The sequence below is a fragment of the Helianthus annuus genome, chromosome 3 (assembly GCF_002127325.2).
Source record: "Helianthus annuus cultivar XRQ/B chromosome 3, HanXRQr2.0-SUNRISE, whole genome shotgun sequence".
Taxonomy (NCBI): Eukaryota; Viridiplantae; Streptophyta; class Magnoliopsida; order Asterales; family Asteraceae; genus Helianthus; species Helianthus annuus.
Window position 1 is genome coordinate 164,850,513 of NC_035435.2, and position 72,089 is coordinate 164,922,601.

The following is a 72,089-nucleotide window of genomic DNA, read 5'->3' on the forward strand; positions in this document are numbered from 1 at the left end:
CCTCGAAGGGTCACCCCAGCTGCAAAGCCTCCTGACAAAGGTACACCTTACTCCAGAAAACCCACTTTTGATAGAATGTTGCACGACAGAGCAAGGCCTTCATACTCCCCATATAGACCCCGGGGGAGAGGTCCTCCTCCTTACTCTGATAATTTCAACCCTCTCACCAAAACCCCCAGCGAGATACTGGCCACTGAGAGGGTAAAGAACTCCTTCCCAAGGCCACCACCCATAAAACCTGGGCCAAAGGCACAACCAAACGAGTATTGTGACTTCCACAAAGGCTTTGGGCATAAAACTGATGACTGCATGTATTTGAAGAGAGAGATAGAGGCTGCAGCGAAAACGGGAGGGCTGGCCCACTTGGTTAAGGAAATCAAGGAGGGAGGAGGGGATCGCAAGGGAAGAGATACAAGGGAGCCTGGGAGGGCAGATGTGGATATGATTAGAAGGAGGAATGAATTCGATACCACCCGGAGTGTAAAGGCCAGAATCCTGGGCTCCCCGAACTGCATGAAAGCTCCCATCCTCATGCCACACTTGGAGGAAAATGAAGTACAACGACTTCCCCTCAACATCTCGGCCATAATAGCTGGTCACATGGTATCCCGAATACACGTAGATGGAGGGTCTGGTGTCGAGATAATATATGAGCATTGTTTCCTCAGATTTGACAGAGATGTAAGAGATCGGCTTGAAGAAGACTCCATCCCATTAGTGGGATTCAACAACAGTGTATCACACCCCCTGGGAAAAATCAGGCTCCCATTCACAGTTGGGTGGGGGATCGGGTTCGAACAATAAACCTGACCTTCACAGTGGTCCTGGCACCCTCAAAGTACAACGCAATCTTAGGAAGACCTGGAATCGGGGACTTACAGGCGCAGGCATCCACCCCCCATGGAGCTTTAGTGTTCCAAACGCCAAAGGGCTTAGCATGGGTAAAATCCGCATACGAAGTGATTTCTTCAGTATCCGAAGGGGAAGCATCCGAGAAGCCCCGGAAAGAGGGAGTCGAGGAATGGGTCCTTTGTGACAGGTTCCCAGAGCAAACAATCAAGGTGGGAAGTCACCTAAGTGACAAATGCAAGAGTGCTCTCAAGGAACTACTCCTCCTCAACATAGATGTATTTGCATTCCAACACGGGGACATGACAGGAATCCCCAGGAGCCTAACCGAACATCGACTCAACACATACACATGGGCAAAACCAGTGAAACAGAAGAAACGAAGCATGGGGCCCAACAAAAGAAGAGCTGCTTGTGAGGAAACCAGAAAGCTGCTCAGAGCAGGTATAGTCAGGGAGGTCAAGTACCCATCCTGAGTCGCCAACCCGGTCATGGTTCAAAAGAAAGACGAGAGATGGAGGATGTGCATTGACTTCCAGGATCTAAACAAAGCATGTCCCAAGGACTGTTACCCCCTCCCATAAATAGACGTCCAGGTGGACTCTTTGTCTCAGTACCCATTGAAATGCTTCCTGGATGCCTACAAAGGATACCATCAGATCCAGATGTCAATAGAGGACGAAGAAAAAACCGCCTTCATTACAGACGAGGGGACATTTTGCTATACCAAAATGCCCTTCGGTCTTAAAAACGCTGGGGCCACGTATCAGAGATTCATGAACGCTGTCACACCCCCAACCGATGGCGGAATCATCGGGGCATGGCACTCAGCGAAAACAGATTGTTCAGAAGTTTCCACAACAACTATTCATAAAATCCAGTTATAGATACGTCCCATACCGTATCCCGGATAAACAAATACATTATTACAGATAACATCCAAACAAGTAATTCTGTTCCGACAACTCAATTTAACATAAATAGATATTGTTCAATGCTTCTAAGACCCAGCCTGACAAGATCTACAGACAACTATGCCCTAGTTGCTTGTTTCTAACAGACAACTATTTGTTGGGGGCCTCTAAAGCTTTATTCTAGCTTCACTTCCCTAGCAAGCAATTATCTTAAACACCTGTCACATACGTTAAAATAAAGTCAATACATATAATGTAAAGGTGAGCATACAAGTTTGATAATAGCATATAGAGTTTGAATAGTTTACGCATAACCAGCACGTACACAGAGGGAAACGAAGCATGTTAATTATTGACATGGATCTATCGATACCAACGACCGCGGGTTGACTATCCGAGACAGTTCGCAATACATGATTACCACCGTAATCCATGCAAGTAATTGTCCTTAACAACCTCCGTGTGAGCGGGTGCTGAGTCCAAACTATAGTACTACGTTGCTAAGGCAGGTAGACAGCATTCCACGTGTAAACATAACAACAAGCATTCATTTAGTCACGTAATACATGCAATCGATTAGCGTTCAAATAGTTTGAATAGTGTGTTCGATTGTGATTTTGATAAGTAACGTATGTAACACCCAAAAGTGCTAAAGCAAAAAGGGTTCGAGTATACTCACAGCGGTTGGTTGGAATGGATTGAAGGGAGCGCTTGAAAGTAGAGTTAGCCTGAATAGTTCGATAGCATAGCGATGAATATACGTAAAATGGAAACATGTGCAAATAGATCGAATAGCCTGGTCAATCGAACAGCAGGTTCGATCGAACGGGCTGTTCGTTCGGTTTGAAAGTCCGTTTGAACAGTCCTGTTCGATCGGCCGGTAGGCTCGATCGGTTGGGCCATTCGAGTGGATTGTTTCTTCCTCCGATGTGTTTGTGTATGATGGTTTGAACTTTTGAAGTTTTCGTTGTAGTATTTGAGAACACTGGAGTGTTCTTACCTTTTAGGTCGATCGATCGAACGGTCTGTTCGATTGGCCGACTTAACCGATCGGCTATACACATCAATAGTGGTTCTTCAGTTGGATGTCGCTCGATCGAGTAGCAGGCTCGATCGGGTGGCACCCCATACTACGAACGAGTTGTAGAATCAATTAAGTGCTGAAGCATAGTATCTCATGATCCGATGAGTAATGTTGACAAACAGTTGTTCGATCGAACAGTACCTCGTCCAATACCATACTTCATGAAATTGTCAAAGTGTGGGACCACATGCTAGCCGATCTGCTGGCCCGGTCGATCGGCTGGTGTGTTCGATCGGTTGGGCTGTTCGTTCGAACAGCCTAACCGTTCGGCCAGCATTCTAACCTGGTCAGCCTTTCGTCTAACACTTGGCTGTTTTGGTGATTGACGTCATTTTGATATTCCTTGACAACGAGTTTAAGCAATAGAACCTTCGTCCTTATCCATTTATCCCATCCGGACAGGAATCACCCAAGTCCGGCCGGTGACCAGCTTGGGACGTCGGTTTGATGTTTAACCCGAAAATCGGTGAATCTCGTAGGTAAAATCCGAAACTTGAACCATCCAACCGCTAGAGTGACTAGTGAGTTGTTTCGAGCTCCATTTTCTACTGGTTTTAAGGCATTGAGTGTAAAAGAGTTGAAAGAAAGTTAAGGACCCTTCTTTCAATCCTTCATACCGTGAAAAGGTTAAGATCTATTATGGATTTTTGTTTGTTTATGTGGAAATCGGCTAGATCTAAGCTATTCACGGTTGAATGAGGCCAAAAACATGATGTTCTTCAAGAACACCATGATGACATCACCCAAGAACACTTAGATCTTGGTGATTTCACGGTTAGAATTCGAGATTTGAAAGATAGAAAGGTGAAGAATCATGAATTGATCAAAAACGTACAAGAATTAGGATGAAAACTTACCGGAGTTGAGAGAAATCTGAGAAAAGGTGAAGAACAAGGCTGGTTCGGTCAGAGCTTTCCAAAAGTAGAAAGAGTGACAATGAAAGGCTATTTATAGGCTCCAAATGAGGAAAGTGTCAACCGATCGGCCAGGATTTCTGGTCGAGTGGCCTGCTCGATCGAACAACATGTTCGATTGGCTGGCCTGTTCGATCAGGGCTTCGTGTTCGATCAGCAATCCTTTTCGAGTGTTTTGCGACGATTTTTGATATTTCGATTTCGATGGACGATGATACGAATACGATAGAGTTCCTAGTCAAATTACTTTTAGTCCCAACTACTATATCTAACATACAATCTTCTACATTCAGTATTCGACTTCGATTTTGATTGAGTTTCGATTCGAGTTTCGATTGATTCGTTTGAATACCACACAAATCATAAGATAAACATGCACAAGTAACACATAAGGTACACACACAAATAAGCATTAATACACCATTTTCGTATAGTTCGAGTCTCGAGTTCGATTGAGGAGTCGTTTAGCTTGATTATTGATTGATTAACTTTATCGCATTTGTTACTTCCTACTATTCACAGTCGTAGTTCGGTCGCATTGATTAAACATTCGATCATTTTATTTAGACAACACTTACTCCACATAATACAAAAAGCAAAAAGAACTATTACCAGTCAAAGAAATCAAAGTTGTCTTGGACTTTGACTTTGACTTTGACATTCGAAAACACGGGGTGTTACAAACACCTTCTTCAGGGAGCAACGGGGAAGGAACCTCGAGGTATATGTTGATGACATCGTTATCAAAAGCCTGACAGAAATGGCCATGATAGACGACATAGCTGAGACCCTCCGCACCATGCAAGATGTGAATATGAAATTAAACCCCGGAAAGTGTTGTTTTGGGGTGGAAGAAGGGAGATTCTTGGGAGTGGTGGTCACTAAAGGAGGAATCAAAGCTAACCCGGAGAAAACTCAAGCTGTGGCTGAAATGCGATCCCCCAGGTCCCTAAAAGATATTCAACAACTGAACGGGAGGTTAATTGCACTAAACCATTTCTTATCAAAGGTAGCCGACAGGACTCTCCCCTTCATGAAAGTGTTGAAGGACTGCCTCCAAACGAACAGGTTCAAATGGACCCCAGAAGCGGAGGCTGCCTTCAAGAAATGAAAACTTACATCTGCAAGCTCCCAACATTGGCCACCCCAGTACCCGGGGAACTCCTGCTCCTATATTTGTCCGCCTCAAAAACGACCATAAGTGCGGTCATGATGGTAGAACGGGAAGGGAAGCAGATCCCCATATATTTCATCAGCAGAATGCTTAAAGGCCCCGAGGAACGCTATATGCCCCTGGAGAAGCTGGCATTAGCCCTTGTTTTCGCATCCCGGAAACTTAGGAGGTACTTCCAAGGGCACAAGATTACCCTGATGACTGATCAACCTCTTCAAAAGGTACTCAGGAGGCCGGAGCTGTCAGGACGGTTGGCTAAATGGGCTGTGGAACTGGGGGAACACTCTTTAGAGTTTAAGCCCAGGACAGCCATGAAGGGACAGATACTGGCCGACTTTTTAGTAGAAGTCCCTGAGGATGAAGAGAGGGAACTTTTAAAATGGGAAGCCTTGGAGAAAGAAGAAAGAGAAAAGGAGGACGAGGCTGTGTGGAAGTTACTCACCGACGGGGCCTCTAGTGAAGAAGGGAGCGGAGCAGGCATCGCATTGATAAGCCCCGAAGGGATTGAGCTGACCTACGCCATAAGACTGGATTTCGAGAACACCAACAACACTGCAGAGTATGAGGCCCTTTTAGCAGGAATGAGGCTGGCACAAAAAATGAAAGCAAGGCATGTGAAAGCTAGCACCGATTCACAACTGGTGGTTAAACAGTACCAAGGAGAGTATGAAGCCAAAGACAACACCATGGCTCAGTACGTGGCGAAAGTAAAGGAAACAGCCAAGGCATTCAAAACTTTCAAATTAGAATACATCCCCCGAGGAAGAAACAGAAAATCTGATGCTCTCAGTAAGCTGGCCTCGGTGGCATTCGACCACCTAGCAAGAGAAGTCAAAGTGGAAGTCCTGACCTCCCCTTCCCTCAGCACGAAGGAGGTAACCGCAATTGAGAATGTGCAGGAAACATGGATGACACCGATCATAAAGTTCCTCAGAGACGGAACATTGCCCAAGGGAGACTGGGCAGCTAGGAAAGTAAGGGTAAGGGACCTCCAATATGAGCTGGTTGATGAGGAACTATACCGGAGGTCATACCTAGGCCCATCCCTAAAGTGTGTTGACATGAAGGAAGCTGAGTATGTGATTAGGGAAATGCATGAAGTGATTTGTGGAATGCATTCGGGGCCAAGGACGATAGTAACAAGGGCAATGAATGCGGGGTTCTATTGGCCGCGAATGTATGAAACAGCATCTGAGGAGATCAAGAGGTGTGATAATTTCCAGGTACATGCACCAATGACCCACCGACACAAACACCCCATGATACCAGTCTCAACGTCCTGGCCCTTCCAAAAATGGGCTATCGACATAATCGGGCCATTCCCGGAAGGTCCAGGAGGGGTCAAGTATGTGGTAGTGGCCATCGATTATTTTACCAAGTGGATCGAGGCGAAGCCCTTGGCAAAAATAACTGAGGAACAGATGAGGCGGTTTGTATTAGACAACATCATCTGCAGATACGGGTTCCCAAAGGAACTGGTGAGTGATAATGGCGTCCAATTTGCTGGAAGACCTTTTAAGCCATGGTGCGAGCAGATGCACATTCAACAAGTATTTACCTCCGTCACCCATGCCCAAAGTAATGGATTGGTAGAAAGAGCTAACCAAAGTGTCATCAAGGGAATGAAGGGAACACTCGGGAGAAAACAAAAGGGATAGCTGGAGGAACTACCATTCGTGTTATGGGCATATAGGACCACTCCTAAAAGTTGCAATGGGGAGACTACTTTCAGCCTAACCTACAGGACAGAAGCTGTCATCCCAGCTGAGATAGGATCCCCAACTGCCCGAATGAGGCTCCGGGAGGAGGAGAATGAGCAAGACCTCAGGATGAACTTGAATCTCTTAGAAGAAAGAAGAGAAATGGCAGCAATCAGGGATGCCACATAGAAGAGGCAACTGGAAAGTTATTACAACGCCAGGATGAAAAAGCTCAACCTCGTCCCAGGGGATCTAGTCCTAAGAGCAAATGAAGCCAGCCTGTAGGAAAGCACCGGAAAGCTAGGCCCCAACTGGGAAGGGCCTTACCGAGTCATATGGGCAAACAACAAAGGGAGCTGCAAATTGGAAACACTCGAAGGCAAGGAAGTCCCCAGAACATGGAACCTCATGCAGCTTAGGAAATATTACATGTAAGGGGTCTACCCCAAAAAAAAAAACGGCCAAGAGCCACTTTTGCAACGTATAACCATCAATCCGGGGTTCCCCCCCAGGACGGATTTTTTGTAACAATCTGTGCTGGGAAGTTCAATCCCCAAAAAGCAAATGAAAAACGGGCAGTTAGCATGTCCTTTTTTGACAAAATAGCAGGTCGTATACCTAGGCAGACGTGCCTGAAAACACCATAAAACTAATCAACAGGCAAACACACGTGTACAAAGCATATCAAACATGCCAAAAGCCCGGTCGTGGGGCAAAAAGGGTCTAGCTAACCCAAAGAAAACGAACAAAAAAGCAAACCAAAAACATAATCTCACATTATAAACTTGTCCAGTGATTGGCCTCGAACAGACAATCCATGTTTACTAGACAAACCACAAACACAATATATCTTTGTAAACTAAACTACAAAAAGAAATCATGTTTCATTCATTTACAAAACAAATGTACAAAGAAAAGCCTCAATAACTTTGGCCGAAATACAAAACAACAAAGCACAACAAGTTCAACCAAAAGAACCAAAGCTCAACTTCTTGTAAAATGGTCCAAAAGTCCCCAGGAAGAACACCGTCTCGATCCTAAGCAAAAGCCCCTGCAAAGCAACAAACATAACAAAAAGCATGTAAATAACAGGGCAACAACACAGGATCATAAGTTGCATTATTAGCTACTAGGGAGGACCCCCACACAAAGGTCCCCCCTTCCAAACACAAAATAGTTCAAGAAGTATCCCAAGAGAAGTAGTTAGTTAAGTTACAACCATATCGAAGAAAGCAAATGTTCAGGAATCATTGGGGTGCACCCCCAGACAAGGATGGCGGAGAAGAGGGACCTGCAGAGGAGAACATGGCTTTTAATTCGTTTATTGATATTAAGGGATGTTCCAGGATTTTCCTCAGGATAACAGGGGTCTTGCTCCCAAATTCCTCATCTAACTTGGATAATCTCTTCTTAGCCTTGGAGTTGTACAACGGAGTCTCTTACTCTGCCTAGACCCTGAGCAGAGTAAGCATAACCATCCTTCAGACCGGCCTGGTAGCCAACATCCCGGTAAGCCCTGTATATCTCCTCCAAACCGCTCTTAAAATCCTCCGACTGGGCAACGGCGGCAAGGGAGGCTCCAAAACCTTCAGTAATTAGCCAATGCTTTTCCTTTGCCAACCGCTGATTATCATCAGAGGTTATCCCATAGTCCGCATACATGGTGTTAAGTTGCTTCTGGGAAACGGAGCAAACTTCCTTCAAATACTTCAACTCAATAGCCAACTCTTCTTTCTCTCCCATCAACACCGCCATCTCCTGCTCCCAGGCTCGTTCCTTCTTCTCCAGCATGGCTCCAGCCCCCTGGACAAAAATCATCACAAAAAATCAAAAAAGGGGGGGGGAAGGAAGGACTGTATACCTTCTTCTCCTGCAACTTCCTCTCAGCTTCAACCACTTGACACCTAAGTCCGGCAGCAACAGATTGGGAGGTCTTGAGTTCAGCCTTGAGTCCCTCATTCGCCCTCCTCAGATCATCAATCCTCTGCAACATACCAGCGCCCCTGAAAAAACTTTCACAAAGAGACATGCTATATTGATCCTCGAAAAGATCATCCCTCAAAGCAGAATTCACAAATTTATGGGAGGGAGGAACAGCATGACTCAAGAAGTCTCTAGCAGCTTCAGGAGTTCCTATCACTGAGTAATTAGTCACTTTCCATTTGAGAACATAGGCAAGGGGAATAGCGTCAGCAAACAAAGGAGCCAAAGGGGACCGACGGGTGAGACCCTCAGGCTCAGTGAGCTTGCTGGTCCCCGTAGCACGAAGAGGGGAGAGTTCAAAAGCTGAGGTAAAGTGAGCCAGGCCTACTTCCGGGGTTTTGTCCCGTACACGGGAAGATGAGGGACCAGTAGTGATCTCTATGGGATCACGAGAACTCCCCTACACCAAAAGAAACATCAGAAATCAAACAAAGATGAAACAGAATAAACAAAGAGGAGAAAGGACCCACCAGCAAAGGTGCACTCACAAGGCTTGAAGACCTCAGATGTTTGGACAATGAACCCTTGACCCCAACAGGGGGACGCTCAGAAGCAGCTTTTGAAGGAAGGGGGAGCTTCTGCCCACTGGCACTTCAGAGCCTTTGACGGATATCACGGGGAGCGGGGGCTGGCTGAGGACTTGCAGATTTTCTCTTACGAACTAAACGAATTTCCAGGTCCTCATCATCACTTTGGCCAGAATGTTGAACAGGGGGAAGGTCAGGGGAACTTTACTCCTCATCAGAAGGGTTCCCCTCATCACCCCCCACGGTGATAGAACCCCCAACCTGGGCAGATCCCCCGGTAACTGACACTACCCCACTCCGGCTCAGACCCGGAACAACCTCACCATCAACCACAAACTGCACATCCTTGGAATCTCCCTGAAGCAACCTCCACAAAGTCAACTCTGCAAAAGAAAGGCACTAAAGATGACTACACACATACAAAGAAACAAAATAAACAAATGCAGATCCGAGACGAAAAAATACCTTTTTTACCAAAGAAAGCCTTGGGCCGAACAGGATAGGAGGGACTCAAACCCCCCATAGCTAAAATACCCTCGGAAAAAGTGAAAGCCCTGGTAGGATTTTCGTACATACGTTTCCACTGAACGGTTTCATTCGCTGATAGGGTGGGAACAACATCTTCAATGGGGGTATCAACATCTCTAGGCAAAGGGGATTCGGACATCATAACACCAGAGACAAAGATGAACCTACTTTTCCAATCTTTTGGATAAGTGGAAGTCGGCATGAAGGAGTAACAGGGTTTTGACACATTGTTTTGTCTCTTGGCAAAGGTAAACCAATCTCCGTCAGAGATCAGCTTATAAAACATACACAATAAATGAATGGAAGGCTCACCAGAAATAGCTGCACAGGACAGTTCGAAGTGCACCACTCTCATCCACCCTAGGGGATGCAACTGGGAAAAGTGAACCCCAAAATGACGAAGCAGGTCGACTTTAAAAGAAGAAAGAGGATATCGAACCCCGCAAGAGGAAAAGGCTAAGGTATAAAGAGGGATCACATCCGGCGTGAACACCGCCGGTTCATTAGGAACCGGCAAAGACGGAGAAAACTGTTCAGGGATGTTAAATGTCTCGACAAAAGATTTCAAATCCTTTGCTGTCAGGACTGACCTTATCGTCGCACGGCCTGAACGGCTCATGACAAATGCAGAAGTAACGATCGGAGAGATGTTAAAGGAAATGAGGGAGGAAAGATGATGGTGGAAACAGAGCGAAAAATCAAAGAGGCAAGGAGTGCATTTAAAGAGATGACTAGTGGTGATAACCGTTACGTCAAAGTCCTTTCAAAATTCAAAAAAAGGAACACGTGCATCAAGGGGATTACACCCCACCATTAATACTCGGCAGGTTAATAGACGGTTAATGATAACCACTAGGGGTCAGGGCCCACATTTTCTAGGGCGGAAAAACTACCTTCTGAAAATACAGATATGGCTCAGCCCTGGATCATGAGCCTTAGGGACTCAGAACCAGGGACTAAAGATGACTTGACGACGGGCCAATGGGAAGGCCCATTTTACCCGCTTTGGGTCACCCTTGTGCAGGCCCAATTAGGAGGAAGCCCAAATAATAAGGATACCTTGCCCACTAAGGTTCCCTTTCTTTGAGCAGGAAAACCATAATCAGAAGGGGCATGCCTCATTTATTGTTTAACAAGAAGAGGATCTCAGCTGGCGAGTGTGCTTTTCCGGCTAGAGCATTAAATGAGAGGATCATCTTACCGTTAGAGGTCAGACACGTGTCTGCACCCCTCGAGGACTCGCAGAATCCGTTGGATCGCTTATGTAAAATATCTCGTACACAAGATAAGAGCTGGGTATTATATAAGGACAACCATCAAAGGCATCAGGTATGATCTGGAGACCATCTCATTTACTCCATTCTCATTTACTACTCCCACATTAACTTCCGACCAATATTCCCACATATTCATCGCACATATCACATTTATTAGATTCACACCATAGAGGAAACATCCCGGTGATCATACTCATCGGGATAAAACTCCTCCGCTCATCCGGCAAGTTTACTTACTCTCTCACCGGAGCTTGGTCACGGATCCCCCCTTCGGGGTCCTCCGTGGCGAGGCTAACGGTTTGTTCTTTTACAGCAACGAAGACTAGACCTCTTGTCGTCAGCGAAGATCCATCTAACGTCATCCGGGATTTGGGTATTCGACAATATTATATATGAATCTAAAATATTTTAAATAGTAAGTAATTTTCTTCTATGCAAAATACAAAAGAAACTCATGTCAAACTGATTTATAAGTCTCAATAAGATATAGAAAAAACCTTTTCTCTATCCTAAGAAAAAAAAAGTGTTGTTATACCCAACTGGATATCGGTATGTGTTTTGCATCGTTCGAAAACTATAAAAAACAAATACCGTTACTGATTCCAATAATACCTGATGTTGATATTGGTTCGGTTCGTCACAGTACCGACACTTGTTATAGCTTACAATACATAAAACTTAAAAGATATTCTATTTTGATTGTTGACCGATTACTAGATGCTATCAAGAGACACAAGTGAGTTTCATCCATATGTGCCATCCGATTTTCCCTTTATTGATTGACTGGATCGTAATCTGATTTTATCGAGATTTGAATAATTTTTTCTTCTTCGAATGTATGTGTTTTTACATCATATTAAATTCGAACACAAATAATTGGTTTTTTGTTGAAGCCGCGTTAACGCGGGCATTAGCCTGGTAATGATATATATAATATTATTGAGAAAATACAAGGTTTGTTATCTAAAATGGATTAAAAAAGTAATTATACAGTAAGACTTGATTTTCGGTCACTACTACAATATGAAGCATTAGACGGTGTTCATATTTTGTTTAGACGGTGTTATTTTAATAACACCGTCTTAAAATCAATTCCTCACATGACCACTGTGCAAATCCAATTAAAATATTCAACAAAATTCCATACAACACCGTCTTATGCTTAAACCCCGTCTTATGTCTACATACGCACCCTTTAGACGGTGTTCCCTTTGAACATCGTCTTATATGCTCATGGTTTAGACGGGGTTAACCCCATCTTAAAATCAACTCCTAAAACACGTATCTGGTTCCCAAAATTTTTAATTTCCCTCTCATTGACTTTTAGAATCGGAAGTCATCTCTCCATGAGTCCATCACCCACCCCAATCGGTTCTCTCCCTCAACCTCCATCGATCGTCTTTCCTTATTCGATCGATTCCGATCCCCCATACCTAACAGATGGTCATCTCTACCCATCGATTTCTACCAGCATACGACTGATAAATCGCGGCTGAGTGACCGACGAACAACCACTGCACCAGCAGACGACCCATCATAACCGATCGATAGGATCATTTTTTCGCGACTCCTCGTTTCAGTTCTCACTTTAGCCCTGAGCAGGTAATTTTTCTCTTCCATCAATTAACCTTGCTTTAATCACACTTAGGGTTTTAATTAAATTGTTGAATTCGGTTGTAATTTTAGGATGTGTGTTCGACTGTTTGAGGGGGTATATCATGTTACGTGGATTCAAATGGTTTTAACAGAAGAAACGCTTGTAATATAGTTAATTGAAAATAGCATCTTCAATGAATTTTAAAAGAACCCAGCGGTTTGGTTTTGAAAGAGCAGAGTGAGAGGGGATGGATTATTAAAGGCATATTTTTGGCAAAATTTAGTTTTGGTGCATTAGCTTACATAGTCATCTGAAAAGGGGAATCATGGTTATTTTCATCCAAACTGGTTGTGAAACTTTACATGTTTATTACCATGTTTTCATCTGAATTTCATTTTCAAGTCTACTATTTGGACATTTATATACTCTGTTGGTGAGTTAATAATCTAAGGTTTGTTGAAGGATATTGCAGCAAAGATATAATTATATGCACAACAAAGGCCAATGATGGTTCTATACATAACTTATGTACAGTAGTTAACATATATATTATTATTCTTATGGTTTAATTGCCTTTGTTATCGCTTAAACTTAGGGGTGCAAACGGGCCGAGCCGAGTCCGAGCTTGATAGGTCTTGAGCTCGAACTCGTTTAACTTTAGAATATCCTTTATGTATATTCATATTAATGGTGCGTGTTTCAACTCTTGTTGCTGCTCCAACGCCACAAAACGTGAATCATGTAGACGTCTTGGTTACTTTTTAGCATGAAGTTAATGAGGAAAACATGCTTAATAGGGTACTTTTTTTTTTGAAAAAATGTTTGCCTTGAGTTAACCATAAGATCCACTCTGTTTGTTTATATGCACAATCTTCACATAGTTAGTTTCTTTTAATGAATATTCAGTTTGGAATCTGTTACCTCTTTCTCTACAGTGTAAGGAACAAATAGAGAACGCAGAGGAGAAAAAATGCATCCAAAGAAAACGATGAAAAGAAGAAAAAGGAAGCCAAAGAAGCAAAGTCAAAGGAACAAAAAGTGAAAGAGAAGTTGTAGGAAGTAAATCTGTTTATGGCGCAGGGGCTCATGATCACTCATCTTTGGATGAGGTTAGATTGGTACTTTACATGAAGTCTTAATTTCTCACATCAAGTTTGGTTCTCTGTGATATTGAAACTGTTGATGTCTGTTTTTTTACTGCCCAATTTTTCTGATTTTTTCACCATGTTTCTTCAGATAGGATCTAAACAAAGCCCCTACTAATATTGAGGTTGTAGTGGTCCACAGATGATGACACAGATGCATCTATTGACAACATGGAAGAGGAGGTACTTGTTAAAATTCGTGTTATTCTCCGGTCTCTAATGATAATTTTTGTGTTATAAAATACTATTTATGCCTATATTGACCATATGAAAGACGTTTGGGCAATTGATCTGTAAATTTTTGTTGATATTGTAGTTAAGGTAATATGTTGGGTGTCTGAGCCAGTTATAAATGATTGCATATTATATGTTGGTTTTTTGTCTAATTGTTAGGTGTTCGGGTGATTTTCTTATACATGTTTTTTCTTTTGAATCAAGAACAATGAGTTTCGTAAATTAAAGAACACTTAGATTTTTTTGAATCAATAATAATGCTTGTTTATATGATTTATTATGGCAGGGTAGATATCATGGATGGGAATGCGGCTACAGGTTCTCCAACATATGTTTGACTTTGTCAATTTGTATCAAAACCAGTTTCCCGAGAAAGTAAGTAAAATATACTTGTTTATTAGTTTATTACTTAACTGTTTTTTTTTTAAACTTAGAAGACTCAGATGTATATAACATGTAAATATATACATAGCTTTAATGCCGATGTTATTACCGATTTTACTTTGCCTTTAAATTTAGTCTATAATATTTGTAATAACTCTTTCTATCTACTTTTATTTTAGATGTGGCACGACACGAGAGAGGCTACGGATAATGAAATAGATGTTTTGTTGATGACGTTGATGCCGAAGTTTTTTAGCGAGTTAGGTATTTCGCTAGATTAGCGTATGTAGTTTATTTATACAATTTAACGTAGTTTGTTATGCGTTCACAAATGATTGTAGTTTGACGGGTTTATCTCCGAATTGGATGTCTACGGGTTTATTTTCGATTTGAATATGTATTGTTTTGGTTTGATTTAAAAATGTTCCATTGGTGTATGTGTATAAGCTTGATGTATTTCCTGGAAAACCTTTTATATGTTTTTTTACTGCAAATGTATTTCCAGTTTATAAGATGGTGTTCACCAAGTTTAAGCCGGCAGTTTATAAGACGGTGTTCACGAAGTTTAAGCCGGTGTTCAAACTCTAAACACCGTCTAATAAGACATGAAGTTAAGCCGGTGTTCAAACACTGAACACCGTCTAATAAGAGATGAATTTTAAGTCGGGGTTCAAACTCGTCTAAAAAGACATCATTTTAAACCGTCTAAAAAGACATCATTTTAAATCAGTGTAGTTTAAGACGGTGTTGAAAACACCGTCTTAAAAGTGATTTCACCCCGTCTTAAGCTCTATTTTGTAGTAGTGGGTGTTGGTATTTTTATGATTAACTGATGATTAATTTCATATCTTGTAACACTTGTAATAAAATAAAGAAATTCCAAAGGAATCTACAAAAGAAATATTTTACATGTATAAAGTAAATAACATATAATTTTTTTAACAACTATACAAAAATATATAGAAAAGACGTAGCTAATAGGAAACTGAAAATCCCAAACAAACAAATATATAGAAAAGACAGAGCTAACAGGAAACTAGAAATCCCAATGAAACAAACATTACATAATTACTATACAAATATTTACAACTTACATTTGTTTTGTGTTTTCATAATAATCTTTAACCCATGTTCCGTAATTTAGGGTTACCATGGATGTAGTTAACTTTTTTTTCCCTTCTTTTTAACGTAAACTATTGTTTTTTCCTTGAACATAGAAATTCGTCTATTATTATTACATATAATTTGTTTCATACCTTATTCAAAGATCAAACAAAAGATAGATATAAAGGTGTTGGTAATAATACTAAAGACAAAAATAAAGTTTTGACTAATTAACGAGCCTAGATGATCAAATAGACTTCTTTGATACATTGAATCAAAAATCATATATATATATATATATATATATATATATATATATATATATATATATATATATATATATATATATATATAGCCGCTAGAATGAAAACCACCCCGAGTTGTAAGAACCGCGAGAACTACACCACACGGGTGTAGTTCTATTACACACACTCAAAACCCACAAATAAAAAAGTGAAGAGTACTAAAATGACATATTTATGGGTTTTGTATTGTGTTTTGGATGATAAGGCTTTGATTATCAAATGACTAACATTAGTGTGTTTTATGTTGATTATCGTGTTGTGTTTTATATTCATAGTTCTACGATGGTGTGTTTGAAGTTTTTATGGACAATTAGGGTTTGGATATTGTGTTTTAGTGATCTCCACTTTGTTATTTGTGGTTTTTAAGTGTGCTTCATGGCTCAAATTGTGGTGTTTTATGACTTTGTACACTTTGTAGGAAAAATAGACTTTGTAGCCGAACCCTATATATATATATATTTTAAATTTAACTTCATTAAGACAAACCTTCGATCCAAACGGACAAAAGACCAATACAAAACAATACCCCCAACCAGTGGCGAAACTTGACCAAAAATTCTTAAGGGACAGAAAGTCATGAACATGTGTTTTATGAGGTAGTTAACTAGTTATCATGTTAATCCAGATAGTGGGCCCCTAAATTTGTTGCCGTTGTTAACAAGGACAATGTGTACGAAAGAAATGCTTATCTACATAGAGTTTGGATTATTTTTTAGATTATTGAGTTAATTGCCAAAATTGTTCTTGAGGCTTGGACACATTTGTCATTTTCATCCAAAATTACAATTTTGTACTATTTTGCCCCCCACGTTTGTAACTTTTTGTCATTTTCATCCAAACCACTAACTTAGTTTATTTTTCTGTTAAGTTGAATGATATTTGGATGAAACTGTCAAATATAAACCACAGGGACGATTTTGACAATTTACTCAAACTCTTTTTAATTTCTTTTATTTAATTAATTTTGCCACATATATAATAAAAAAGAATATACATGCAATTTGAAATTAATTTCCAATTTCTTTATATAAATCAGTTTTATTAAGAGAAAAATCTGGTATATACTTTTCAATATTTTCGCGGAATAATGGAATTTAATAATTCCAACTTTCACCAGTTGGCCGACAACGGACCCAACTTCAAAAATAACCACTGGTGGTCACAACTTTTGACATTTTGTAAAACATTGGACCCTTGCTGGGATAGGAGGAGAGGATGGTCCCAACTTCAAGCATTGGACCACTGGTGGTCACCACTAACATCCCTTGGACGGTGTTAGCAAAGGTCCAATATTTTACAAAATGTCAAAAGTTGGGACCGCCAGTGGCTATTTTTGAAGTTTGGTCCGTTGCCGGCCAACTGGTGAAAGTTGGGATTATTAAATTCCATTATTCCTATTTTCGCTCTTAAACTTTTAATAAATACATGCAGTTTTAAATATAAGAAGAAAAATAAATCATACATTTTTTATTAGTTTTTTTCGTTCTTATCCTAAGAAAAAGAAATCATACATTTTCAGTTAGTTTTTTTAGTTCTTATCTATTTTTAGTTTTTAGTTTATTTTTATGTAAATGTATTATTTTGCTTGTAACATATTCTATTGCTTTTTTTTATTACCTGAGTTTTATGAAATTTTTTATAAATGTTATTTGATTTGTTATCCTTAGTGATGATTTCTGAAAGATTTGGGAGTACCATAGCCCAAGCTCAAATTACGTAAAGCTGTTCACTTTTTATTCCTTTATAACATTATTTTATTCAAACAGTTATCAACTTTCAACCTTTATAAAATTTTGTCAAAAACTTTTATAAATATTTAGTTATATACTTATATACGTCTCAATATTTTATAGTTCTTAAATTTTGAATATAATTATATAATTCGAAATTTAAGCAAAAAAAGTTTTTACACTTTTTTATTTCTTATATATATATATATATATATATATATATATTAGTTTTTTAGTTCTTCAGTTATAATAAATTAACTTTAAGTTTAATGTCATGTAACATTATTTGAAGTCTTTTATTAGAATTAGTTTTTTAGTTCTTCAATTATAATGAAAATTAAGATATTTGTATATTAATTTTTAATTTCTGTATTAATTTATAAAATTTAAAACATCCTTCGCCTTAATAGAAAAAAAGTTAACTTAGCTAGTGGTTGGATGAAAATTTATAAAAAATATGGGACAAAATTATTATTTTTTTCATAAAAAAATTGTATGTATATTATTTTTTATTATATATGTGACAAAATTAATTAAATAAGAGAAACTAAAAATAGTTTGAGTAAATTGCCAAAATCGTCCCTGTGGTTTATATTTGCCAGTTTCATCCAAATATCATTTAACTTAACAGAAAAAATAAACTAAGTTAGTGATTTGGATGAAAATGGCAAAAAGTTACAAACGTGGGGGGCAAAATGGTACAAAAGTGTCATTTTGGACAAAAATGGCAAATGTGCCCAAACCTCAGGGGCGATTTTGGCAATTAACTCTAGATTATTTTTTCACAAGTTGTTCTAGGTACTACAGTATGTAAAATTGTGAATTCGAGTTGATGACAAAAAGATTGTTAATATAATAAACATGTGGTCGACTACTTAAAAATTGCGGTATGTACACGTCTAGCTTGAAATTACGGCTTTGCCCTTGGTAAAAATTGTGCTTTTGTCCCAGCTAAAAATTACGATTTTACCCTCAGTTCAAAATATAATTTTCCCTCATTTCAAAATTACGATTTTGTTCTCAGTTCAAAATTACAATCTTGCCATGGTTTTTTTGGACAAAACTATGGCAGTGATTTATTTTACTTGGTTGACTTAATGTAGTTTTTATTCGTGCCAAGCAGCTGCCTAGCAATCGCTCATTAGTTCTGACAAATTGAAAGGATCGTGCTATAAGTATAATTACTCTACGTATTAACTTCAAACACAACGATGAATAGTGGATGAACGGTAACGGCGTCAACTTGAACGCTACCTTAGCTCTTTTCTCTTCCTCCGCCTTTTCCTTCTGCTAATTCACCGCCTAAATCACCTTCCAGATCTGGAAGAGTTATAATGTTGGAGTTTTAAATACACCCAATCTCCAATGTTGAACTCTTTAAGTACCATGGACCATTATTATACAGATATTACATAGATGGAAGGAAGGAGGGGGGGGGGGGCGTGGAGGGATTGCCGGTCATCTTCCTAAATCCGATGTGACCTAATGGTCATCATCCCTGACTACATATGCTCTAAGAAGTAACGATTCCATCCACGAATACTTGACAAAACAAAAGGATGCAACATATTGATAATAGGGTACAAAGTTTCATACACCACATAACTTTAGACATAATACAATCAATATAGGGAAACAAATTTCATAAGCAGATTGAATCTAGAGACATGTCTTCAATATAATCATTGTATCAAGCTTCATTCTCCCTTCTATGCTCTCCTAAGACTTCTCATAGTTTTGGGTCTTCATAATTTTCGAGACCAATCTAAAGATCCTAGTTTTGCTCTATGCTTTATCCATAGGAAGGCGATGTAGAATTTGCTTTCATGAGCATGTGTTTGGGATTTCTAGTCGTTAATCCAATAACTGGCATTCCAGCTGCCACGCCCGTCTTTATCCCTGAAACTGGATCCTAAAACATTAATCACGTAGATTAAACAAAACATTAGGTTACTATTATAGAATTGATAATTATGACCTGTTTATTTATAAATGGGTTGACACCGACTACGTTTAAATTATCATTATAATTAAAAAGAGAAAACAAATTAAAAATCAACCAAACTACATATACAACTCTGAAATCACATTCCAAAGGAATAATATAACGAAAATAAATTAACTCTTGTAATCATTTATTGACCCACACATACAAAAGTGTAAGTATCTATCATAATTGTGAAATGTTTACGGTAAAAGAAAGTTATGGAAACAAACGATTGCATCAAGTTGTTTACAGTCATAAAATATTAAAAAAAGGGGTTAAAGATAATAATAATGATAATAATAATAATAATAATAATAATAATAATAATAATAATAATAATAATAATAATAATAATAATTTAATAAGAGATATTGGCCTCTAATAATACCGACGTCATTAGGGTATACGGTGTGGGACGCGGTGAAGGTTGGCAAAGATGTTTGCCGATCGGCAAACACCGCCGCCGACTATGTCGGTACGCGGCAAACAAACAAAATCGGTAAAGGTTTGCCGATCGGTTACATGAGAGAGGGTAGTGAGAGAGAGAGAGAGAGGGGGGATATTGTGGGTGGGGTCCATTCCTATCTCAACCAATCACAATTTTTTTCTTTTTTTTTAAAAAAAAAAATAGTTTACCACTCAGCAAGTGTTTAAACCACTGCCAACAATTTTCAGCAAAGTTTAAACACTTTTGCCTAATTGACATGGCACGCTCTGATTGGTCGGTTTTTTGGTTTGCCACTTTAAAGTGTTTAACCACTCCTTATACCCTTAGCCATTGTTAGTCTCATCTTTTTTTATTCACTCTAACAGTCACACCTTTCAATTATTTTTCTACCACCGGTCCACAGTTAAAAAAACTCTGTTAATTTTTTTTTCAAATTACAAATTGAGATTTTAAGGCTTTTGATCAGAACGAGTATACGAGTCGAATGATATAAAATTTACCTTGAAATTGTGCTCCAAACGATGAAAATGGTGTTTCAATTCGGGTGTTTAAACTTCCAGCTCACAAAAATTAAGTCGTTTGGAGCACCGTTTCGATGTAATTTTACATCAATAGACCCGTATCCTTGTTCTGATCAAAAGCCCTAAAACGTTACTTGTAATTCAGAAATAAAAAAACTTAACGAAATTAAGTTTTTTTTAACTGAGGACCGGTGGAGGAAAAATAGTTGAAAAGTGGGATCGTAAGGGGGAATAAAAATGGTGGGACTGCTAATGGCCAATGACGTCTAGTAGGAATTATTAGAGGCCAATATCCCTAGTAACAGTACAGTAACAGTAACAGTAATAGTAATAATACCTCACAAGTCACAAATGAAAGTATGGTCTTTTGAAACATTGAGAGGTTGTTTGGCAACTTCTGAATAGGTAAGTGTTGAACGCCTGAACCAGTAAGAGGGTCTGAATCATTAAGTGCTGAACCAGTAAGAGGTCTGAACTATTAAGAGAGAGGCAAATGTCTGGCCAATTCAGATAAGAGGTCTTAACCATTTAGACTCAGTATAATGCTTAACCATTCAAATGAAATTATCTGAATCATTCGACATCTGCTCGCGAAATAAACAGTCTCAACCATTAAGTGATAAACCAGTAAAAGGTGGTCTGAACCATTAACAGCTTCATTAAAAGCTAAACAAAAAGCCCCTGATAAGTTTAAGAGCGTTTAGGTAAGGATCGGGTGCCGGTTTGGCATCCTCACACTCATCACCAATGATATGATTATGATAGAAATCAGTTAGGCCAAGAGTTGGGATCATGAGCTCAGCATTGGGCCTAGGGGAATTAGTAACAGCAGCCCGTTTCAGCCCAGGATCTTCAACCCATTTAGTTAGTTTGTATAGACCCTTTATGGCACAGCTTTTTCCTTCACCAACCCATTCATAAGAAAGATTATCCACATTATCCACATATACACCAGGTAGCTTGTCTCTCACTTTAGTTTTATTCTCAGTTTAAAATTAAGCTTTCGTCTTTCGTTTAAAACTACGGTTTTGCCCCACCTAAAAATTATAATTATAATTTTGCCCCTAGGTAAAATTACGTTTTCGCCCCCATCTCAAAATAAAATTTTAATTTTGCCCTTAGCTCAAAATTACGCTTTTGCCCTCGATTCAAAAACTCAATTTTTATTTTGTTCCCAGTTTAAAATTACGGTTTCGCCCTCCGTTAAAAATTACGCTTTTGCCCCCAGTTCAAAATAAAATTTTGTTTTTCCCTCTGCCTCAAAATTACGATTCTGCCCTCAGCTCAAAATTACGTTTTTGCCTCCAGTTCAAAATAAAATTATGTTTTCCCCCTAACTCAAAATTATTAGCTCCCTGTCACTTCCCTATTGGACCAACTCATTTTTTTTAAATTTTTTTCCCAATTTAAAATTACACTTTCGTCCTTCGTTTAAAATTACGTTTTTGCTCTCAGCTCAAAATAAAATTATACTTTTGCCTTAGTTCAAAATACGCTTTTGCCCTCGGTTCAAAAACTCTTTTTTAATTTTGTTCCCAGTTTAAAATTACGGTTTCGCACTCCGTTTAAAATTACGTTTTTGCCCCGGTTAAAAATAAAATGTTGTTTTTTCCTTTAGTTCAAAATTACGATTCTGCCCTCAGCTCAAAATTACGTTTTTTCCTACAGTTAAAAATAAAATTATGTTTTCCCCTAGCTCAAAATTATGATTTTGCTCTCACTTTAAAATCATGATTTCACCTCCAGTTCAAAATATAATTACGATTTTGCCCTCTGTACAGACATACATGTTATGAGAGAAAAATATTCGGCTTCTTGCCCTGCAACGCGGGCGAGGCAAAAACTAGTTAAATACAAGTGAGAAAATCTAGAGAGTAATGCTCCATTCTTCTAGATATATATTATAAAAAAAATATGACTACTTTCGTGATTTTAAAAGAGCTTACTTCCTAAAACGTTCTTCTTTTTCTTCACATAATCTAAACCTCTTTCGATATCATCAGGAAAAAGAACAGTTGCAATGTCATCATCAAGCTTTCCGGAAATATTTTGAGCAAAAAAATCTTCATCTATTGGAATCCCACCGTTGAAACCAATCTGTTAAGCATAATTAGAATGTACATTGTTTAAAAAGAATTTCAAAAATTGTTTGAAGAAGAAAAAAAATCAACCCCTTGAAGCAATTCTCGAAAAACAACGAAGTGGATGGGATCTGAATCACAAAGAGTTCCATCAATATCGAACAGTACCGCTTCAAGTGGAACAAGTGCTATAAATGCAGATTTGCTGTTGCAAAGAATCAAATGCACATATATAGTGGCATATCGCTTTCATTTCATAACTAATATTTATGTCGCTTAATAAAAATGATACATATAAAAAATGGCTTACGTCTCCCTCTAGCTACTTTGTCTTTTATTTTATCTATCTCTTTGAGTTTTAAAGTAAAATATGTTTACATATGCATATTAATTTTTATTTTCAATTTTGTCATCGTTTGTGGTATTTGAACAGGGCCGGCCCTAAAAATTCGTGTGCCCTGTTCAAGCTCGAAAAAATGTGCCCTTCGGCCCTATAAATGTAAACTAGTTTTTTATATAACTATTCACGAAATCATAGTGTTCGCTCAGACCAAACAAAGATACTACGGCCATGTGTTTCGGGTTGCGGGTCGGTTCAACGATTCGGGCCAAATAAGGTTTATCACGTAATAAAAAACACGATACAACAAGGAAAAAATGAAAATAGCAAACACATTTCCTATTTCTCTAATATCATCTATTTTAGATTTAAAATAAAAAACCCTTCAAAAGAGGAAAAGGGGAACTTAACCACTATAACAGCAAAAAATGTAATAGCAAGCAGGCCTCAAACCTGGGATCTCAAGTTTGGAAAAGGGAAGCTTAACCACTAAGCTATTCACCTAACTATATTAGAATGCTCTTAAAAAAATTATAACATATATAAGTTTTTTTTTTTTTTTAAAAAACGTGCCCTTCGGAATCTCGGGCCCTGGCCGGTGGTCCTCCCCGCCCACCTCCAGGGCCGCCCCTGTATTTGAACACAAAATCTCCCCCTCTCAAACCTAGGTATTTAAAGGTTTTGTCTTTATCAATGAACCACCATCCCATTGGTATATGTGCAACTAGCTATTGCCCACGTGAAACGCGGTTTTAACAAATGAAGATACATTTATTTGTTGAAAATTAAAATCGTGTAAAAACAAATACATTGGAAGAAACAAATAACGAATCATTAAATTTATGTAAGAATTTCCTTGTAGATTACATTGGTTGTTTTATTTGTAACATTTCTATTTTTATCTAGTATAAATAACTTTGTAATATGCAAGCATAGTAGATCATCACAACACCATTCTAATAAAAATAAAATACTTTACACAAATACAAGATATCATAGAATATGAACCAAACAGAAAATAAATCCTCAAGAAAAAAATGGGAGAAGGCCATAAACAATTTAATCATCAGTAAACATAAGAAAATGAAAATGTTGGTTCACAACACATTTAGATCAAACCGGAATAATTACGATGAAACCATCTATGGCACCATTGGGAACCGACTCCAAAATACCGGACTAGAGCCAACAATACCAGCAAAGAGAGCATGACACCACCATCTGCAATCCCAACACGAAAAGAGAAATAGGAACTTGCTAACCTATCAAAAAAAGGAAAAAGAAATATAAGATTGCTAACCTATCAAAAAAGTTCTTTTGATTTTATACCAATTTCACCTTGGCTTTGATCTTAAGAAGCACATCATTTACTCGCATCGGTCAAATACATTGTGTGAGAGGTCGAAAGTCGGCTAGACATTTTTTTTCTTCCATGCACCTTAAAACAAAGAAATGTAAAAATAGGTTTGAGTCAGCCATGTAACTTCTGATACAGTTCAACTCTAGTCACATTTTGGTGCTCTGATGTTCGGTTTTTTCCAGCTTTAAGCTTTATGTTTATATTCTTATATAACCAAAGCAACATTCTGATACGGGTCAACTGTAGTCACAATTAGGGATGAGCATTTGGCACCGGGTACCGGGTACCGGTATCGAACTGGTACCATACCGGGTATATTCAGTACTGGTACCGGTTCCCATTTTCCCGTTTTGCGGTACCGGTACCAACCCCATATGTTGTAATGAAATCTGTTTCGCAAGGAAAGAAATAAACCAATCCACATAAAAAATGTTTGCAAAATCACTGCAAAGTTAATAATATAAATCAGATAAATAAGTGAACACCACGCTACTAACTCAAGACATCTTTTAGTAATGAAATCTCAACTCACCTATCGTCTTTCCAAAACGAATGATGACCCAACTCAGGAATAACCAACGTAGCATTCAATATGCGTGCAACAACAACATCATCAGTTATCTGCACAGAAAAGATTGCAAAAAGACAAATGATTAACAAACATATAAAATTATCGTCTCTAAATTGATTTAAATCTCATGACCTAATTAGAACTGTATAGATCCACAAATACCACTGGATCAAACACCTCGTAATAATCATCTTCACGATGATCATCGATTCACTTACCACTGGATCAAACACTTGTTAGATCAATGATTAGCCATAAACGATTTTCCATTGGATGTTGGAAGAGTCTTCTTGGAAAACAGGAGATAAATCGGAAAGCAATTATTGGCTAGTTTCTTGTTCAAGATTTAGGGCTTCCAAGTGTTACCATCTCGAAAGAGACCCGAGTATTCTTTCACAGTACTGTATTACATTCACATCAAAACAAATAGCTACTTAACTTAAAGTCAGCGTCTATCAAATTCTAGCAATTAGGGTTTTATATCAGGAAGATGAAACATAAAGAATGAAATCTAAAAGCAGGAGTGAGGTTATGGAATAAACGGGCCAATCTAACCATATAGAAACCCTAACAATTCCTAATCATGAAAATAACCCCTAAATAAAAAAAAATCATTAAACTAAACAACCTGGTAATAGAAAACACATCGAATTCAGAAAAGAAACAGAGAGTGTTTACCCGATCAGAGGTGTCATTAAGGGAAGAAGACGGTTCTTTGTCTATTTTAAAAGTTTGTCCTGCTCAATAGCTGCTTCTGTGGCACTCCAAGCAGACCAGTAAGATGCGAACAAAATGGTACCAATAGCCATAAGCCATAAAAACACCTGGAGACTCTGTTTCAAACTTTCACCAGCATCTTGCGGAAGCATGACTACAGGGAAGCTAATATTAACGTTTGGTTCATCTGCTTCACACACCATCTTGAATAGTTATGTAAAAAAATAAAGATTATTGTATTTGTATAACCATCATAATAACCTAAAGTGCCAAAGTAGAGAGAGGGGAGCTCATGTCGGGTAACGGGTCAAAACAGGTTTGAATCAAAGCAATTAAAACTTGTGTTCTATGTTAAAACAGGCCAGTTGACCTGTTTCTTTATAGGCTGGTACTTATAGTGGATCTATGTAACCTCTTTCAGATACAAAACATAGGGGAAGGTTAAGGTACAATAGCCCCTTAACGTGCGAAGCATACGCGACTTAATTAGACATATTGGTTTGTAAATCACGCATAGGTTAAACACAAAATCATGCATGAACAAAATACAAAAAACATAATAGCGAAACCCCTAATTACGCATGTGATCACATAATTCACGCATGAATAAAACCTAATTACGCATGTTATATGCATAACTATGCATGTTATTTGGTGGTCGCATACGTTATGCACGTTAAGGGACTTTTGTATTTTAAACTCTCACAAAACATGAGTTAATAATGTACCTGTGCGATTGTAAATAATAAGGATTGCTAATGCACCAGCCACTCCAGCAACATTTGCCTTGGTTGTAAACTACAGTTCCCTCGATGCACAAGGACATGTGTTGAATGGTGGTCATCAACAACAGCCTTACAGTTGACACGGTAGTTGTGGTGCCAACGTTGTTCTGCAAATTGATTTGTCGAAATGCTGGTCAACACGAACAACTTTACAATTAACTCAAACACTTTAAAAGTAGACTTATTTTTAGTTTTTTTTAACCGGATACCTTAAACACTTTCTAAACCTACTTTTAAATCTTCGCGAAATCAAAACCCTCGAAATATTTCAAAGACGAGTACATTTTCACATGTCTTGATAGTGCTAACCTACAAAACATTTAGATTTTGGATCAGATATAACAAAATTCATTAACATATTTCTTATAGATCAAATGTGCCTAATTTAGCAAATGTATTTGAAATAATCACCAAGAGTATGAAATTAAAAAATAAACCTAAATGTAATTCAAGTTGAGCGAGTGTGATTCGAATTAAGTGGTATTAAAGAAGGGAAGATTGATATGGCAAACATATAATTGTTAAATCATAATTAACAAACCATACTACTGGGATTAACAATAACGTGGGGTATGGGGCATCCCCCTCTACACCCATTAGTCACACACTTAACTAAATAGTTAACAAACCATACTGCTGGGATTAACAATAACGTGGGGTATGGGGCATCCCCCTCTACACCCATTAGTCACACACTTAACTAAATAGTTAACAAACCATACTACTGGGATTAACAATAACGTGGGGTATGGGGCATCCCCCTCTACACCCATTAGTCACACACTTAACTAAAAGAAACAAAACAAATAATAAAAGATACGACTCAACCCCATGCATGCCGAAACCGAACACGCCTATCAAACATGAGCCGTCTTATCATGTTTATCGCAAATTTCATCAGATGTTTTGATAGCAATAACTTGGTCGTTGCAATTTGTCTCGGACTCTTTACCCAATATTTGGTTTTCGGGTGTTGTATGCTCATGCATAGAAATGGACGGATCTTTGTGCTCCTTGCTTTTACCCCAAACGACCATATAAAGCCCCACAACTATGACAACTCCTCCTAGAACCCTGGAGAACATAAAGTTAGCGGTTTGGGTAAAATGGTAAATAATTAACAACTGTTATATATTTTTACCTTCCTAGGTATGTTTTCTCGGCTAGAAAAATCGATCCCATGAAAGCTACGATTATCATACACAATGGGTTAAATGCAGTCACAAAAACCGGACCTCTTTCTCTCATAATGATCCCTTGGACGTAGTAAACAGCACCTGAACATATTATCCCCTGCATAAACACGAGTAAAATTTGGAGTTCACACCATAATTACCTGTTTTCAATTTTCTTCCTTTTTTGGCCTTGTTATACGCCTGATATATTTAGAGATGGCGGATCCCACCCATGTACTAATTATACCAAGTTAAACCGCCAATTTAGGGCTAAATGTGTTTAACGGGTCAAAAGTTACTAATTACAACATAAACCATCTAAATCATTTTCTAAAAAAAATGTAGTTAGAGTTGGTTACACAGTAGAGTGTTGCTAGAAGTGTGGTGTTCCACTTTATAGCCCAAACTGCAGGGTTCCCCCTCTCCATGATCAACGCCGCTATAGTACCCTCGATTGTCGCCAATAAGCATATCCAAGCGGTCATAGCCAGCTCGTCCGGATATGACTTTAGTGTAATTGCCTACACATTACAAATAAACACATTAATTAATTATTAATAATATTTCTATTCACATATATATTCTTACTTGTAGAATATATATGTTTATGATTGTTTGTGTCAAGACATGAAGAGGACGACCCAATTCAACTGCTGATCTCAATCGATGAAAATTCTTTTTGTGAGTTTATAAGAAATCAATATCGATTCAAACAACCATTGCCAAAATAAACCCTAAATCCTAACAACAGATAGTTGTGAAAATATAAAATTTTAATCAACATCCAAATTAAACTAACGGATTTCATGTCTTGACACAAACAATCATAAACAATCAAAGCAACAACAATATATAGATAGATCTAGCTTTCACGTGGATATAGTGTTTGTGTCTTTAAACCAAATAGTATGTATACCATACTTTTACCTTTTCTCTGAAATTATGGGCCATTGTGTTGGTTCAGGCCCTTATATACACACGTATGTAATTTGTTTCTGTGGTCCATGACATTATAGCATAATGGTATTTTGAGGTGGGATAAGACTTAGGAACTATTAGGTTCTGGATTTGATTCCCACAAAGGGTGATTTTCCAAGATTTATTTATTGGGTTTTCTGCTGAATTATTAGTGTATAGGCATTATAGCCTAGTGGAGATGGATATAATCGGGTAGTTCCGCTGTTAGCACGACGATACACCAGTAGTTCGTCAGTGATCCAAATTTGCCGTTAGAAAAAAATGTTTCTGTGATTTGAAAGAAGTGAACAAAGACAGATATGGAGAGAATACTTATGTTAAAATGTGAACAAATGAAGTCCTTAAATAGAGCCAACGATGGAATAACAAAAAATAATAAAAATAACTAATTAATCGTACTATTATCGAGAACATGAGCCAACAACCTCCTTTTCTTTTGCATCACACTATCGATCACATACCATATATTTCGGTCCCCCATTTTAAAATACCATATATTGGAGTATATTTTTTCATTTGAGTTAGGGATATCGATCACATACCATATATTTCGGTCCCCCATTTTAAAATAGGAAAAATGGATTTTAATAATCCAAACTTTCACCCATTGGCCGGCAACGGACCCAACTTCAAAAATAACCGGTGGTGGTCCCAACTTTTCGTATATTGTAAACCAATGGACTTTTACTAATAAAAACCTTAATTTCTTTTTGTCTCCTTATCCTTTTCGGCAACTTTTTCGTATAATGTAAACCAATGGACCTTTACTAAACCGAAAAGGATAAGGAGACAAAAAGAAATTAAGATTTTTTTTAGTAAAAGTACATTGGTTTACAATATACGAAAAGTTGGGACCACCACCGATTATTTTTGAAGTTGGGTCCGTTGCCGGCCAATGAGTGAAAGTTTGAATTATTAAAATCCATTATTCCTTTAAAATACCTTATATTGGAGTATATTTTTTCATTTGAGTTAGGGATGAGCATTTGGTATCGGGTACCGGTACCGAATTGTACCAGGTATATTCGGGTACCAGTACCGGTACCCACTTTCTCTGTTTTTCGGTATCGGTATTTACGGGTAAAACACCCGTAAATACCCATACTAAACCGGTGTATTTTACCTGTACTGAAACCCACTTTTCCCTTTTTTCGGTACCAATACCAGTTCGGTACCGAATGGATACCATGCTCATCTCTGCTTCAAGTTGTTGCTTATCTTATTTTTGCCTGCTTAATAATATTATTTTTTCTTCTGCAACCATTTCAAAAGAGTAGTTTTTCTTTAGTATTACTATGTATATTTGTTATATAAGAACTTAAGGGGCGAATCTAGAGCTATTTAAGGGGTTTCTGGAAACCCGTTCGGTTTGTAATTTATAGTTCTAAAGGAATCCTTTAATATTTTGTAGGAGAACCTTGTAAACATATGTATAGACTAGTCTACTGGTTGGTATGCACGCTTTTGTAGTTTGCAAGTCGTTATCTCTGTTGATATCAGATGGTGTATGCGATTCTCTATTAGTTCGCAAGTCGTTATCTCTATTAGTTTGCAAGTCGTTATCTCAAAAGAAATGTAAAGTTTAATCTATTTGCAAAAGATAAAAACAACTGTGAATCTTTAATTATTGTATTTTTATTATGAGATGAACCTTACTCGACTCGTAATTTTTTATGTTTGAACATATGATATTGAAACATTTAAAAAAGTAAACCCCTTGAAAAAAATTCCTGAATCTTCAACTGATAACAAGTATATTTTGTTATGTAGAATGGACCTCCTTCCTTCTATAATCTTGTATTCTTGTATAATATTTTAAGGAGGCATTCTTGACCCAAAGCCTTTCAAGTGGGTCAGCTTAGGTGGCTTTTAAGTTTATATGGGTTGGTTTGCGTAAGATATTTTAACTAAATGGGTCACAATGGGTCACTTGAAATTCTATCTTGTTATTTTCGGGTCAAAGCGGGTCGACAGCATTAAAGAAATGGGTCGATGTGGGCTAGTGTATTAAAGAAACGGGGCATGTTTCGGATCAGAATGGGTTTCGAGTCGGCACAAGTATCCGCACGAGACGGGTTACGGCACGAAACGAGTTTTGGATCGGAACGGGTTCAGTTCAAATTGAGTTTCTAGCCGAGACGGGTTTCGGCACGACGCAGGTTTTGGATCGGAACGGTTCGGGTCGGTTTCGGGCCGGCACGGGACGGGTTTCGGATCGCAACGGGTTTTGGGCCGACACGAGTTTCCGCACGAGACGAGTTTTCGATCGGGATGGGTTTCCTACCGTTTCGACGCGAACCGTTTCGACCAGTACCGTTTCGACGCGAACCGTTTCGACCCGAATCGTTTCGACGCGTACCGTTTCGACGCGAACCGTTTCGACCCGTACCATTTCGAATCGAACCGTTTCGAATCGAACCGTTTCGAATCGAATCGAACCGTTTCGACCTGTACCGTTTCGACCTGTACCGTTTCGACGCGAACCGTTTCGACGCGTACCGTTTCGACGCCAACCGTTTCGACGCGTACCGTTTCAACACGAACCGTTTCGACCCATACCGTTTCGAATCGAACCGTTTTGATGCGAATCGTTTCGACGCATACCGTTTCGACACAAACCGTTGACCCGTACCAACCCGACCCGAAACACGTTCTGACCCGAACCCGTTCCGACCCGAACCAAAACAACCCCTTTTTTTTAATTGACCCGTTTTGACCCATGACACGACACGACACGACCCGACCCAGCCCGACCCGACACAGCCCGACCCATTTGCCAGGTCTAATTTTAATAATATTTGGAGCATTGTAGACAAGCTCATGTGCATGCACGACATATACATACATACATACATACATACATACATACATACATACATACATACATACATACATACATACATACATACATACATACATACATACATACATACATACATACATACATACATACATACATACATACATACATACATACATACATACATACATACATACATACATACATACATACATACATACATACATACATACATACATACATACATACATACATACATACATACATACATACATACATACATACATACATACATACATACATACATACATACATACATACATACATACATACATACATACATACATACATACATACATACATACATACATACATACATACATACATACATACATACATACATACAAAAACACTAGAAATAAACTGTGAAATCGAGAAATGTGATCCTTTCATCACAGAAATTGATATTTTGAAATCGGGAGTCTTCATGTTGTTTGCATCAAGATAAGATAGCTAGATTCCACCAACTCATTTAACATTTGAGTTGAGTAGTGTGCGTATGCACGCAACGTCATTAGGGTTGAAATTTGTAAGTTATGATGTTGATGACTTGTACATTACTATTGATTCCCTTGGTTTCAAATTAAATTTACATCCATAAACTCAGTTTAAATAGTTCACGACGAAACGTTGATAAATGTAAGCATGTCGCAAAGACATATTATGATATTATTAGACATCGCATTTTCAAAGTTGTAAGATTTAACAAAAAAAACTTTGCAAAAAAAGAAAATTCGAAACCATAACGCAGCTTTTGCGACTTGTATACATTTGTGATTCGATAGCTTGTATATTATTACGCACAACTCCATTTTGACTGAAATTTACACTGACACATAGATAAAAATAAGCACGTCAGAATGATGTATTCAATTTTAGTAAACAACATATCTTGAAAACTATAAAATAAATAAATAAAAAAAGCAAAACAGAAAGATTGTGAGTGGGTCATATCTCAAAAGATGGTTAGAAAGAAAACAAAAGAAAAAACAAGAGCAAAAGTGTATGGTATAAAGGGTAAGTGTAAGTGTAGTTGAAAATGAAAGGATCATATTATAAGTATAATTACTCTACATATTAACTTCAAACACAATGATGAATAGTGGATGAACGGTAACGGCGTCAACTTGAACGCTGCCTTAGCTCTTTTCTCTTCCTCCGCCTTTTCCTTCTGCTAATTCACCGCCTAAATCACCTTCCAGATCTAGAAGAGTTATAATGTTGGAGTTTTAAGTACACCCAATCTCCAATGTTGAACTCTTTAAGTACCATGGACCATTATTATACAGATAGTACATAGATGGAAGGAAGAAAGGGGGCGGGGTTCGTGGAGGGATTGCCGGTCGTCTTCCTAAATCCGATATGACCTGATGGTCATCATCCCTGACTATATATGCTCTAAGAAGTAACGATTCCATCCACGAGTACTTGACAAAACAAAAGGATGCAACATATTGATAATAGGGTACAAAGTTTCATACACCACATAACTTTAGACATAATACAATTAATATAAGGAAACAAATTTCATAAGCAGATTGAATCTAGAGACATGTCTTCAATATAATCATTGTATCAAGCTTCATTCTCCCTTTTATGCTCTCCTAAGACTTCTCATAGTTTTGGGTCTTCATAATTTTCAATGACAAGTGTAGGATTTGCTTTCATGAGCATGTGTTTGGGATTTCTAGTCGTTAATCCAATAACTGGCATTCCAGCTGCAACGCCCACCTTTATCCCCAAAACTGGATCCTAAATCACGTCGATTAAACAAAACATTAGGTTACTATTATAGAATTGATAATTATGACCTGTTTATTTATAAATGGGTTGACACAGACTACATTTAAATTATCATTATAGTTAAAAAGAGAAAACAAATTAAAAATCAACCAAACTACATATACAACTCTGAAATCACATTCCAAAGGAATAATATAACGAAAATAAATTAATTCTTGTAATCATTTATTGACCCACACATACAAAAGTGTAAGTATCTATCATAATTGTGAAATGTTTACAGTAAAAGAAAGTTATGGAAACAAACGATTGCATCAAGTAGTTTTCAGTTATAAAATATTAAAAAAAAAAAGGCGTTAAAGATAATAATAATGATAATAATAATAATAATAACAATAATAACTTAATAAGGGATATTGGCCTCTAATAATACCGACGTCATTAGTCATTGGCAGTCTCACCTTTTTTTATTCCCCCTAACAATCACACCTTTCAGTTATTTTTCTGCCACCGGTCACCAGTTAAAAAAACTCCATTAATTTTTTTTTCCGAATTACAAATTGACATTTTAGGGCTTTTGATCAGAACGAGTATACGAGTCGAATGATGTAAAATTTACCTTGAAATTGTGCTCCAAACGACGAAAATGGTGCTTCAATTCGGGTGTTTAAACTTCCAGCTAACAAAAATTAAGTCGTTTGGAGCACCGTTTCGAGGTAAGTTTTATATCAATAGACCCGTATCCTTGTTCTGATCAAAAGCCCTAAAACGTTACTTGTAATTTGGAAATAAAAAACTTAACGAAATTAAGTTTTTTTTTAACTGAGGACCTGTGGACGAAAAATAGTTGAAAAGTGGGATCGTCAGGGGGAATAAAAATGGTGGGACTGCTAATGGCCAATGACGTCTAGTAAAAATTATTAGAGGCCAATATCCCTAGTAACAGTACCAGTATGAGTAACAGTAATAGTAATAATACCTCACAAGTCACAAATGAAAGTATGGTCTTTTGAAACTTTTAGAGGTTGTTTGGCAACTTCTGATAGGTAAGTGCTGAACCAGTAAGAGGGTCTGAACCATTAAGTGCTGAACCAGTAAGAGGGTCTGAACCATTAAGTGCTGAACTAGTAAGAGGTCTGAACTATTAAGAGAGAGGCAAATGTCTGGCCAATTCAGATAAGAGGTCTTAACCATTTAGACTCAGTATAATGCTTAATCATTCAAATGAATTTGTCTGAATCATTTGACATCTGCTCGCGAAATAAACAGTCTCAACCATTAAGTGCGAAACCAATAAAAGGTCTGAACCATTAACAGCTTCATTAAAAGCTAAACAAAAAGCCCCTAATAAGTTTAAGAGCGTTTAGGTAAGGATCGGGTGCCGGTTTGGCATCCTCACACTCATCACCAATGATATGATTATGATAGAAATCAGTTAGGCCAAGAGTTGGGATCATGAGCTCAGCATTGGGCCTAGGGGAATTAGTAACAGCAGCCCGTTTCAGCCCATGATCTTCAACCCATTTAGTTAGTTTGCATAGACCCTTTATGGCACAGCTTTTTCCTTCACCAACCCATTCATAAGAAAGATTAAATACAAGTGAGAAAATCTAGAGAGTAATGCTCCATTCTTCTAGATATATATTATAAAAAAAATAAAAAATATGACTACTTTCGTGATTTTAAAAGAGCTTACTTCCTAAAACGTTCTTCTTTTTCTTCACATAATCTAAACCTCTTTCGATATCATCAGGAAAAAGAACAGTTGCAATGTCATCATCAAGCTTTCCGGAAATATTTTGAGCAAAAAAATCTTCATCTATTGGAATCCCACCGTTGAAACCAGTCTGTTAAACATAATTAAATGTACATCGTTTAAAAAGAATTTCATAAATTGTTTGAAGAAGAAAAAAAATCAACCCCTTGAAGCAATTCTCGAAAAACAACGAAGTGGATGGGATCTGAATCACAAAGAGTTCCATCAATATCGAACAATACCGCTTCAAGTGGAACAAGTGCTATAAATGCAGATTTGCTGTTGCAAAGAATCAAATGCACATATATATTGGCATATCGCTTTCATTTCATAACTAATATTTATCTCGCTTAATGAAAATGATACATATAAAAATGGCTTATGTCTCCCTCTAGCTACTTTGTCTTTTATTTTATCTCTATCTCTTTGAGTTTTAAAGTAAAGTATGTTTACATATATGCATATTAATTTTTATTTTTAATTTTTGTCATCGTTTGTGGTACTTGAACCCAAAATGTCCCCCTCCCAAACATGGGTATTTAAAGGGTTTGTCTTTGCCAATGAACCACCATCCCATTGGTATATATGCAACTAGCTATTGCTCGCGTGAAACACGGTTTTAACAAATGATGATAAATTTATTTGTTGCAAATTAAAATCGTGTAAAAAACAAATAGTTTGGAAGAAACAAATAACAAATCATTAAATTTCAATAAGAATTTTCTTGTAGATTTCATTGGTTGTTTTATTTGTAGCATTTCTATATTTATCTAGTATAAATAACTTTGTAATATACAAGCATAGTAGATCATCACAACACCATTCTAATAAAAATAAAATACTTTACACAAATACAAGATATCATAGAATATGAACCAAATAGAAAACAAATCCTCAAGAAAAAAAATGAGAGAAGGACATAAACAATTTAATTGTAACACCCTAAATTGTGCATAATTGTTAAAAGTGAATTATATAATAAATTTAGTTAAGGATTATGTTATGATATATAAACCTAAGAATGAGAAAATACCTAAGAATAAATAAACACATAATCTAGAGGGACTAAACATGGTAAAATGGAGAAAGGAAGTGTTTAAAATAAACAAACTCAAAACACACACTCTGGGCGTGTGTTTGAGATCGACCAGACAAGAAGAAAGGGGGCAAACCCTACTTGGCCAAGAACAAGCAAATTGAAAGGGCAATCTAATGTTAAATTGGTGCATGAAACTCAAATCTTGATCATCTTAACTTTCTTAACAAATAGTAAGTTGAAATTTTCTGATTTGATGATTTTGAAGAAAGTGGGTTTTGATCAATCTTAAAGATGAATGAAATTGGGAATGAATGTATGTTAGTTTAATTAGAATGAAATTATGCTTGAAATTTCTCTAATTAGTGACTTATGTCAGATAACCCACTTGTATGCATAGATGGTGATGAATGATTAAGATTGTAGGAGTAGTAATTGTTGTAATGTAAAGTTGTAGAAAGTGTATTTTGGTTATAGAAAGTTCAGAGATGAAAGATTAGTTGAAATTGTTAACATTGACAAATCATGGTGTGAATTAGTAGGTTTATGCTTAATTGATATTTGACCGATATAACCGTTATATCACTGAATTATTGGTGTTAAATTGCTATATATATAAATTCTGCATTATATTAAAATTACCGATATCCCACCGATATCTCACCGAGATAACCTATATTTCAAATATCGGTCCTTGACCGATATCCGATGTTTTACCGCATTAACTGCATAGATCATCAGTAAACATAAGAAAATGAAAATGTTGGTTCAAAACACATTTAGACCAAACCGGAATAATTATGACGAAACCACCTATGGCACCATTGGGAACCGACTCCAAAATACCAGATTAGAGCCAACAATACCAGCAAAGAGAGCATGACAGCACCATCTGCAATCCCAACACGAAAAGAGAAATAGGAACTTGGTGAACCGTAAACAAATTGAAAAAAGGAAAAAGAAATATAAGATTGCTAACCTATCAAAAGAAATTCTTTTGATTTTATAACAATTTCACCTTGGCTTTGATCTTAAGAAGCACATCATTTACTCGCATCGGTCAAATACATTGTGTGAGAGGTCGAAAGTCGGCTAGACATTTTTTTTCTTCCTTGCACCTTAAAACAAAGAAATGTAAAAATAGGTTTGAGTCAGCCATGTAACTTCTGATACAGGTCAACTCTAGTCACATTTTGGTACTCTGATGTTCGGTTTTCCAACTTTATGTTTATATTCTTATATAACCAAAGCAACATTCGGATACGGATCAACTGTAGTCACGATTAGGGATGAGCATTTGGCACCGGGTACCGGTACCGGTACCGAACTGGTACCGTATAGGGTATATTCGGTACTAGTACCAGTTCCCATTTTCCCGTTTTGCGGTACCGGTACCAACCCCGTATTTTCTAATGAAATCTGTTTCGCAAGGAAAGAAATAAACCAATCCACATCAAAAATGTTTGCAAAATCACTGCATAGTTAATAATATAAATCAGATAAATAAGTTAACACCACGCTACTAACTCAAGACATCTTTTAGTAAGGAAATCTCAACTCACCTATCGTCTTTCCAAAACTAATGATGATCCAACTCAGGAACAACCAATGTAGCATTTAATATGCATGCAACAACAACATCATCAGTTATGTGCACAGAAAAGATTGCAAAATGACAAATGATTAACAAACATATAAAATTATCGTCTCTAAATTGATTTAAATCTCATGACCTAATTAGAACTGTATAGATCCACAAATACCACTGGATCAAACACCTCGTAATAATCATCATAACGATGATCGTTGATTCACTTACCGGCAACTGTTAGATCAATGATTAGCCATAAACGATTTTCCAATGGATGTTGGAAGAGTCTTCTTGGAAAACAGGAGATAAATCGGAAAGCAATTACCGGTTAATTTCTTGTTCGAGATTTAGGGCTTCCAAGTGTTACCATCTTGAAAAGAGTCCTGAGTATTCTTTCACAGTACTGTATTACATTCACATCAAAACAAATAGCTACTTAACTTAAAGTCAACATCTATTAAATTCTAGCAATTAGGGTTTTATGTCAGGAAGATGAAACATAAAGAATGAAATCTAAAAGCAGGGGTGAGGTTATGGAATAAACGGGCCGATCTAACCATATAGAAACCCTAACAATTCCTAATCATGAAAATAACCCCTAAATAAAAAAAAATCATTAAACTAAACAACCTGGTAATAGAATACACATCGAATTAAAAAAAGAAACAGAGAGTGTTTGCCCGATCAGAGGTGTCCTTAAGGGAAGAAGACGGTTCTTTGTCTATTTTAAAAGTTTGTCCTGCTCAATAGTTGCTTCTCTAGCACTCCAAGAAGACCAGTAAGATGCGAACAGAATGGTACCAACAGCCATAAGCCATAAAAACACCTCAGCAACATCAACCAATGGGCGTTTTGGAGAGTATAGCTGCACAGAAACTGTCGAAAAACATAGGAATTTCCAATTAATTTAAGGTTTGTTCTTCTCAATTAATAATTCAATAAAGCGTTCAATGAACCGGGCCATTTATTTTTTTCATGGAGACTCTGTTTCAAACTTTCACCAGCATCTTGTGGAAGCATGACTACAGGGATGCCAATATTAACGTCTGGATCATCTGCTTCACACACCATCTTGAATAGTTCTGTAAAAAAAATAAAGATTATTATATTTGCATAACCATCATAATAACCTAAAGTGACAAAGTAGAGGGAGGGGAGCTCATGTCGGGTAATGGGTCAAAACAGGTTTGAATCAAAGCAATTAAAACTTGTGTTCTATGTTAATACAGGCCACTTGACCCGTTTCTTTATAGGCTGGTACTTATATTGGATCTATGTAACCTGTTTCAGATACAAAACATAGGGGAAGGTTAAGGTACAATAGCCCTTTAAGGTGTGAAGCATATGCGACTTAATTAGACATATTGGTTTGTAAATCACGCATAGGTTAAACACAAAATCATGCATGAGCAAAATACAAAAAACATACTGGTGAAACCCCTAATTACGCATGTGGTCACATAATTCACGCATGAATAAAACCTAATTACGCATCTTATATGCATAACTATGCACGTTATTTGGTGGTCGCATACGCTATGCACGTTAAGGGACTTTTGTATTTTAAACTCTCACGAAACGTGAGTTAATAATGTACCTGTGCGATTGTAAATAATAAGGATTGCTGATGAACCAACCGCTTCAGCAACATTTGCCTTGGTTGTAAACTACAGTTCCCTCGATGCACAAGGACATGTGTCGAATGCTGGTCATCAAAAACAGCCTTACAGTTGACAAGGTTGTTGTGGTGCCAACGTTGTTCTGCAAATTGATTTGTCGAATGCTGGTCAACACCAACAGCCTTACAATTAACTCAAACACTTTAAAAGTAGACTTATTTTTAGTTTTTTTAACCGGTTACCTTAAACACTTTCTAAACCTACTTTTAAATCTACGCTTTTGTTCACTGAAATCAAAACCCTCGAAATATTTCAAAGAAGAGTACATTTTCACATGTCTTGATAGTGCTAACCTATAAAACATTTAGATTCTGGATCAGATATAACAAAATTCATTAACATATTTCTTATTAATCAAATATGTCTAATTTAGCAAATGTATTTGAAATAATCACCAAGAGTATGAAATTAAAAAATAAACCTAAATGTAATTCAAGTCTAGCGAGTGTGATTCGAATTAAGTGGTATTAAAGAAGGGAAGATCGATATGGCAAACATATAATTGTTAAATCATAATTAACAAACCATACTACTGAGATTAACAATAACGTGGGGTATGGGGCATCCCCCTCTACACCCATTAGTCACATACTTAACTAAAAGAAACAAAACAAATAATAAAAGATACGACCCAACCCCATGCATGCCGAAACCGAACACGCCTATCAAACATGAGCCGTCTGATCATGTTTATCGCAAATTTCATCAGATGTTTTGATAGCAATAATCTGGTCGTTGCAATTTGTTTCGGAGTCTTTACCCAATATTTGGTTTTCGGGTGTTGTATGCTCATCCATAGAAATGGACGGATCTTTGTGCTCCTTGCTTTTACCCCAAAGGACCATATAAAGCCCCACAACTATGACAACTGCTCCTAGAACCCTGGAGAACATAAAGTTAGCGGTTTGGCTAAAATGGCAAATAATTAACAACTGTTATATTTTTTTTACCTTCCTAGCTATGTTTTCTCGGCTAGAAAAATCGATCCCATGAAAGCTACGATTATCATACACAATGGGTTAAATGCAGTCACAAAAACCGGACCTCTTTCTCTCATAATGATCCCTTGGACGTAGTAAACAGCACCTGAACATATTATCCCCTGCATAGACACGAGTAAAATTTGGAGTTCACACCATAAAATTTGGAGTTCACACCATAAAATTTGCAGATTCCACCCATGTACTAATTATACCAAGTTAAACCGCCAATTTAGGGCTAAATGTGTTTAACGGGCCAAAAGTACTGATTACAACATAAACCATCTAAATCATTTTCTAAAAAAATGTAGTTAGAGTTGGTTACACAGTAGAGTGTTGCTAGAAGTGTGGTGTTCCACTTTATAGCCCAAACTGCAGGGTTCCCCCTCTCCATGATCAACGCCGCTATAGCACCCTCGATTGTCGCCAATAAGCATATCCAAGCGGTCATAGCCAGCTCATCCGGGTATGACTTTAGTGTAATTGCCTACACATTACAAATAAACACATTAATTAAATTATTAATAATATTTCTACTAAACATATATTTTACTAAACACATCTATTAATAATATTTCTACTAAACATATATATTCTTACTTGTAGAATATATATGTTTATCATTGTTTGTGTCAAGACATGAAGAGGACGATCCAATTCAACTCCTGATCTCAATCGATGAAAATTCTTTTTGTGAGTTTATAAGAAATCAATATCGATTCAAACAACCATTGCCAAAATAAACCCTAAATCCTAACAACAGATAATTGTGAAAACATAAAATTTTAATCAACATCCAAATTAAACAACGAATTTCATGTCCTGACACAAACAATGATAAACAATCAAAGCAACAACAATATGTGAACAGATTAAAGGCATAGTGTTCGCCAGAGAGAGTTAGGGTTTGTGTTTTGAAACGTATAGTGTATTAGGAAAGTGAGTAATGAGATTTCGGACTATTCGTTACAAATCGAAGGATCCATTTAGGGGTTTTCATTTAGGGGGAAAAATTTAGCTGAGGTTAAACCACAAGGTGATACGTGTCCCCCAATTGTTTCTTTTATATAATATAATATAGATAGATATAGATTTAACGTGGATATCGTGTTTTGGTCTTTAAACCAAATAGTATGTATACCATACTTTTACCTTTTCTCTGAAATTATGGGCCATTGTGTTGGCTCAGGCCCTTATATACACACTCACGTATGTAATTTGTTTCTCTGGCCCATGATATTATAGCATAATGGTATTTTGGGGTGGGATAAGACTTAGGAACTATTAGGTTCTGGATTCGATTCTCACAAAGGGGGATTTTCCCAGATTTATTTATTGGGTTTCCTCCTGAATTATTAGTGTATAGGCATTATAGCCTAGTGGATATAGATATAATCGGGTAGTTCCGCTGGTAGCACGATGATACACCAGTAGTTCGTCAGTAATCCAAATTTGCTGTTAAAAAACGTTTCTAGTGAATTGAAAGAAGTGAACAAAGAAAGATACGGAGAGAATACTTATGTTAAAATGTGAACAAATGAAGGCCTTAAATAGAGCCAACGATGGAATAACAAAAAACAATAAAAATAACTAATTAATCGTACTATTATCGAGAACATGAGCCAACAACCTCCTTTTCTTTTGCATCACACTATCGATCACATACCATATATTTCGGTCCCCCATTTTAAAATACCATACATTGGAGTATATTTTTTCATTTCAAGTTAGGGATGAGCATTTGGTATTAGATACCCGTATCGAATCGTACCGGGTATATTCGGGTACCAGTACCGGTACCCACTTTCTTTGTTTTTCGGTACCAGTATTTACGGGTAAAACACCCGTAAATAACCACACTGAACCGGTGTATTTTACCTGTACTGAAACCCACTTTTCCCTTTTTTCGGTACTAATACCAGTTTGGTACCGAATGGATACCATGCTCATCTCTGCTTCAAGTTGTTGCTTATCTTATTTTTGCCTGCTTAATAATATTATTTTTTCTTCTGCAACCATTTTAAAAGAGTAGTTTTGCTTTAGTATTACTATGTATATTTTTTTATATAAGAACTTCAGGGGCGAATCTAGAGCTATTTAGGGGGTTTCCAGAATCCGTTCGGTTTGTAATTTATAGTTCTAAAGAAATCCTTTAATATATTATAGGAGAACCTTGTAAACATATGTATAGACTAGTCTAGTAGTTGGTATGCAAGCTTTTGTAGTTTGCAAGTCGTTATCTCTGTTGATATCATATGGTGTATGCGATTCTCTATTAGTTAGCAAGTCGTTATCTCTATTAGTTCGCAAGTCGTTATCTCAAAAGAAATGGAGAGTTTAATCTAATTGCAAAAGATAAAAACAGCTGTGAATTTTTCATTATTGTATTTTTATTATGAGATAAACCTTACTCGACTCGTAATTTTTTATGTTCGAACATATGATATTGAAACATTTAAAAAAGTAAACCACTTGAAAAAAAATTCCTAAATCTTCCACTGATAACAAGTATATTTTGTTATGTAGAAGGGATCTCCTTCCTTCTATAATCTTGTATAATATTTTAATTAGATGAGGCAATCTTGACCCAAAGCCTTTCAAGTGGGTCAGTATGGGTTGCTTTTAAATTTATATGAGTTGGTTTGGGTAAGATATTTTAACTAAATGGGCTTGAAAGTCCATCTTGTTATTTTCGGGTCAAAGCGGGTCGATAACATTAAAGAAATGGGTCGATGTAGGTTAGTGTATTAATGAAACGGGGCATGTTTCGGATTAGAATGGGTTTCGAGTTGGCACAAGTATCCGCAGGAGACGGGTTACGGCACGAAACGAGTTTTGGATCATAACGGGTTCAGTTAAAATTGAGTTCCGGGCCGAGACGGGTTTCGGCACGACACAGGTTTTGGATCGGAACGGTTCGGGTCGGTTTCGAGCCGACACGAGTTTATGCACGGGACGGGTTTTGGATCGCAACGGGTTTTGGGCCTACACGAGATTCCGCACGAGACGAGTTTCGGGTCGGGACGGGTTTCCTACCGTTTCGACGCGAACCGTTTGGACGCGAACCGTTTCAACCCGTACCGTTTCGAACCGAACCGTTTCGACCAGTACCGTTTCGACGCGAACCATTTCGACGGGTACCGTTTTGACGCAAATCATTTTGACGCGAACCATTTCGACCCGTACTGTTTCGAATCGAACCGTTTCGACCCGTACCATGTGACAACCCTCACTAAACCAGGCATCCGTACGACTTAATTAATAATTAATTACTGCTTAATTACTGTGCTTACTTGAAATTGTAGATAAACTGCTACTTGATTACTGATACATGCACATACTTGCATCATACTTTATTTACTGTCACTACATTATTTACATGCTGAACCTTAGTGACAAACATGATGCACAAAAGCACAGTAGCACAATGAACGGATAACCTACTGAACATGCTGATATAGCCAGCACCAGGCAGATACTGCCTCTAAGGCCTGTATGAGCCTGAGATAGTTAACTACACTAATAGTGAGTGTGGAGATACAAGGGTTGTAGAACTGCGTCTCTAGGAATAAGTTATAGTGACAGGATGTGCCTAAAACGTACTCTAAGTACAAAATTCAGCACCTTAACTAAAAATTCAGCATTTGGTTAACTAATAAAGTGCCAAAACATGAGGAAAATATTACTAGACACTTTCCAAAGTGTCGGGAATAAGTTGTGTCACTAAAAATAATAATAACGACACTTTAAAGCTTTGTTAAACGCTTTAACGGATTACTATCCAACCGAACAACCGGACTTTACCCGGAACACAAAAATATTGCCATTAACATTATTTATATTTTTCTGAGCCAGTTAGGGTCCCTGAATACCCTAACACCCACTGTAATACACAACACGCTAGTAACCGGGTTAATCCCTAAACTAACTTAACTAACCTAACTATAAACTAACTAAATGGTTGAATTTGAACCAAGACCCCCCCCCCCCCCCTCAACCAAACCGTCCCCAAGAGGACATCTTTTGTCCTAATCTTGATTATTTTATTTTCTCTTGTCCCATATCAAGGAAGCATGAAAACCATTGGACCATAATCCTATCATTTGCCTATAAGATCATCACTTAGCACTTCATAACATTCCCACACTTAAACTCTCAACAGCAACTCTCTCTCTCTCTCTCAAGAGCTCTCGGCCGAACTCCCCTATCCATCCATCAATTTTTCGAGTATTGTTCAAGCTATTCCAAGTTCATACAAGTGTTAAGGATCACGTACGAGGAGGCTTGGTGCATTCGGAAGGCGAAGGACCTCATCTCATTGCTTTTATCCACTCATTTTGCGTCTAGAATCTTCCCTAGCCTCGAGCTAGTAGTAAGTTGCTTGAATCACACTCTCGAACTATTTTAAGGTGGTTAAAATGATATGTAACGGATAAAACTCATAAACATACAAGATGAAGTGAAAAAGTCTACTAAAAATACTAAAAGTGATGGTTAAAAGCTAGATTGTTGTGTAAATCTTGTAGTATTTGATTTGTGTAGTTATTTAGGCCCGATCTATGTTGTGGTAGCTCGGATCATCGTTTAACCCGGATTGGTCATGATCATGGATCATGACATAAAGCTTGTTTAAGTGTAACAAGGGTTAAGTGATGAAACTCTACCACACGCGAAACTTGAACTTGTGTAAAAATGATTTTACTTACGGAATAGTGTTTAAAACTAGTAGATCTACGGATCTACAAGCGGTATTTTCAAAAGACCGAGTGTCAAATAAACCATGTTTTCTAAAAATGGATCTTACATGAACAAGAATGATTTTTAGAACACACGAGTGTGTAAACACTTGTGTAACACTAAGTATCGACAAAGAACTAGTTTTGTCAAATGTTACAAGAAGATGTAAAGACGGAATTTCTTTAAAAACGAGACTTTTACGAAACCGGATTGACTTATATAAAGATCCACTAAAAGTAATGGGATTTACTTCATATTCTTGGATAAAACGCAAGTTCATGTAATGTATGCGATTTACATATTTATTGACTAGTTTGATGCTTTGGATATTGTTTTGGTTAAATGAGAAAATTGTTGATTTGAATTATAAAAGAAAATGATACACTTGAAAGCGTGGCCACCTCCAGTTACAGGGGAAACTTTGGCGAAATTTTTCCAAAAACCTAACACTTAGAAATATTTTCACCACAAGTGTTAGAAATACATTTTGACATGTTTTCAAAATTATAGACTTCGCCACGACTTTATTTACAAAATATCGGAGGTGAGATTTCACAAAAATAAAACTTGGTAAATATATATTTAGTATATATTTTTCATAACGTCACTTGTTATGTGTTTATGATTATTTTGTGAAGATACTAGTATTATTTTTAGGGTAAAGATAATATTACCAAATTGTAACGACTCCAAAATAATACGAACGTCTTCGCAATAATTATTTAAGTTACACCGGTAATTATTATTACCACTCGATCTTTAAAACGTAACTTACGCATTTTAAGAAAATATTTATGAACGCATATTTTTGTCAAAGTATTATTTTGGGAAAATCATATGTGTTAAAATATAATATTTTTGAGAAAAATAATTATATTTTGGGAGTTAGAAATAAAATATATATTAAGTGAGACTTAATAATATATTTCAAAGATATACGAACGCACATGTATTAGATCCCCCACCCTTGGGAAGGAAAATAATTACCAAGTATATACAGAATGTAAACACGAAATAGTTGTCTAACTATTTCCCAAAAACTTAAACCATAAAGCTAAGGCACGACCGTCCGTCTAATAGAGTTAGTACGTGTAGGTCGTCGCACCGCTGCTTGATCAGGAGTTATACTTGGTAGAGACGCACCACTGTGAGTTCATGTCCCCCTTTTCTCTTAACTGTTTTCAGTTTTATAAACTGCGGGGGTGAAATACATGTTACTATGATTACAAGTACTTTATACATGGTATGGTTAACGTAAGGAGGTTTACTACTTAGATCATGTGAGTGGGTAGGCGGAAAATTGAGGCCATTAATCCTCATGGTAGGACCGAGGGACAGGAGCGGTAGATCTATCTGGGTGTAGCGAGCCCAGCCCCAGGCCAAACAAGAAACGGACCTCGGGGTGACTTTGTGCCCAACACATAAATCCGCTAGGTTTGAGTCTCCCTACTTGCACTTCACACATATCAATGGCCTTGCAAACCATTGGTGATCTCTTTTTCCTTATTTGCTACATACCAGGATTATTTATACATACAAAGGTTTATTTACTCACTTACACATGAACTCGCTCAACATTATTGTTGATTTTTCCAACTTACATGTATTTCAGGAAATTAAAGGATCTGGCGCGGTATGTTGTGTTTTCCTGCTGCATTTGGGTTCCGAGGTCATCCTGGTTTAGGATATGTGACTCTTTCCTGGACAAGTCACAAATCTTAAACTGCGTTTTATTCATGTTGATGTTTATGTCTTTCAAACAATATTTATGTTATGTTGTTAGGAGGTGTTTCTGTTGAGACAATGTTGTGTTACGTTTGTTTTAAAACTTAATCTACGGATGATCTTGCATGGTTTTTATTTCATATAGCTTTGTTATGATTAAGCTATAGTATTAAGAAGTCACACCAAAATTAACCACGCTTCCGCAAAGCCAGGGTGTGACATACCATTTCGACCCGAACCGTTTTGAATCGAACCGTTTTGATGCGAATCGTTTCGACGCATACCGTTTCGACATGAACCGTTTGACCCGTACCGTTTCGACGCGAACCGTTTCGAATCGAACCGTTTCGACCCGTACCATTTCGACCCATACCGTTTCGACCCGAACCATTTCAAATCGAACCGTTTTGATGCGAATCATTTCGACGCATACCGTTTCGACATGAACCGTTTGACCTGTACCGTTTTGAACCGAACAAAATTGCCCCTTGATGTACAATCTCTTTAAAAAACATTTTTAACCAACCCGACCCGAAACACGTTGTGACCCAAACCCATTCCGACCCGAACCCGTTTTGACCCGAACCAAAACAACCCCTTTTTTTAATTGACCTGGCCCGTTTTGACCCATGGCACGACCCGACCCAACCCGACCCGACCCGTTTGCCAGGTCTAATTTTAATGATATTGGAGCATTGTAGACAAGCTCATTTGCATATGCACGCCATATACATACATACATACATACATACATACATACATACATACATACATACATACATACATACATACATACATACATACATACATACATACATACATACATACATACATACATACATACATACATACATACATACATACATACATACATACATACATACATACATACATACATACATACATACATACATACATACATACATACATACATACATACATACATACATACATACATACATACATACATACATACATACATACATACATACATACATACATACATACATACATACATACATACATACATACATACGTACAAAAACACTACAAATAAACTGTGAAATCGAGAAATGTGATCCTTTCATCACATAAATTGATATTTTGAAATCGGGAGTCTTCATGTTGTTTGCATCAAGATAAGACAGCTAGATTCCACCAACTCATTTAACATTTGAGTAGTGTGCATCTGCACGCAACGTCATTAGTCTTGAAATTTGTAAGTTATGATGTCGATGACTTGTACATTACTATTGATTCCCTTGGTTTCAAATTAAATTTACATCCATAAACTCGGTTTAAATAGTTCACGACGAAACGTTGATAAATGTAAGCATGTCGCAAAGACATATTATAATATTATTAGACATCACATTTTCAAAGTTGTAAGATTTAACAAAAAAAACTTTGCAAAAAAAGAAAATGCGAAACCATAACGCAGCTTTTGCGACTTGTATACATTTGTGATTCGATAGCTTGTATATTATTACGCACAACTCCATTTTGACTGAAATTTACACTAAAACATAGATAAAAATAAGCACGTCACAACGAAATATTCAATTTTAGTAAACAATATATCTTGAAAACTATAAAATAAATAAATAAATAAATAAACAAAACAGAAAGATTGTGAGTGGGTCATATGTCAAAAGATGGTTAGAAAGAAAACAAAAGAAAAAACAAGAGCAAAAGTGTTATAGTATAAAGGGTAAGTGTAAGTGTAAGTCTAGTTGAAATTGAAAAGATCATATTATAAGTATAATTACTCTATCTATTAACTTCAAACACAACCATGAATAGTGGATGAACGGTAACGGCGTCAACTTGAATGCTACCTTAGCTCTTTTCTCTTCCTCCGCCTTTTCCTTCTGCTAATTCACCGCCTAAATCACCTTCCAGATCTGGAAGAGTTATAATGTTGGAGTTTTAAGTACACGCAATTTCCAATGTTGAACTCTTTAAGTACCATGGACCAATATTATACAGATAGCACATAGATGGAAGGAAGTGGCAAAGCTTGACAAAACAAAAGGATGCAACATGTTAATAATAGGGTACAAAGTTTCATACACCACATAACTTTAGACATAATACAATCAATATAGGGAAACAAAATTCATAAGCAGATTGAATCTAGAGACCTGTCTTCAATATAATCATTGTATCAAGCTTCATTCTCCCTTTTATTAAGCTCTCCTAAGACTTCCCATAGTTTTGGGTCTTCATAATTTTCAATGAGAAGTGTAGGATTTGCTTTCATGAGCATGTGTTTGGGATTTCTAGTCGTTAATCCAATAACCGGCATTCCAGCTGCCACGCCCGCCTTTATCCCCGAAACTGAATCCTAAAACATTAATCACGTCGATTAAACAAAACACTTGGTTACTATTATAGAATCAATAATTATGACATGTTTGGGTTGACACAGACCATGTTCAAATGTTTTAATGATAATAATAATACCTCACAAATGAAAGTATGGTCTTTAGAAACATTGAGAAGTTTAAGAGCGTTTAGGTAAGGATTTGGTGCCGGTTTAGCATGCTCACACTCATCACCAATGATAATATTATGATTGAAGAAATCAGTTAGGCCAAGAGTTGAGATCATGAGCTCAGCATTGGGCCTAGGGGAATTAGTAACAGCGGCCCGTTTCAGCCCATGATCTTCAACCCATTTAGTTAATTTGTATAGACCCTTTATGGGCATAGCTTTTTCTTTCACTAACCTATTTAAGAAAAAAAAAGATTAAAGATCAAGTGAGAAATCATTGAGAAAATCTAGAGAGTCATATAAAAAAATGACTACTTTGGTGATTTTATTGTGTGTTTAAAAGGGTGTACGTACTTCCTAAAACGTTCTTTTTTTTCTTCACATAATTTTAAACCTCTTTCGATATCATTAGGGAAAAGAACAGCTGCAATGTCGTCATCAAGCATTCCGGAAATATTTTGAGCAAAAAAATCTTCATCTATTGGAATCCCACCGTTGAAACCAGTCTGTTAAACATAATTAAATGTACATTGTTTAAAAAGAATTTCATAAATTGTTTGCAGAAGAAAAAAAATCAACCCCTTGAAGCAATTTGGAGGATCCATTTAGGGGTTTTCATTTAGGTGGGAAAATTTAGCTGAGGTTAAACCACAGGGTGATACGTGTTCTCCAATGGTTTCTTTTATATAATATATAGATAGATATAGATTTAACGTGGATATAGTGTTTTGGTCTTTAAACCAAATAGTATGTATACCATACTTTTACCTTTTCTCTGAAATTATGGGCCATTGTGTTGGTTCAAGCCCTTATATACCTTTTCCAGATTTATTTATTGGGTTTCCTCATGAATTATTAGTGTATAGGCATTATAGCCTAGTGGAGATGGATATAATCGGGTAGTTCCGCTAGTAGCACGATGATACACCAGTAGTTCGTCAGTGATCCAAATTTGCCGTTAAAAAAATGTTTCTGTGATTTGAAAGAAGTGAACAAAGACAGATATGGAGAGAATACTTATGTTAAAATGTGAACAAATGAAGGCCTTAAATAGAGCCAACGATGGAATAACAAAAAAACAATAAAAATAACTAATTAATCATACTATTATCGAGAACATGAGCCAACAACCTCTTTTCTTTTGCATCACACTATCGATCACATACCATATATTTCGCTCCCCCATTTTAAAATACCATATATTGGAGTATATTTTTTCAAGTTAGGGATAAACATTTGGTATCGGGTACCGGTACCGAATCGTATCGGGTACCGGTACCGAATCGTACCGGGTATATTCGGGTACTAGTACTGGTACCTACTTTCTCTGTTTTTCGGTACCGGTTTTACGAGTAAAACACCCGTAAATACCCATACTGAACCGGTGTATTCTACCTGTACCGATACCCACTTTTCCTTTTTTTCGATACCAGTACCAGTTCGGTACCGAACGAATACCATGCTCATCTCTACTACAAGTTGTTGCTTATCTTATTTTTGCCTGCTTAATAATATTATTTTTTCTTCTGCAACCATTTCAAAAGAGTAGTTTTGCTTTAGTATTACTATGTATATTTGTTATATAAGAACTTCAGGGGCGAATCTAGAGCTATTTAGGGGGTTTTCGGAAACCCATTCGGTTTGTAATTTATAGTTCTAAAGGAATCCTTTAATATTTTGTAGAGGAACCTTGTAAACATATGTATAGACTGGTCTACTGGTTGGTATGCGCGCTTTTGTAGTTTGCAAGTCGTTATCTCTGTTGATATCATATGGTGTATGCGATTCTCTATTAGTTCTCAAGTCGTTATCTCTATTAGTTTGCAAGTCGTTATCTCAAAAGGTATGTAAAGTTTAATCTATTTGCATAAGATAAAAACAGTTGTGAATCTTTCATTATTGTATTTTTATTATGAAATGAACCTTACTTGACTCGTAATATTTTTTATGTTCGAACATATGATACTGAAACATTTAAAAAAGTAAACCCCTTGAAAAAAATTCCTGAATCTTCCACTGATAAGTATATTTTGTTATGTAGAAGGGACCTCCTTCCTTCTATAATCTTGTATTCTTGTATAATATTTTAATTATAGAAGGCAATGTTGACCCAAAGCCTTTTAAGTGGGTCAGTTTGGGTTGCTTTTAAACTTATATGGGTTGGTTTGGGTAAGATATTTTAACTAAATGAGTCACAATGGGTCACTTGAAACTCCATCTTGTTATTTTCGGGTCAAAGCGGGTCGATAACATTAAAGAAATGGGTCGATGTGGGTTAGTGTATTAAAGAAACAAGGCATGTTTCGGATCGGAATGGGTTTCGAGTCGGCACAAGTATCCGCACGAGACGGGATACGGCATGAAACGAGTTTTGGATCGGAACGGGTTCAGTTCAAATTGAGTTTCGGGCCGAGACGGGTTTCGAAACAGCGCAGGTTTTGGATCGGAACGGTTCGGTCCGACCGACACGGGTTTTTGCACGGGACGGGTTTCAGATCGCAACAGGTTTTGGGCCGACACGAGTTTCCGCACGAGACGTGTTTCGGGTCGGGTCGGGTTTCGTACCGTTTCGACGCGAACCGTTTCGACGCGAACCGTTTCGACCCGTACCGTTTCGACCCGAACCATTTCGACCAGTACCGTTTCGACGCGAACCGTTTCGACGCGAACTGTTTCGACGAGTACCGTTTCGACGCGAACCGTTTCGAATCGAACCATTTTGATGCGAATCGTTTTGACGCATACCATTTCGACGCGAACCGTTTGACCCGTACCGTTTCGAACCAAACAAAATTGCCCCTTGATGTACAATCTCTTTGAAAAAACATTTTTAACCAACCCGACCCGAAACACGTTCTGACCCGAACCAAAACAACCCCTTTTTAAATTGACCCGTTTTGACCCATGACCTGACCCGACCCATTTGCCAGGTCTAATTTTAATAATATTTGGAGCATTGTAGACAAGCTCATGTGCATGCACGCCATTGACGGGTGGTGCGTAGGACAACCCTTAAAAGGCTTAATACGACGCATATTCTACACTTTATTCGGTTAATTGCTTGAACTAGATAACCACTTTATGTTGGATTGTGCAGGTGTTAAAGCTACCAAAATGTAGCTTTTAGGAGGTATGACGGAATGCTAGAAGTTGTGGGAGTTAAAGAGCGAAAGAATGGAAAGTCGGAGAAGTCATGGAAAAGAAAGCAAGCTCAGCGCCGTAAGCTACGCCACCAGGCCGTAGCTTACGGCCCCCATCCAATGCCAAATTGAGTTGCCGTAAGACAGGAAGGATGCGCCGTAAAAGAACACTGATCGCCGTAAGCTACGGTGATCTGGCGTAGCTTACGGCGATATGCTGATGGCTTAGGACACACTGACCGCCGTAAGCTACGGTGATCTGGCGTAGCTTAAGGCGCCGACTGGGTTCAACTTGTAACTTCTGCATTGAATGGCCTTTTTATGGAGCATTATGAAGTTCAATCATGGTTTTTTCGGTTACTACTTGGAGGAAACGAGTATGGGAGTATATTAGAGGGACTTGGAGTCAAGAAAACATATCTTGGAACTATCTTATCAATTATTTTTCCACCTAGTTCTTGTTGGTGAAAATTGTTAAAGTTGTGAACAATATTTTCTTTTCATTTTGTTACAATGCTTGTTCAAGCCATGAGTGGCTAAGTACTTGATGATTATCTTGTGTTGAAGGTTTGTGTAAGACTTTGTGTTTTTATTTTATATTTCTAGAATAACAATTCCTTTCTATTTGAATTGATTGTTATGGTGCATGATTGATTGTTAGTAACTTGTTGATTCTTATATTGAACTAATTAGAAACCATACGTTCTTGGTGCCGTTGGCAATCGAGATATCATGGGTATAGTTAGGCTTGGGTAAGGGTCAATTGATCATCGGGTGACAACCTCACGTTCTAGGAATCTGAGTACTTAGTCCCCTTTCATCACTGCAATTGGTTATACATGAACTATGTCTATGTAGTTCTTTCTAGTTGAATGCTAACACAAAAGTCGAAACAAACCGGAAACTCAAGATAGTCATTTGTCTCTAAAATTGTTTATAACCAAACTTTTCTCTTGAATTTAATTAGTTAAATTTAGTTCTAAAACCAATTCACTCAAATCAACTCTTGAACTTTACTTTAATTGCAATTAGTTAAATTTTTGTTAACTTAGATAAAACTTCAAATAACACATTTTCCACAAACTCACTGTGTTCGATACCCACTTGCCACTATCTACATAGTTGTTATTGGGGTTAAATTTGCGTGACCACGACATCACGTCAGCCATATACATACATACATACATACATACATACATACATACATACATACATACATACATACATACATACATACATACATACATACATACATACATACATACATACATACATACATACATACATACATACATACATACATACATACATACATACATACATACATACATACATACATACATACATACATACATACATACATACATACATACATACATACATACATACATACATACATACATACATACATACATACATACATACATACATACATACATACATACATACATACATACATACATACATACATACATACATACATACATACATACATACATACATACATACATACATACATACATACATACATACATACATACATACATACATACATACATACATACATACATGCATACATGCATGCATGCGTGCATGCATGCATACGTACATACGTACATACATACATACATATATACATACATACATACATGCATACACGCATACATGCATACATGCATGCATGCATGCATGCATGCATGCATACGTACATGCATACGTACATGCATACGTACATACATACATACATACATACATACATACATACATACATACATACATACATACATACATACATACATACATACATACATACATACATACATACATACATACATACATACATACATACATACATACATACATACATACATACATACATACATACATACATACATACATACATACATACATACATACATACATACATACATACATACATACATACATACATACATACATACATACATACATACATACATACATACACACACCCACACACACACACACACATACATACACCCATACATACATACATACATACATACATACATACATACATACATACATACATACATACATACATACATACATACATACATACATACATACATACATACATACATACATACATAATACAAAAACACTACAAATAAACTGTGAAATCGAGAAATGTGATCCTTTCATCACAGAAATTGATATTTTGAAATCAGGAGTCTCCATGTTGTTTGCATCAAGATAAGATAGCTAGATTCCACCAACTTATTTAACATTTGATTAGTGTGCGCCTGCACGCAACGTCATTAGTGTTAAAATTTGTAAGTTATGATGTTGATGACTTGTACGTTACTATTGATTCCCTTGGTTTCAAATTAAATTTACATCCATAAACTCGGTTTAAATAGTTCACGACGAAACGTTGATAAATGTAAGCATGTCGCAAAGACATATTATAATATTATTAGACATCACATTTTCAAAGTTGTAAGATTTAACAAAAAAAAAAAAAAAAAACTTTGCAAAAAAAAGAAAATTCGAAACCATAACGCAGCTTTTGCGACTTGTATACATTTGTGATTCGATAGCTTGTATATTGTTACGCACAACTCCATTTTGACTGAAATTTACACTGACACATAGATAAAAATAAGCACGTCAGAACGACCTATTCAATTTTAGTAAACAACATATCTTGAAAACTATAAAATAAATAAATAAAAAAAGCAAAACAGAAAGATTGTGAGTGGGTCATATGTCAAAAGATGCTTAGAAAGAAAACAAAAGAAAAAACAAGAGCAAAAGTGTATGGTATAAAGGATAAGTGTAAGTGTAGTTGAAATTGAAAGGATCATATTATAAGTATAATTGCTTCATTTATTAATATATAGGAGAATTACTCTACATATTAACTTCAAACACAACGATGAATAGTGGGTGAACGGTAACGGCGTCAACTTGAACGCTACCTTAGCTCTTTTCTCTTCCTCCGCCTTTTCCTTCTACTAATTCACCGCCTAAATTGCATTATAATGTTGGAGTTTTAAGTACACCCAATCTCTAATGTTGAACTCTTTAAGTACCATGGACCCTTATTATACAGATAATACATAGATGGAAGGAAGAAGGGGGGGCGGGGTTCAGTGGCGAAGCTTGACAAAACAAAAGGATGCAACATATTAATAATAGGGTACAAAGTTTCATACACCACATAACTTTAGACAAAATACAATCAATATAGGGAAACAAATTTCATAAGCAGATTGAATCTAGAGACATGTCTTCAATATAATCATTGTATCAAGCTTCATTCTCCCTTTTATTAAGTTTTCCTAAGACTTCCCATAGTTTGGGGTCTTCATAATTTTCAATGAGAAGCGTAGGATTTGCTTTCATGAGCACATGTTTGGGATTTCTAGTCGTTAATCCAATAACTGGCATTCCAGCTGCAACACCCGCCTTTATCCCCGAAACTGAATCCTAAAACATTAATCAGGTGGATTAAACAAAACATTTGGTTACTACTATAGAATCAATAATTATGACATGTTTGGGTTGACACAGGCCATGTTTAAATGTTTAAATTAAATTATCATTATAGTTAAAAAGAGAAAACAAGTAAAACAAATTAAAAATCAACCAAACTATATATCTAACACATACAACTCAGAAATCACATTCCAAAGGAATAATATAACTAAAATAAGTTAACTCTTGCAATCATTTATTGACCCACTCATACAAAAGTGACCCGTCGTAAATATCTATCAAAATTGTGAAAACATACTATTGCATATCAAGTAGGGGTGTGAATTTCTAACACGATCTGAAAACCTAACACGAACCTAACACGAAATTTACGGGTTTAGGTTTAGTTTAAACGGGTTCGGGTAAGTTTCATGTTGAACTCGCGAACCTGTTTAGTTAACTGGTCGGGTTCAGGTCAACCTAGTCGGGTTGACCCGTTTAACACATTTATACTATATTATATTGTTTTACAATATATTTTATGTTATAAATTAAATGGTGTGTGTTTTTTTATACCATGATTATAACTTAATAAGAGAAATTAACATACATTTTATAATTTAAATATAATATTATTATATACATTTGTGTTTCTTAAGTAGATTTTAATTTTAATATATTAATTTTAGAAAAAAAAATTAAAAATTCGGGTTGAACGGGTCGTGTTCGGGTCAACCCACGAAACTTCGGGTCGTGTTCGGGTTCATATGTATGATATGATTTTCAGGTTCGGGTTTGTGTAAAATTTTCGGGTTCGGGTCAGGTTGCACCCATCAACCCGCGAACACGACCCGTTTAACACCCCTATTATCAAGCTGTTTTCAGTTATAAAATATTAGAAAAAAAGGTTAAAGATAATAATAATAATACCTCACAAATGAAAGTATGGTCTTTAGAAACATTGAGAAGTTTAAGAGCCTTTAGGTAAGGATCTGGTGCCGGTTTGGCATGCTCACACTCATCACCAATGATAATATTATGATGGAAGAAATCGGTTAAGCCAAGAGTTGAGATCATGAGCTCAGCATTGGGCCTAGGGGAATTAGTAACAGCGGCCCGTTTCAGCCCATGATCTTCAACCCATTTAGTTAACTTGTATAGACCCTTTATGGGCATAGCTTTTTCCTTCACCAACCTATTTATTAAAAAGATTAAAGATCAAGTGAGAGATCATTGAGAAAATCTAGAGAGTCATATAAAAAAATGACTACTTTGGTGATTTTATTGTGTGTTTAAAAGGGTGTACGTACTTCCTAAAACGTTCTTCTTTTTCTTCACATAATTTTAAACCTCTTTCGATATCATTAGGGAAAAGAACAGCTGCAATGTCGTCATCAAGCTTTCCGGAAATATTTTGAGCAAAAAAATCTTCATCTATTGGAATCCCACCGTTGAAACCAGTCTGTTAAACATAATTAAAATGTACATCGTTTAAAAAGAATTTCATAAATTGTTTGAAGAAGAAAAAAAATCAACCCTTTGAAGCAATTCTCGAAGAACAACGAAGTGGATGGGATCTGAATCACAAAGAGTTCCATCAATATCGAACAATACCGCTTCAAGTGGAACAAGTGTTGTAAATGCAGATTTTCTGTTGCAAAGAACCAAATAGTTAGGATGCACATATATATTGGTATATCGCTTTCATTTCATAACTAATATTATGTTGAGAATCCTGAGAACCGTATAAACCCGTATGAATTGCGCTTTAATAAAAATGATACATATAAAAATGGTTTCTCCTTTACTCATTCTTTTATTTTATCTATATCTCTTTGATTATTTAAGTAAAATATGTTTACATTTGCATATTAATGTGCATATAGTGTTTGTCTTTAAACCAAGTAGTATGAATACCATATTTTTACCTTTTCTCTGAAATTTCATGGGGCATTGTACAAGAATGTGCTGCTGAGGCTGAGGGGGGTACAAAACACACAACTATAAAAGAACTCACTCACTTGTGATATATATAAGCGGTTTTATTTTTATTACATATTCTGTGCATTAGTTAATATTTACGTACTGTTTATAGTGTAACATTCTCTTACCTTTTCTTTTCTAAAATTTATTAAATTTTTAGTATAGTTTTTCTTAAATTTATTAAATTTTTAGTATAGTTTTTCAATAATCAACCCATGCATATTTACTATAATAATTAGTCACCAACTCATTTGACATTTGAGTAGTGTGCGCCTGCACGCAACGTCATAAGTGTTGAAATTTGTGAGGTACGATTTCGATACTTGTACGTTACTATTAGTTCCCTTGGTTTTGAATAAATTCACATCCATAAGTCGGTTTAAAAAAAATCACGATGAAATGTTGATAAATATAAGCATGTCATAGCGACAAATTAGAATATTACAAAACATCATATTTTCAAATTTGTAAGATATAAACAAAAAATATTGCAAAAAAAAAAATGAAACCATAAAGCAGCTTTTCGGATTGTATACATTTGTGATTCGATCTTGTATATTATTATGCAAAACTGAATTTATATTGAAACATAGATAAAAATTAGCACGTCACAACGATATATTCAAAATTTAGCAAACAACATATCTTGAAAGCTATAAAAGAAATACAAAACAAAATTGCGAGTGGGTCATATGTCAAAAGAGAAAACAAAAGAAAAAAACAAGTGTTTAGTAAGTGTAGTTGAACTTGAAAGGGTGATATTTAGGGTATGTTTGGCTAAGCTTTTTAACTTATTTACTTATTGGCATAAGCTCTAAAATGATGTTTGACAATGAGGGTGTATGTGAGGGGGAAAAAACCAATAAGTCAATAAGTCACTCCATACTGACTTTTCCAAAAAGCCAATAAGTCAATAAGTTGTTTCAAAAAGTTTAGCCAAACATGCCCTATAACGATAATTACTTTATATATTAATTTCAAACACAACGATGAATAGTGGATCAACGGTAACGGCGTCAACTTGAACGCTAGCTTAGCTCTTTTGTCTTCTTCCTCATGGAAATCGCCTTTTCCTTCTGCTAATTCACCGAAACTTCAATCAACCACGCACCAGCCGTCATAATAGCAGCAATGGAGATTTCTTTCTGTTGTTCGTGTTCTCAATTGTATATTATTTAGGTGATGATTTTTTAGTCGATTGCGATGTTCTATATACAGGAAAGTTAACGCTATTATGTATGACTTGCCTTGAACCTTATTATATAGCACCTCTCATTTTGAGTTGAGTGGGTGGGGTTCTAGAGTGAACACTAGTGTATTTGTGAACTGAGTGAACAAATCCTGACCATTGATTTACATCATCAAATAGTAAAATACACTAGTGTAGGGATGAGCTCGGTACCGACCGGTACCGGAACCGAAAGTACCGGTACCAAAAATCCTCAAAAGTGGGTACCGGTCCGGTACCGAATATACTCGGAACGGTACGGTTCGGTACCGGTACCGGTATTTGAGGGTAAAAACCGGTAAATACCAGTACCGAACCGGTACTGTACCGGACCGGACCGGTACCGAACCGGTACCGAAAATGTCAAAAGTCGGTACCGAAAAGGTACCCGGTTCGGTAAATTCGGTACCGGGTCCATTTTGCTCATCCATACACTAGTGTATATTTTCGTCATCAAATCCTGACCACTGATTTACACTTATGTATTTTGATAATCAAGAGCTAGGATTAGTTTACATAGTTCACTATCAAGGGGGTTATTCACAAATAAACCTAACTCTTGAGTTGAAAGTGTAAATGTTGAATTTTAGCATTTGAATTGGAAATTTGATACCAAATGGAAGATATTTTTGTTGAGACACGTACTTGTCATGTATATATGAAAGTAAATTTCTGTTATTCATTGATTGGTGGGTGCAAAAGTTATGTGACAAAGAAGATGCTATAATGTTACCTTTTTATAACTCTATTATGTGTAAACTGAATTTGTCAATTAAAACGTTTGACACGTGATTCAAATGCACCAGTACTAACTCTGTCATGAGCAGTACACAATATACACCTTTTTTAAATTACTTCATAGGTGCAATCATAGTTATAAAAAACACTCATGCGCCTAGACGCCCTTTTCAGGCGAGGCGCAACCTTACCGCCTGGGGCCATCAAAGGCGTGCTTTTGGTAAGTTCCCGGCCAATAAAGACGTTCCGATGACTTTTCCGGCCAAATACATGCCGGTTTCCAACGAACTTTTGCAAATTAATGCCAAATTCCGTTTGGAACAAATCTGTGGTTGTGTTTGCTATTACCGGAGAGCAGAAACATGTTGAGGAAGAAAATGAAAAAGGAAAAATACCATTTTGACTTAAAAGCTTAATTTTAAGAGTGTTTTGCACAAAAAGTTGGCACTGTTTTACAGAAAGAAACCTGTTTCAAAAATGACACCACATAACTAACAATTTTTTTTTCAAAATATTCTAAACTATTATAGCAAATACAAATTATATATGTGTTTATATCTCTTTCACACTGATATTATCAGGTTTAAACTTGTTTTGAAATTAGTTAGATGATTTTATCTAATTATATTTGTTTTATAAATATATTTAGAAGTAAATTATTAGTTTTATATGTTTACAAGATACATTTATAATTTTTTTCAATACATTATTTTATTTTATTTTTCATTTGAGTGCGTTTTTTTTTCTCGGGCTCTCGCTCTTTTGCGCCTATGCGCCTAGGGCCTTTGATAACTATGGGTCATGGGTGCAATGCATTTAATATAAAATCAACCCTTTTATCAACCCTAAACAAAGTTAACTAATGGTTAAGCATTTTGTAAATCTTAGAAAAAAAATTTGTTCGGTGTGTGTGTGTGTATGGCAAAACTACTATTCGAACATATTAATTGCATTATGATGGCTACTAAATATTCAGATGCGGTCTTTGTAGTCGTTAGGTTAGCACCGTTTTACGCACCTCAACGCTGGTAGAACGATTTTACGCCCACTGCCCCGGAACGAGGGCGGCGTAACACTAGTTAATATTATAACCATGGGCACAAAATGCTTGCTTCATCTCCTTTACTAATATGAAGAAGATATTGATGTTAGGATAAATACAAGAGTTGAAAAGAGAGTGAAGCTCCTGAGACTCACTCAACAAGAACATTGGTTATGCTGATAAAACATACACACAGACCAAATATTAATCAAACAAAAAATTGGTTTAAATGCTCAAACCGGTGTTACATGATCGAGCACCCACTTTTCTCCTCGGTTGGTTGAACGTTGCCTTGCGGATACCTGTTTGGCTCGTTCGGGTTGTATGTGAACTCAGTCGTATCAAGCCCATACTGTTCAACATTTATAAAAACAAGACTCGATTATTGAATAGGTCCAATTTGGACGTGGATGCACATCTACTTATGATTTATCTCAAGCGGGTAAAATCAAAACATTTAGCAATAAAGGGATTTGGTCAAACACGTGTACTTTTAGTGCATATAACCCTCTTAGATTATTTTTGAGTTAATTGCCATTTTCGTCCCTGGAGTTTGTCCAATTATGTCAGTTCAGGCCAAATTTCAAATTTGTACCATTTCCATCCCAGTAATTCTTGAAACATGCTAGTTCCGTCCAAAAGAAAACATGAGTTAACTGTCATTTTCGTCCCTTTGGTTTGCCCAATTATTCGATTCAACCTTAGTTTTTTTGGATGAAATTGGCATGTTTCAAGAACGACACAGACGGAAATGGTACAAATTTGAAATTTGGCCTGTACTAGCATAATTGGACAAACCACAGGGACGAAAATGACAGTTAACTCATTATTTTTAAATAGAGATTTAGAATATTCGTGTAATAATATGGTAGAACATACCTATGTAGTTAATATCGGTGATATATATATATCGGTTATATCGTTCCCCTAGTAATCGGTGTCAAATATCGGTCGGAATATCGGTACCGATATTATCGGCGATATTGACCGATACAACCAATATTTGACCGATATAACCGATATATCACCAATCTATCACCGATACAACCAATATTTGACTGATATAACCGATAAATTCTGCATTATATTAAAGTTACCGATATCTCACCGAGATAACCTATATCTCAAATATCGGTCCTTGACCGATATCCAATATTTTAGCGCATTAACTGCATAGGAACATACACACACCTTTTCCCTCATTCGTGCACTCCATGCATCATTTCTGCTTGGACGGCTATCAAGGGGTCCAGTAACAGGAATACCTGTAGCAGGAACTTGTTGTCGGCTGATCAATGGTTGTCGTTGCTGCCTTGGTCCCGCTATGTATTCATCATCACTATCATAATCTGGTGGAGCATTTGCAGCCCGTACCATACAAGCTAACAAGAATACAAAAGCCTACAAATCCATATATAATCAACATAGATATATAATGTGACTAATAACTTTATTACTTACTGGTGGCAATAAAAGAACGGGTTGGATAACACGTCAAAATGAGTCAAGGCGGCCCAAGTTGACCCCAATAACATTTTGTCCAAATTTTGCACACTTTCTTTAAGATTTAATTACAGATATTATATCATGTCAAGAATAATGTAAGTTTTAAAGAAAAACCATTTAAAAGGCGTGCAAACAAGCCGAGTCAAGCCTGAGCTCGACCAGGATCGAGCTCGACTTGGTTCAAGCTTTGTTTTCAAAGCCCAAGCTCGGCTCGTTAGTGGTTTCTCAAGCTCGAGCTCAGCTCGTTTATTATCTATTAACAAGTATATAATATATAATAATATAAATAATAGACTCATTTAGGCTCGCGAGCTCGATATGTGAAGCTCGGGCTCGTTTACTAAACAAGCTTCTTTTGGGTTCAGGCCCCGCTCGTAAACAACTTTAAATATGCTCGACTTCTAAACAAGTTTAAATAAGCTCGGCTCGGCTCGGCTCGTTTACTAGACAACTTTTAATAAGGGGTAAATGTTATTAAATATTAATAAAAACTAATATTACACCAAGGCTCGACATGCCTGACGAGCGTCACATGCCAGGCTCGAGCTTGGGCTCGATAAATAAACGAGCTTTATTTTAGGCTCTAGCTCAGCTTGGGCTCAATAAGGCTTGGCTCGTTTCGCGCTTTTTCTCGAGCTGATCTCAAGCCGCTCAGCTCATTTGCACCCCTAGTCGCTTTGTGCATTAAAAATCCACTTTAGGCGTGATTTGACCAGTTTGACATGCTCAGCCTATTCGATACATTTCCTCCTAAGCTATTCTTTTTAAAACGTTAAGAGATAATTATTAAAAAACATATACAAGTAAACGGGCTGAAATTGGAACCTCTAGTTAATACTGTTTGCATAACATTTTTCAGTTTTCTGAAATATATTCACAAGGTCAACACTGATGTACCTCAAATATAACAGCCCCAAGAGCAACCCATCTGCATATTTCCCAATTCTTCTCCAGAAATCTATAAATCATTTCGAAATCTCCAGTTTTGTCTGGCGGGATCTCCTGATGACATAATTATGTTTAGATAATCAACTAAATACGATACCTCACATTGAATATCAAAGCAGTCGCTGAAAGCAAACTCACCGCTCTCCAGCTTTTGTCAAAGAAGATGAAAGAAGCGACTCCCAATTCCACCACAATTAACAAGAACACAAGGACAGAATACTGCATTGGCTTAAGGAAAACAAAAATATAATATATATACACGGGGGGATTTTAAGTTTTTAACCCCCTTACGTGAAAACGGATCACTTTGGGTAAATTCTTTTTATAAACAGGTAAACTAAAATATTACTGAAAAATAAACAGGACATACTTGCCTTTAGCCCTTTACAACTGCCTATTAAGAAACTAAAGATCATACTTTAATAAAATTTCTGTAATCATATTTGATATATTGAATAATAAATAAAATTAAGAGTAAAATGCCATTTTTGTCCCTGAGGTTTGGCCAGTTTTGCGACTTTCGTCCAAAGGTTTGTTTTTCCGCATTTGGATCCAAAAGGTTTGAAATCTTTCTGTTTTCATCCGGCTCGTTAACTCCATCCATTTTTTTTCCGTTAGTTCAGGGGTATTTCCGTCTTTTTGTTAACTTAAAGGGCAATTCGGTCTTTTCAGGGGTATTCGATCTTTTTACATAAAGTGAAAAAACGACTGAATTGCCTTTAAGTTAACAAAAAAGACGGAAATACCCCTGACTTAACGGAGAAAATGGATGGAGTTAAAGAGCCGGATGAAAATGGCAAGATTTCAAACCTTTTGGATCCAAATGCAGAAAACAAACCTTTGGACTAAAGTCGCAAAACTGGCCAAACCTCAGGGACGAAAATGGCATTTTACTATAAAATTGATTTAAAACTAGACCAAAAAGATTTACCCGTTTTGACATCCCGATTTGCCACCTACCTACAAAGGCAGGAAAGATTTTGATTGTATGAGCTTCAAGATTGATTAACTATCCCTTTGTAAGTTACACTCCTTTATATTAAAAATACATATACGATGGCTATTGGGGCCATAAAGTAGAAGGATACACAAGTTAGGCAACATCCACTTCGGGTTGCTGCTCCAATGCAACCAAAACAAGATATGATAAACACAGCTGCACCAATGCCAATAAATAGATAAATGAACCTGCACGGAACAAGCAACGTTAATCAGCTACTTTAATAAAACTGTTACGGTTACTATAATTCATGGCCGGCCCTGGGGGTGGGCGGGGAGGACCACCGGCCAGGGCCCGATATTTCGAGGGGCACATTTTTTTTTATAAATAAAACCCGACATGTATATGTAAAATATTTTTTAAATAGGATACACTCATACAAACACCAAGATAGGTCCCCGCCCCCCTTACAAAACTATTCTTATGGTTTAGATTAGTTATTAACCCATTTGGCATTAGGTTTAGACCTTTAGAGGGCCCAATACCCAATTTCGTTAAGGCCTAAGGGCACATTTTTTCGAGCTCGAAGCCTCGAACAGGGTACACGAATTCTCAGGGCCGGCACTGCTATAATTAAATATAAGTATAGGAAGTCAAGGTTGATGCCAATATGCATTTATAATTTTATATTATTTTCTTATATCTGGAGATGCATACAACTATGCAAGTATGTACTATTCATCTAGAGATGCATGCAACTATGCAAGTATGTACTATTCATATAAGTTTGCACACAGACATTTCCACTACAAACACACAACAAAAAACAATATGAATAGTCGATTAACCGCTAATTTAGTTATCTTCCTCAATTCCAATTCGTTGAAACTCTTTTTAAAGTCTGCCAACAAGGTTTTAGTTGCTTAATCAGCCACCCAAGGGTTATATACCCCATCCTTATAAATAGCAACAACTGTTTGATAAAATAAGTATTATAAAGTATGACAGGAATTTAAGTATGATTAATCATGTTTATCACATAATCAAACTATGTACACAAAATAATTGTTGCCCCAAATCAAAATTCTCATTTGGCCCAAAGTAATGATTTGTTATCCTTTATAACTCGATTATTTTGAGCCCAGATTATAGCATTCAGACATAGTCATAGGTCTACACGCAAATCATCTGATTTTTCGCTCATTGCCCTTTCAATATACGGATTATTAAGTACATGTGGTAGATGATAGAGATGGTTTATCATCTAGGAGATCACTTTGGTTCAAATCCCTTTAAGTATAAAATGCAATTTGAATGAGTGCACATTTAGCATACAAATTGATTAGCTTGAAATGATTGACAAAGCGAAAAACAATCAAAACAGACATATTTCAACAGAGTGTTATTCACCATATATTTCTGTTTTGCATTTTGGCCTGCTAGTCTGGATGCTAATAGTCTACCCCTTGATATATTAATTTAATTTTTAAAGGGAGCTTAACCAAAGTTATCGTCTACACGATCTGTGTTTAAAAAAGCGCGCTTAAAGCGAGCTTTAAGCGTGAAGCGCTGGAAACATCGCTTTTTTTGGTCTGAAGCGTTACATTACGTGAAGCGAGCTTTAAGCACGAAGCGATGATGGTTTGAAGCTATGATGGTTTGAAGCGACGCTTCAGCCCAATCAGGTCACATCTGGGCCATTTTTTAAGCCCAACAGTCTTTAAATAGGGTTAAATGAGGCCTGTTTCTTTACCCTAAGTGTGTTTCGACTTTAATTTATGTTTTAACTATGTTTTTTATGTGGTAAGTGTGTTTTTTAATCATGTTTTTGTGTTTGTTATTGATTAACAAGTAGAATAGGTCATATTGATGTGTACAATATATTTTTTTTAATTTTGAGCACTTCGTATACGTGAAGCTCTCGCTTCGCGCTTGAAGCTTCGCTTAAAGCTTTTGGAACCAAAACGCTTCGGAGCGCTTCGCGCTTTTATAAACCAAGTACACGATTAACCATCTTAATCTCATACAGAAAGCATATAGCAGTAACTTTACCCACCAGTTACATAAAAAACATTATATCATGTGACCTTCAAGCACTCACTTCTAATGTTTTTGAATCATGTTAACAACTTAACATGTAGCTGAAATCATATAACGATGACAACAAATTTTGCTTTCCAATTCCAAGACAATTATGCATGATCTTTAACCTAAAATGGGAAATCAAAGGAAAAGTGTTTCGGATAACAAAACACAATAAACACAAAACAGCATATGAAAGCATACCAAGCAGTAGGCAAGTTATCAAATATGCTGAGGTGAGACAGCGAGACAGCCATTAACATAGGGCGGCCAAGCTGAATCAATTTTCCATGTGGCGGTTCAAAGTCATGATCCATTGCGTCTTTGTACATAACAAACATGTAAACCCCGTATCCGATCATAGCTAGACCAATGAGTGTCAACAAGAAGTTCAGGAGCTTCAACAAACACTCCAAAAACCCCTTACAAGCCATACTATTGTTTTTTTATCGTGAATCCGCTCAAACCGACAATGTTATGATCTTATCAATTACTTCAATCCTACATTACAAAAGCCAAAAAGAAAGCATTGAATTCAATATCAGTTACAGTAATAGTAACATACAAGAAGAGAAAATAAGCACAATTACATAAAATATAGGAAACCAGAGATGATTTTTGTTACAAAAACATCCATGTAGGCCTTTAAACGAACCGAACGTTCAGTGAACTGCTCGGTAGGAAGTTCGTTTATTTAATAAAGAGTTAAATGTCATTTTAGTTCCTGTGGTCTGGGTCATTTTGCCAGTTTAGTCCAAAGGTTTGAAACGTTGCCATTTTAGTCCAAATAGTTTCAAGCGTTGCCATTTTAGTCCACTGGGTTAACTCCGTCCATTTTTTCTGTTAGCTAGAAGGGTAATTCGATCATTTTATATGGTCTCATTGCCCTTCTAGTTAACAGAATTACATATAAAATGACCGAAATGCCCTAATAGTTAATAGAATAAAGGGATGGAGTTAACCTAGTGGACTAAAATGGCAATGTTTCAAACTAGTTGGACTAAAATGGCAACGTTTCAACCTTTGGACTAAACTGGCAAAATGGCCCAAACCATAGGGACTAAAATGGCATTTAACTCTTTAATAAAAGAACGAACATGAAAACATATTCATGTTTATTTAAAAGCGAACGAACATGACCACTATTTATGTTCATTTAACTAAACGAACATAAACACATGTTTCGTTCGTTGATTTAGGTTCGTGAATATCCATTATTTTGTTTCGTTTATATTAATACAAAAGTTCAATATATATGCGTGTGTATACATATATTTGTTTATGTTTTATATTTTTTCGATACAAAAGTTCATTTACGTTCGCTCATCTATGGCCGTCTATGTTTATTAATGTTCATGAACTGTTGGTTTAGAATGTCAACGAACGAATATAAGCGAACGCGTACATGTTTATTTTTCTTAACGAACAAACATGAACAAGAAAATATGTTCGTGTTCAGTTAAAGTAAAATGAAAGAACATGAACACACGCCACACTTAGTATCCGTTCGGCTCATGCCTACATCTATGTGCAAATTGAACAATCAATCACTCCACAAATACTTTCATTACTAACTATTATCAAAACCTAGGGTTAAATCGGAATTGCTTCTTTACTTTTCAGTCAAGCAAAGAGATTCGATCACACACACACACACACTCTAAACCTAAACATCACGCATAATTTACGAGCTTATAAGTAACAAAATCGGCGGAATCATCTTCCGAAACACGTAAACATGAAATTGACCTAAAATCAAACAAGTTCTTCGTAAATTTCACAAACATAATTCAACGTGTTTACAATACACAACGTATAGATCAACAAATACAACCAGATTCATCCGAAATTTTATTGAATTTACGATCTAATGACGAACAAACAGCATTAATTTCGAAAATTAACAGAAACAAATGATGCAAAACCTAGTTTGAATTCATGATTGTAAACAGATTGAGGATGAAGTACTTACAGACGTAGGTAGTGATTATTATTGAGATTTGGAAGTGGAAATTGAGAGGAGAAGTGATATTGGTGGAATTGAAAAGTGGGGGTGAGAATAAATTGAAAGAAATATTAAGATTAAGAATAATAAATATAAATTGAAATAAATAATAAGAATAATAATTGTTGGTGAGTTTGATAAGGTGTAGAATAGTAGGAGGTCATGGGTTCAATCCCTATGGTGTGCAAGTTTAGCCATTCAAAAAAAAAAAAATAATAAATGAATGAAAAATCTGGTGATTTAATTGCTGGTTTATTAATTGTTTTGTGTGTGGACCAGGGTAATGACAACGCCTAACAGGTAAGTATTAATTAAAACTATTAATTTAATTTAATTTAATTAATATCTCAGCCAACCAATTATCTTGTAAATTACCCAGGCGTGTTTAATACGTAACTAATTTGAAGTAGAGAAGTGCAAGTTATGTATGAAAAATAATCGTATTCACTCATGACCTAGAGGTCTAGTGGTATGGTGTTTGTCTCTTAGGCAATGTGTACTGGGGCGCGAGAAGGGGCCATAGCGCCATTATGGCGCCGCGAACACCGCCCCCCCGGCGCCATGTTTGAAATTTTTTGGCCAGCGCGAACATTATAGCGGCGTGATGAACAATTGTTTTAAATTTTTTGACCGTTACAAACGGTCGAATTTAATAATAAAAAAAAATCAATTTCTTTTTAAACTTTCCTTTAAAATCATTCTCATCTCATTATTTTTTTACCATACACATTCAAACATTCTCATCTCTCTCAATATTTTATACAATTCTTAAATATTTTATACAATGAATCCATTCAACCGGGGCTTCATTCCTCCCCGATCTAGTGCGGACCCAAACCAAAGTGGCAATCCTACTCGTCCCGTGGCACCGGTTCCCACTAGACCCAACCCTTTCGGCTCGGGTTTTCTCGATTACAATCAACAAAGTCCCGGGTTCATGAATCTTTTGAACCAACCGCTATCATGGGACCCTAATCTCTACGGGTGGAACCCAAGTCAAAACATGGATGGGATGGGGTCGTCTCAAGCGTTTGGGTCGGCTTAAGCGTTCGGCTCCCCACTACACGAACCCGATGTTGTTCCGGAGACGCAACCCGAGGTACCGGATACGCAACCGGAGACGCAAAAAGGAAAAGGAAAAGCAAAACGGGCACATAAAAAGAAAGTGGAAACCAACACCCGAACGAAAAAAAATGTGCAAACGTGGGAGCCCGAAGAGGAGTATGCGTTAACCCGCGCTTTCATCGATGTTTCGGAGGACCCGGTCATAGGTATGTTTATTTTTTTTCTGTTTTTATATTTTTTTTCTGTTTTTTTTTATTTTCGGTTTTTTATTTTCTGTTTTTAAATTTTTTTCTGTTTTTTTTTATTTTCAGGTTTTTATTTATTTTGTGTTTTTTTTATTTTCGGTTTTTTGTTTTTTATTTTCTGTTTTATAATTTTCTGTTATTTATTTTCTGTTTTATTATTTTCTGTTTTATTATTTTCTGTTTATTATTTTCTTTTTTTAATTACTTTCTGTTTTTTATTTTTTTTTTTCTGTTTTTTATTATTTTCAGTTTTTATTTTTTAAATTTTGAGCTAACATTTTATATTGTTTTGTGTGTAGCAAACAATCAAAGTAAAACCGTATTTTGGAACCGAATACGAGAACTCTTTTTCGAGCTCATGGGTAGGGGAGAGGAATACCGCCTACCGGACTCTATATCGGGGAAGTGGTCCGATATAAACAAAAAGTGCACAAACTTTCAAACCGTGTACCAACGCTTGTATTCCGGGTGGAAAAGTGGAAGTAGCGATGAAGACATTACGCAAGAGGCATTGGTCGAGTATACGAACGCTAATGGCCATTTCCCGTACATGAAGTGTTGGCAAATCCTTCGCCATAGCCCCAAATGGGCCGTCGTATCTACTCCTAGTGGTCGTTCGGGAAATACACGGCCATCAAAGAGGTCCAAAACAAACGAGTCGGGTGAACCCGAAACGCCAACATCCGACGCTCGAAACATCGGCTTGAACGAGGATATTCCGGATGACGAGCCGGTGGAGGAGCTACCAAGACCGCCCGGAAGAAAAAGCCGGGCGAAAAAACCCGAGTCGTCGTCGATGTCTATGGGAACGAATATGAGTCACGCATTTTCGGAGATAAACAAGCGGCTTCAAGACATACACGAACTCGGTAACAAACGTTTGGAGGAGAACGAAAAAGTTACGGAGATTATGCGGGATCGACAATGGGCTCACGACTTTGACTTCTACTCCAAACCGCACGACCACTTAACGGGAAAAGCTTTGAAAATGGCGTTGGCACAAAAGGAGCGGATTGAAAAAAAATATAATTTTTGATTGTGTAATTTTTTTTATGCTAGTTTAATGTTTTTTTTTTCTAGTTTCATGTTTTTTTTATTTTATTGTACTTTTTTTATTTAATGAAATGAATTTTATTTTTAAAAAACTTACAAAATGAATTAAAAAAATAAAAATTAAAAAATGAGTAATGATTACACAGGGGCTTTATGACTACGGCCTCAAAATTCATAACGCCCCATAAAGCCCCGGGGTGACGTGGCATGCCACATGTCACATAACGCCCCTAAAAAGGCTTTATGACTGACTACACATGCCCTTAGAAAGAACTAGTGGACACGGCTTTTCAGTGAAAGGAACAATCATTATGTTTCTATGACAGAAAGAATAACAAAATGAAAGATGCTTTCTGTGTTTTGAATCTGTTTTGATTCAGGATGGAGGACGTGGTATAAAGCTCTTAGGGGCTTTATTAGGCCATTTCATCGTCACGTCATACAGGGGGCTTTAAAGCCCATTCTTTTAACTTGCAGGGTGTGGTTTAAAGCCCCCCTTTAAGCTATAGCGCCCACCTCTAACCAATCTCAGCCTTTATCCCCTCAATTCAGCTTGTTAACACAATGGCTAGGACATGATGGCGCCCCCCTTTAATTTCGACGGGATAGTCGATGGCGCCCCAGGGGCGATATGGTGGCTGAGGTGGCGGAGTGGCATTAAGCCACACCCACCGGCCTCATAAGTTAGGAGCATAAATTTGAATATAAAATAAAAGTGATATCGATTTAAATTTAGTTACAAACAAATAGTTATTGATTAAATTAATTATTAAACGTCGTCATAGTTTTCAATTTTCAAATCCAAACACACAATTACTGAATATAAGTAAATTTAAACAAACCCATTTTGTGTTGGTATCGGATTCAAACAATAGATTTCATTTGATCAGATTTAGTGGGGCTAATCATCACCATGTTGTACACACTTGGACTGTTGTACATGATCACATGAACATGCTTTTAGTTCCATAATAACATAAGTTTAATTGTTACACACCTTTTTAACGAAAACTGGCACCATAATAACATGATTTGCTTCATCCATACTCTCAAGAATAACAGTCACATTAAAGTCTGTCATGAATAACCGTCACATGAGCAAACAATCCTCCCCCCAACCACCCCAATCAACCATTATCGATCTAAGAACTATACACCCATATACTAGGGCTACTCGCCTGTATACCAGGGCTATATGCGCGTATATCATATGTAAAGAGGTATGGTCCCAGATCTTGCACCAGGCTTAGGCGCAAGTGACCATCACCCGGTTTACTTTCCCACTCGACAAAGAACGTGCCTCAGTCCGTGTGGGTGTGCGTGGACCCGGTTTGCTTTCCCACTCGGATAAAGATGAGATTCTCACCTTGTGTATGAAAATGGTTGTTTTAGGCAGTATACACAGAATGCGGTTATTGCTACTAAAGATGGTAGTTGTTACTATCATCTGAATCCACATCTTCTACAACTGTCGTGTTACTACATTTCGCACATTGCCATGTACATACCCGCGCCGGCGCGCGCGGGGATTACATCGGATGATGCAACATTCCGAGACTACAACACCGCGCGGGCGCGCGTGGGAAAGGCGAAGGAAGTGCAGAGTAATGTGCAAATGTGTTGTTCTATACATGTAC

The 72,089-nt window shown here is 36.7% G+C and overlaps 6 protein-coding genes and 1 long non-coding RNA gene across 11 annotated transcripts; 2 read left to right on the forward strand and 5 right to left on the reverse strand.

Moving 5' to 3' along the window:
- Positions 1-12,266: 12,266 nt before the first annotated feature.
- LOC118490248 lies at positions 12,267-14,724 on the forward strand. 2 transcript variants are annotated; one of them, XR_004888833.1, is made up of 5 exons: positions 12,267-12,552; positions 13,483-13,656; positions 13,784-13,875; positions 14,213-14,301; positions 14,490-14,724. It is a non-coding gene; the product is annotated as an uncharacterized LOC118490248 (long non-coding RNA). The 2 variants fall into 2 exon arrangements; XR_004888832.1 differs by lacking the exon at positions 12,267-12,552 and having other exon boundaries at positions 13,385-13,656.
- A 4,294-nt stretch (positions 14,725-19,018) lies between these two features.
- LOC110932431 lies at positions 19,019-25,677 on the reverse strand. The gene is made up of 8 exons (XM_035988258.1): positions 25,582-25,677; positions 24,719-24,807; positions 24,496-24,630; positions 24,002-24,088; positions 22,577-22,691; positions 22,352-22,502; positions 20,743-20,825; positions 19,019-19,361 (listed from the first exon to the last, which is right to left on the reverse strand). The coding sequence occupies exons 1-8, from the start codon at positions 25,675-25,677 to the stop codon at positions 19,242-19,244; spliced, it is 876 nt and encodes a 291-aa protein (XP_035844151.1). The 3' UTR covers positions 19,019-19,241.
- A 1,084-nt stretch (positions 25,678-26,761) lies between these two features.
- LOC110930429 (WAT1-related protein At2g37460) lies at positions 26,762-41,564 on the reverse strand. Of its 2 annotated transcripts, none has more exons than XM_022173730.2 (4): positions 41,210-41,564; positions 27,794-27,955; positions 27,401-27,552; positions 26,762-27,333 (listed from the first exon to the last, which is right to left on the reverse strand). In XM_022173730.2, exons 1-4 carry the CDS (start codon positions 41,231-41,233, stop codon positions 27,117-27,119), a joined length of 555 nt encoding a protein of 184 aa, XP_022029422.1. In that variant the 5' UTR covers positions 41,234-41,564; the 3' UTR covers positions 26,762-27,116. The 2 variants fall into 2 exon arrangements, with proteins under 2 accessions (XP_022029422.1, XP_022029421.1); XM_022173729.2 differs by lacking the exon at positions 41,210-41,564 and adding an exon at positions 28,362-28,737.
- A 6,631-nt stretch (positions 41,565-48,195) lies between these two features.
- LOC110930428 (haloacid dehalogenase-like hydrolase domain-containing protein Sgpp) lies at positions 48,196-50,042 on the reverse strand. 3 transcript variants are annotated; one of them, XM_022173728.2, is made up of 5 exons: positions 49,784-50,042; positions 49,370-49,521; positions 48,986-49,250; positions 48,664-48,866; positions 48,196-48,538 (listed from the first exon to the last, which is right to left on the reverse strand). In XM_022173728.2, the coding sequence occupies exons 1-4, from the start codon at positions 49,805-49,807 to the stop codon at positions 48,687-48,689; spliced, it is 621 nt and encodes a 206-aa protein (XP_022029420.1). In that variant the 5' UTR covers positions 49,808-50,042; the 3' UTR covers positions 48,196-48,538; positions 48,664-48,686. The 3 variants fall into 3 exon arrangements, with proteins under 3 accessions (XP_022029420.1, XP_035843599.1, XP_022029419.1); XM_035987706.1 differs by lacking the exon at positions 48,196-48,538 and having other exon boundaries at positions 48,544-48,866; positions 49,833-50,041; XM_022173727.2 differs by lacking the exon at positions 48,196-48,538 and having other exon boundaries at positions 48,544-48,866; positions 49,784-50,041.
- Positions 50,043-55,302: 5,260 nt separating this feature from the next.
- On the reverse strand, positions 55,303-57,670 carry LOC110930426 (haloacid dehalogenase-like hydrolase domain-containing protein Sgpp). The gene is made up of 5 exons (XM_022173726.2): positions 57,546-57,670; positions 57,154-57,268; positions 56,928-57,079; positions 56,548-56,812; positions 55,303-55,629 (listed from the first exon to the last, which is right to left on the reverse strand). The coding sequence occupies exons 1-5, from the start codon at positions 57,569-57,571 to the stop codon at positions 55,450-55,452; spliced, it is 738 nt and encodes a 245-aa protein (XP_022029418.1). The 5' UTR covers positions 57,572-57,670; the 3' UTR covers positions 55,303-55,449.
- A 2,992-nt stretch (positions 57,671-60,662) lies between these two features.
- Positions 60,663-68,309, reverse strand: LOC110930425 (tobamovirus multiplication protein 2A). The gene is made up of 7 exons (XM_022173725.2): positions 68,057-68,309; positions 66,289-66,585; positions 64,151-64,250; positions 63,201-63,281; positions 63,012-63,116; positions 61,800-62,009; positions 60,663-60,960 (listed from the first exon to the last, which is right to left on the reverse strand). Exons 2-7 carry the CDS (start codon positions 66,516-66,518, stop codon positions 60,853-60,855), a joined length of 834 nt encoding a protein of 277 aa, XP_022029417.1. The 5' UTR covers positions 66,519-66,585; positions 68,057-68,309; the 3' UTR covers positions 60,663-60,852.
- Positions 68,310-68,835: 526 nt separating this feature from the next.
- Positions 68,836-70,435, forward strand: LOC110932430. Its single transcript, XM_022175766.2, has 2 exons — positions 68,836-69,360; positions 69,699-70,435. The coding sequence occupies exon 2, from the start codon at positions 69,758-69,760 to the stop codon at positions 70,433-70,435; it is 678 nt and encodes a 225-aa protein (XP_022031458.1). The 5' UTR covers positions 68,836-69,360; positions 69,699-69,757.
- The last annotated feature ends 1,654 nt before the right edge of the window (positions 70,436-72,089 follow it).

Coding starts and splice junctions, on each gene's coding strand:
- LOC110932431 (XM_035988258.1), bottom strand. CDS start 25,677: ATGGTGTGTGAAGCAGATGAACCAAACGTTAATATTAGCTTCCCTGTA. Junction 24,631..24,718: donor TCGTTTTGGAAAGACGATAG/GTGAGTTGAGAT, acceptor TTAACTTTGCAG/TGATTTTGCAAACATTTTTT. Junction 20,826..22,351: donor AAAGAAGAACGTTTTAGGAA/GTAAGCTCTTTT, acceptor TTACTGGTTCAG/GCGTTCAACACTTACCTATT.
- LOC110930429 (XM_022173730.2), bottom strand. CDS start 41,233: ATGGCCCATAATTTCAGAGAAAAG. Junction 27,956..41,209: donor CCCATAATTTCAGAGAAAAG/GTAAAAGTATGG, acceptor TGTAATGTGTAG/GCAATTACACTAAAGTCATA. Junction 27,553..27,793: donor TTCTAGCAACACTCTACTGT/GTAACCAACTCT, acceptor GTGTTTATGCAG/GGGATAATATGTTCAGGTGC.
- LOC110930428 (XM_022173728.2), bottom strand. CDS start 49,807: ATGGCCCATAATTTCAGAGAAAAG. Junction 49,522..49,783: donor CCCATAATTTCAGAGAAAAG/GTAAAAGTATGG, acceptor TATGTTTAACAG/ACTGGTTTCAACGGTGGGAT. Junction 49,251..49,369: donor AAAAAAGAACGTTTTAGGAA/GTACGTACACCC, acceptor TTTCTTAAATAG/GTTAGTGAAAGAAAAAGCTA.
- LOC110930426 (XM_022173726.2), bottom strand. CDS start 57,571: ATGCCCCATGAAATTTCAGAGAAAAG. Junction 57,080..57,153: donor TTCGAGAATTGCTTCAAAGG/GTTGATTTTTTT, acceptor TATGTTTAACAG/ACTGGTTTCAACGGTGGGAT. Junction 56,813..56,927: donor AAAGAAGAACGTTTTAGGAA/GTACGTACACCC, acceptor TTTAATAAATAG/GTTGGTGAAGGAAAAAGCTA.
- LOC110930425 (XM_022173725.2), bottom strand. CDS start 66,518: ATGGCTTGTAAGGGGTTTTTGGAGTGTTTGTTGAAGCTCCTGAACTTC. Junction 63,117..63,200: donor TTGACAAAAGCTGGAGAGCG/GTGAGTTTGCTT, acceptor TTATGTCATCAG/GAGATCCCGCCAGACAAAAC. Junction 60,961..61,799: donor GTGCACGAATGAGGGAAAAG/GTGTGTGTATGT, acceptor AATGTTGAACAG/TATGGGCTTGATACGACTGA.
- LOC110932430 (XM_022175766.2), top strand. CDS start 69,758: ATGGGTAGGGGAGAGGAATACCGCCTACCGGACTCTATATCGGGGAAG.